At 42.1% G+C, this 71,026-nt stretch overlaps 3 protein-coding genes across 3 annotated transcripts; 2 read left to right on the forward strand and 1 right to left on the reverse strand.

Moving 5' to 3' along the window:
- Window positions 1-19,009: 19,009 nt before the first annotated feature.
- On the reverse strand, window positions 19,010-30,943 carry nsun2 (NOP2/Sun RNA methyltransferase 2). Its single transcript, XM_080045221.1, has 19 exons — window positions 30,737-30,943; window positions 29,910-30,070; window positions 29,551-29,655; window positions 28,982-29,087; window positions 28,700-28,771; window positions 28,478-28,562; window positions 28,034-28,226; window positions 27,486-27,560; window positions 27,185-27,315; window positions 26,381-26,454; window positions 26,081-26,211; window positions 25,305-25,401; window positions 24,156-24,361; window positions 23,727-23,819; window positions 22,912-23,047; window positions 21,599-21,679; window positions 20,975-21,113; window positions 20,484-20,523; window positions 19,010-20,041 (listed from the first exon to the last, which is right to left on the reverse strand). The coding sequence occupies exons 1-19, from the start codon at window positions 30,800-30,802 to the stop codon at window positions 19,759-19,761; spliced, it is 2,274 nt and encodes a 757-aa protein (XP_079901347.1). The 5' UTR covers window positions 30,803-30,943; the 3' UTR covers window positions 19,010-19,758.
- Window positions 30,944-31,531: 588 nt separating this feature from the next.
- Window positions 31,532-39,245, forward strand: srd5a1 (steroid-5-alpha-reductase, alpha polypeptide 1 (3-oxo-5 alpha-steroid delta 4-dehydrogenase alpha 1)). The gene is made up of 5 exons (XM_080045044.1): window positions 31,532-31,859; window positions 32,161-32,327; window positions 34,807-34,908; window positions 37,203-37,353; window positions 37,514-39,245. Exons 1-5 carry the CDS (start codon window positions 31,549-31,551, stop codon window positions 37,578-37,580), a joined length of 798 nt encoding a protein of 265 aa, XP_079901170.1. The 5' UTR covers window positions 31,532-31,548; the 3' UTR covers window positions 37,581-39,245.
- A 2,825-nt stretch (window positions 39,246-42,070) lies between these two features.
- tent4a (terminal nucleotidyltransferase 4A) lies at window positions 42,071-57,522 on the forward strand (the record flags this gene model as incomplete). The annotated part of the gene is made up of 13 exons (XM_080045220.1): window positions 42,071-42,887; window positions 45,983-46,106; window positions 47,367-47,413; window positions 48,027-48,147; window positions 49,211-49,318; window positions 50,974-51,102; window positions 51,692-51,905; window positions 53,275-53,401; window positions 53,494-53,597; window positions 54,437-54,621; window positions 55,328-55,486; window positions 56,141-56,311; window positions 57,358-57,522. Exons 1-13 carry the CDS (start codon window positions 42,082-42,084, stop codon window positions 57,520-57,522), a joined length of 2,460 nt encoding a protein of 819 aa, XP_079901346.1. The 5' UTR covers window positions 42,071-42,081.
- Between the last annotated feature and the right edge of the window lie 13,504 nt (window positions 57,523-71,026).

Here is a 71,026-nt window from a genome sequence, read left to right on the forward strand (position 1 = left end):
TATGTACAGTATGATAAATAGATTGACAGTCAGTCACCTCTCTTTCTCTCTCTCTCTCTCTCTACTCTCATGTTATCGTGTGGGTGTGTGTGTGTGTGTGTGTGTGTGTGTGTGTGTGTGTGTGTGTGTGTGTGTGTGTGTGTGTGTGTGTGAGGAGGAGAGCGAGAAGACTGTAATTCCCATGATTTAGATACCAGATGGTACAGCTGAAGGCCAGGCCTCAGTGTGTGTGCCTCTGTGTGTATGTGTGTATATATATGTGTGTGTGTGTGTATGTGTGTGTGTGCGTGAACAAGGGTGACAACCCTTTAAACAGAGATTTACTGTGAATGACACTAAGGCCTAAAGGGAGTGCTGTTTTTTATTTGTTACGTTACTCGTCACCGTCCTGCTGATTGCGACTGCTGTAAACACGTGTATGGTTATGACTGAATATGTACGTGCACGTGGCTTTGTCCATGTCTCTCTATCTCTCTCTCTCTATCTCTCTCTCTCTCTCCGATCCATGTGAAGAACTAAAAGGTCAGTAGAATAAACGCTTTGGACGTTTAAAGATGTCCTATACACACACACACACACACTCACACACACGTTAGTACACCTGCAGCTGTAGATGGAGTGGTAATTTAGCTGAGCGCACGCTTCAGAGGCCGCCTGATTGATGTCTGCCGAAAGAGGGAGAGGAGAAGAAGAAGAGAGGGAGAGGAGGGAATTGTGGGAGCTTTGATCAAGAGCAGGCTGCTTCTCGGAAATGTCAGGTGGCTTACAAAATGGCCGAAAAGACTGATACGATTTGCTCTGCTCTGCCCGCTGTGATTACTTTAAGAGACACACAGTTCCCCCCCCGACATCCAACCTTGAAGAGGACACTTTATAAATATCTTAATGTTAACTGTAGGGCCGCAGAGACATCGGTCACAATCAATCAAGGGACTACACCGGCCACTAGACTGTCTGTCCGCAGTTTGATTTGCTCTCTGCCAGTTAAATGTCAGAGGGGAAAGCTGCTAATTGGGCTGACATTTCAGCCAGAGCGTCATTAGAGGAGAGCAGCTGAGAGGTGGAAGGATGCAGGATGTCAAAAGCTCCCGACTGCCGATGACATTATGCCACTTTCCGCTCCTGTACTGTTTTTTGTTGTGGGGAGTGTAGGGAAGGCAGAACATGGGCTTAGGTAAGGAGAGGCATGTAGAGCCTATGAGTAGTTCCATGCCAGTCGACTCTCAGCTTATAGGCCGCTCTTGGGTCTGGGATCGGGTTGCGTCGACTTTCAAAGACCCCCCCTGCGTTGCATCCATGGTCGAGTAACAAATGTCCGCCTGTGTGTGAGTGGCGCAAATGCGTGTTTGTGTGTTGCACTTCCATTGTGAAAAAAAATAGGCTACAGAAAAGGGAAAATAACACACCATCTGGTATGTGTGATCGTGTATGGAAGCGTGTTAGTCCTCTTTAAATTTGGCTAGTCATTCATCAGGTCCGATGGTGTAGGGATCTCTCGGCTCGTCAGACGGGGGAGAACAACTGTAAACTGAATTATTACGTAGAGAAAAAATATCTCAAAAGCTGAGTGTTTGCTGGTTTCAAGAGAATACTTTTGTGATATAGTTTTAGATTGGTAGTTTGCAGACACTAACTGGGTGAACTGATTATGTTGTAATATATCTGCATGTGATACGTGATTGGTAGCTAGCTACTGTATATCTTTCTTTTTTTTAAGAAAAGCAAGAAAAAGAAACAGGTGGGGGTAAAACAAAAATGCAAATGCTTCTCTTTTCCTTGTTCTTTTTCTCTCTCTCTCTCTCTTTATCCGGGTTCCGTACTGTATGTATATTTCTTTTTTTCTTTCTTTCTAAAGCGTCCTAAAAGACAAATGTCACATTGTGTTTTATGAATGTTCGTGTTTTAATTTATTTGTGGTTTGCCAAAATGAAGATTTGAAGCATGTTGCAGGTATTGTCACAAGATAACGAGAAGATGAAGAGAAAAAAAAGAAAAAAAAACGCGTACTAAGAATGATAGCCTATGTATTTGTGTGATGAGGGAAGGTGTGTTTATTTGGGGGGACTTGAAGGAAGTAAAGAAGGACAAAAAGGTTGCAAAGCCTCAAGATTATTAAGGGAGCATCGGGAGTCCATCCAAGTGGACTCAAGATAAAATGTCTACGCTCCCTTGAACACTTCCTAGTCTCCTCCGTGATGTCACTACTGTCCCTTCCCTCGTTGGTCCTGCGCTAAACAGTGATTTTTGGCTTATGGGTTAATGCAGTCAACAACAAAGATCTGGACTTGAACGTTCCCTTGCAGTCACAGATCTAGGATCAGTATGAACCTCCCTATTGGCTTCAAATCTCGCTGGTGGGAAAAAAAAAAAAAAAAGGGAATGTGCACATCTGACCTGTGATCAGTTACTCCGGGGCAACTTCATCCCACTCTGGACTGGAGTGTTTGGGTTTCTTTTAGAGACCGAGGTCTTACACGTTCAAAAAGGTGAAAGGTCGATGCAAGACCAAACAGGAATGTGCAATAAAAGTTACAGCTTATTCAAACTCCGCTGATTGGACTGTGGTTTTGTTTCATTTATTATGTCATGAGCTGTTATTTTTCTGCTGCTTACATTTTAATGACTCACTCCAGGCCACTGTCCTCTGCCTGGCCCCTGCACTGTCACACTTTTCATTCCCTGCATTCAATAAGACATTATTTCTTACATCCTTGGTAAGGACAGACTGTAATGTGTTCTACTCTTGTGTACTTTTATCAGACAGCCTCAAGCTTTATGGTTACACAGTGTTCCTGCTGTCTGTATGGTTCGGAGCAGTCACCCTAATCTTTTCAAAGGCGCCTGTAAGTGGATGTGTTAAAGAGAGTGTGTGCACGGGTCAGGCTGAGAGATTAAAGAGTGGACTCCTCCAACGGAAAAAGAACATCCAGGCAGTTTTTCCTGAGGTTAAACTAGTTGCAGTGTAAAGAAAATACACACACCCCTAAAGGAAGAATCCTGTTTTTATCAGTTTTGATTACATTTTTCACCAACTTCATTGCTGGGATCACAACATGGGCTAAAGATGAAAAGGGAGGCTTATTTTGCGAAAACATAAAATAGACACTTTTTAAAATGACCTATAGTAATGTGTCCATTGTAAGAACCAAATGTACTTAACGTACTTGTGCCCCCGCACAGTAACAGTAGTGTAGTGAGGCATCTCTGGTGTGTTCACTTTCACTTCTAAAGAATTGTTGAGGAAATTGTGGCCATGTTGGAAGTAAAGTTGCTCAGAAAAATCATGTCCTTTAGTTGATAGGAATGTTTACCAAAAGAAAGTCTCTAAACAAGATGAACAACAGATGATGTATGACCATGATCCATATTGTATTACATTACCCATGCATTTAGTATGTCATGCAGCAAAATATGTCTATGCGTCACTTGGTGTAGTGCAGCCTTTAAGTGTCATCTGTATCAAAGGCCCTCTACTACAACTACTACTACTACTCTTGTTTACCTGTTTGGACCTCCTCTCTTCAGGACTGTGTAGACTTCTTGATTGACAGCACCCTCAGCCTCCCTCCCCATAGCTTCGTGACACCTGATTGGACATCGACATATTCCACCTTCACCATCCTTGGCGAGTGATAAAGGCTTACGAGAGAAACAGGGATGAAAAGATAGAGAAAAGATAGATTTTCTCGCTGTGAAAATTGGAAATCTTTTTCACGGAAGACCTTTTGACCATGATGTCACAGTAGAGAAAAGCACAGGTGCACATACTGTAATAAACTGAACGATAGGTCCATTTTGAGTGGCCTGGTATTGTGAATGCTTCAAATGCTGAGTCATTGTTGTCATGATTAGTAACACCTGGGGGTTGTTCCCCACTATGACAGGTCAAAATGTCTGCTGTGTTTTCCACTTGGTTTTAAAGTAGTCCTACGTACTGTATGTTCACGAAACACACGCATGCACACTCCTCCTAAGGACTAATTTCCGCCTCTGTCAGCACCTGTTTAGCAGGTGTAAGACCTGCTGAATTGTGCACATTTGCAATAAATCAAATGACCACACAAACAACCATGCTTACACACACACACACTGCTAGCATTGTTGCTGACATATCCCGATTAATTGATCCCTTAGCACTCTTTGTTTTTGTCTGGTTGATGTTTCCAATCTGCTCATTAGAGAAAGGGATAGAGAGAGATCCGACAGTGTATGGATCGGAGAGAGAGAGAGAGAGAGCACCATATTGATGACACCTTTCCGAATACACTGAGGAAACCGGTGGGGAGGGGCAAACAAAGCACCTTCATTTTACTGATTAGTTAACACAATAGGCAAATAAAAAAGCCCACTTCTGTGTTTATGTACGTGTTTGCGTTGGCACCTAGGGAGGAAGCAGCATTGATCAATTGAGAGGAAAAACAACACTCCATCCCCTGAAGGTTACCTTGACATGGAAAAGCATCCACAACAACCTCGGGCAGAAGAGGCAGAATCACAAACAGGAGGCAGAGTGGGACGAGAGAGCAAAGCTAAGAGTAAGGTGCCCGTGACTGTGCTTAATGTATTCAGCTTTTCGCTCGCGTTCAAGATAAAAAGCACAAACCCCCACAGAGGTAGCCGCTTATGTGATTTGTTAAAGCAGCGTGCAGTTAGAGGAAAATAGCGCCGCGGCAACCTGAAAGATGGCACCTGTTTCCATGGGGCAAGCTATGGCGGGGAGTGAGTTTAATAGTGGTGAGGAATTGGTGATAAGCTGTTTTATCTGGGTGTTCTAGTACCTTTATCTCTTTTTTATTTTTCATTATCCAGGACTATGGGAGATGTGGAGGATAAAACCGCCTAAAGGTAGTCTAGTCACGTGTGTAACCGTAGCAGTATAACCTTCCCTGTTCAGAGTGAACATAAATCCTTATGATAAAGTAAAAGGATACACCATTACAGCTGGTAGCAGTAGCACATTGGGATGTCAGATAAGAATAAGGTTCTTTTTTCATATTTTTTTTTGGAGAACCAATGTAAATAAATGGTTCCTTTTCTCGAAGCCTGAAGATATGAGAGGTGGCTGTTTTTTTGGATTAATCAGTCATTACTAGGCAATAGAGCTGTTTTCATTCAATTAAATAATCCGTCCTTTATTAGATTTCTTCTGTGAAAAATGCCCATCACATTTTCAGCGAGCTTCAAAGATACATCTTCAAATTCTTAGTCTGATGTATGGTCAAAAATACAAATGTATCCAATTTACAATATATAGCCTATGGTGATAGAATAAATCAAAGCAAAAACCCTGATGGGGCTAGCAAGTGTTGGCTGGCTCAATTGTTGTTGATGTAATCAATCATTTGAATACCGACACGACACCAATTGTTTTTGCCAGCTATGGATTCATCAATTGACCATTCCAAGTTTGACAGTAAACAACCTGATTAGTCAATGTAACATTCTAATGATACTGGGAAAAACAAATACGGTAAAGTGACCCTCTGTGAATCAAGCAGAGGCTGTGGAAAAAGTGTGAGTTTGATCAACAAAAAGGCCTGTAAACGAGACGGTAGAATAAGGCCACGCACGCAGCCTGAAGAGCAGGTGGTTATAGCTTCTCCCCTCCATGTGAATTATATTAGCTCCATTAGATAGGATGTGATTTGTGAGTAGCTCATTTCCTCTGCCCCTTCCTCGCTGACACACACTGTGCGGAGGAGGTTTCCCAGAATATCTCCTCTATATGAGATCAAACATGTCGAGAGCCGGACAGAGGTCGCTTGCTGTTTGAAGAACACACGCCTAGTAGACACACACACACACACACGTATTGAACGCTCTCACACACAATCGCTGTTCAATTGGCGACAGAGGTAATGTCAAGAGGATCAGTAGAAGCAAGAAAAGGGCTCTAAAAGGGTCAGAGAAGGAAAATCCAGAAGGGGCCAGAAACCTCTGGGGAGAAGCCATCAAAAAGCCTGTATTGAATTATTGATCCTCCCTCCATACATAAGTCAACACATGATGTATATACTGTAGCTGTCTTACAAAATGCATGAAATACTGGAGGTGTTTTTTGCGTCAATGACATATAGATCACACATAATACATATAACGTGTTGATCATGCTAATTCCCACAGGTTGATATACAATAGAAAGCTAACGCCAGAGTGGGAGCTGAAGGCTGCGTAGAGTCTACAGCAAGATGAGAAATATTGTGTGCATAACTGATGCCATAGCTACAGCCCTGGATGAGACGTATAGCAATACTGTGTGCAGAGTGAGAGACACTGGAGCTTTGTTTTTGTTCTATAAAGCCTGCATGCATAATGCACATATGCCCAATACCAATGGTAGTCTCACTTGGAAATCCAGTGTTAAATAATGGATTGATTTTTTGCCTGTTGATACACATATGTATAGATAGATAGATAAGCTGCGCTGTGTGTGAGTGTGTGTGTGTGTGTGTGTGTGTGTGTGTGTGTGTGTGTGTGTGTGTGTGTGTGTGTGTGTGTGTGTGCGTGTGCGTGCCTGCCTGCCTGCCTGTGTGCGTGTGTGTGTGTGTTTGTGTGTGGGGAAGGGGGGAAGGGGGGATCTGTATAGAAAATGCATGCATTCTATACTGTACGTATGTGTGAATAATAATTTCAAACATCTGCCTGATACATGATTAAAGGACACTTAAAGCCGGGTGAAGAGTAGACGCAGTTTGTGGCAATTAAAATAAGTGCAGCTCCAGCAAAGCTGCTGCTGCTCATTGTTAGCGCTGTGTGTCATTAACAAAGCCATAGGCGGCTAATGTTTGCATAAGCCATCTTTTTTTTTGCCATACATAGTTCAGCTCAGCATCTACATTTCTGACGGGCATTGATGGTAGCTGGGTGGGCCCCCTTTGTTTACATACCCTGTGTTTACATGACTGTTTACGGAGCCTAGGCTGTGTAATTGAAAAGAAAAATTCAGCACACACACACACAGAATGGACAGCTAGGGGACCCAGAAGACATACCTACTGAGTTTGACAAAAAGTGCCTCCACTGCAACCTTTTATTATAGAGACATATTATAAAGACATATTTTTTGTAAATAAAAGGGTGAACCTCGTCTACATGATGGCATATTGTTTGATCTGAGAAAGCATCCTCCTTTAGACTCAACAGCAAGACTCATGTGACAGCCAAGGTCAGTGACAAATAGTTCAAGTATAAAAATGTGAAATGTTGTAGTTACTGCTTTATCATTCATCATGTACAAGGACGCATAGTGTTCATATCTATTGTAAGACACTCAATGGGACAAATCATGGTTCAGTACATTTTTTCACACTGACTTGATAAATGACTTAATAAATACAGTATTTTCTCTTTCATCGCTGTTGTAGCTCACAAGCCCCGTGGTATTTGCACCTGTGAATATGTGATCCACCCACCGCATCAACAAATGAAATGCTGGCCATGATCCAGATCCACAATGATTCTATTTCATCTGTGTCTTCCTCATACCCATTTTAAGCATTAGGTAATCCCAAATTGTTCAAACGTGACTTTTTCTGGAATGCATTCTTTGAAAATGTCGAAATGTAGCCAATGTTCGGTCAGATAGTTTCCTGACGCTTTGAGGAACAAAGTATTGTCAGCGTCATCAACCAGTGTGTAGTGCTGACATCACTCATGATGACTGTGTGCTGCTGATCTACAGTATGTCTGGGCAGCTGAGAACAACTGATGTCCATATTAGGGAACACTGATAGAACATTTCTTCTCCAAACTTGTGGATCACCCACACCTCTCCACCACGGAGAGGAAGTGCTTTTTTTTCATAGCAGTATTAATGTTGGTCCAAGAAAAGAAAAATAATTCCATTCAAGTCAAGCTTTCAATTTGACAGTCTCTTGAAAAGTGAGAAAGAATATTTGATGTGTGTGTGCTGAAAACCCCTAACTTTCATTGACAGTGTTAGGGTTAGATAAATGCAGAATGAGTAAATAAAGCTGGGGTATGTGATTTCTGATTGGTCAAAGTTGACACTTTGAGCTGACACTTTGACCAATCAGAGCAAGGCTCCAATTCTCTGTTCTTATTGGCTGTTGGGACTGTCCATTCACTTTAGCATGACTTTGTTGGTGTATAATGTGTCAGGGAGGGACCAAGGGACCAAAGAGAACAAGTGGAGTGGTTGAGGTATTTGGATTCGAATCTCTATCCCAACTGCCATTTTCTCCCCAAATCCTCCACCCCAGCTTTAAGTGGGAATAACACTTTTGACTGTCTTTGTATTTTCGGTTTACCCAACTTTATTATGTACTAGTACAATAATGTAACTAGTATGTGTACAAATTATAATTTAGTGTTCTTCCCTCACACGTCACGGCCCTGAATGATGACTATCTCCCTAACAACTGTAGACTTGGTAAAATCAGGACATGCGTAGCAGCGAGTTGTAAAGGGACGTTAAATATAGATTTCCTGGAGAAAGAACACACTACAGTAGAATCAGTCATCTCTCTCTTCCTGTCTGTCCACTGTGACACTATGAGTGTGTGTGTGTGTGTGTGTGTGTGTGTGTGTGTGTGTGTGTGTGTGTGTGTGTGTGTGTGTGTGTGTGTGTGTGTGTGTGTGTGTGTGTGTGTGTGTGTGTGTGTGTGTGTGTGTGTGTGTGTGTGTGTGTGTGTGTGTGTGTGTGTGTGTGTGTGGGTTGAATATAATACAGATAGAGAGTATAAAGCTCTCTCTTTCAAACTGCAGTTAGCTCTATGCTCTTATGTAAGCACTGGCACTGTGATGGAGGTTATACTACACGCTTTGGCAGCCTCTCCCCCTCTCTCTCTCCCTCTCTCTTGTTCTCTTTTCTGTAGCATCTTTACCATTCTTAGCAGACTGGGGCTCACTATGAATATTTTATATGGCACAGTGCATGTGGGAAAGATGTATTTTTAGCCCCTTTCAATGTTCTCACTAGAGGCCAGCCCACTGTGAAGCCAGACAGCCGTTTTTTTTTTTTCTTTCGTGTGGATTAATTCGACTGGCCCTGGTCTGTGCATGTGGTATACGCGCATGTGCACCAGGGTGGGCCTTGATTAACTCGATCAATATGGGACCGTATGCCACTGGCAACAGATACAGCATTGATTCTCAATGAGTTCCTTAAAGGTATAGTATACGCTACGTTAGCGTTTCAATTCAATAAGTTCCAGTTTCAAGGACCTACATCCCTTCAGCACATATGTGGGCTTTTACTGGAGGTGGTTACCCCTCTCTCAAAGGACAATTAGAAAAGATAGAGGCACGAGATGGGGACTGCAAGGCGAAAAATCAAAGGGAAAGAAAGGGAGAAAGGCCTTTGCAGACGTCGCTCATGAGGGATGGGATGTTAAAATGCAAAGCACACCCTCCCCCGGCCACCAAGACATGCATGCATGAACATGAGCAGTGAGACAGTGGTCACACACTCACAGTCGCAGCGCTGCAAACACCCCAGGATGTAGCCCTTTGCATCTGTGTAGACACGAGAGAGAAGTGAAAGATATAATGAGGAAAACACAAGAGCCTCTCGTTGGTTAGTCCAGGCATTAGACACAGCCCATGGATCATTGGCTAATCAATGATGCAATTTGTGTGTTTCCGTGCACGGACAAAGGAGGATCTGTTTGTTTTTCTTTTATCAAGACTCTCAACACCATCAAGATAAGTTTGAAACAACAAAGATATGTCTTTATTTATACATTTCTTCACACAGCTGTTAGCGGCTGTGTAAAGAGCAGCATAACTGTTTTTGGCTGCAGGTAACTAGGTTCATAACATGCACAATCTCACACACCTCAATCTAACATTGAAAACTGCTACAAAGGGTCACGATTGGACGGGGGCTGCAATATCACATCGAGCATTTTATTTAGCCCCCTTCCTCACTCCTATTATAAGCTTTCTGGTAAGATACTGTGCCTATAAACTGTCATAATGGTCAGATGTGTTGGAACTCCCGTCCAAAATGGGCGGGCTTTCGACAGAGCAGGTGTAACTCAGCAACAAATGCTATGGCAACAACCTTGGCGGACATTATTTGCTACACTTAATTTCCTCTCCTCCGTGTTCCTCTACTTTTCCTCTCTAACTCATCCTTCTGCCTCTCCTTGCCCTCCTTTTTCTGGTCTTCTTCCTGACAGGAGGATAGCAGCCACCCTGACTGCTAATGAGGGACGCAGCTTTTGCTATTTGTGTGTGTGTGTGTGTGTGTGTGTGTGTGTGTGTGTGTGTGTGTGTGTGTGTGTGTGCGTGTGCGTGTGCGTGTGTGTGTGTGTGTGCGCGCATGTGTGTGCACGTGTGACAGAAGCTAAGGGGGAGAAACACAGAGAGAGTGTCTTTGTGTGTGTGTGAGTGTGAGCATGCTAGTATTGGGATTTTGAATGAGGGGAAGGCCAGCCAGGAGCAGAAAGAGAAAGAGTGAACAAAAAAAAGATAAGGGGAGATGTGCTCTCCAGCTCTCTTCTTCCCTCGATCTGTTTCCTCTCTGTTACTAGGCAACACCTGCAGGCATGCACTAAATAAAGCCTTGTGCCCCCATACACCCCCCCTCCCTCCCTCCCCCCGCCTCCCACTCTCAACTCCAACTCTCTGTCTCTCTCCTCCTCCAACTCATCCATCTCTCCTTCTCTTGTTCAATACCTCAACTCTCCAGGACCCTTACCCTTCACCCCATCCTCCCAGCACCCATCACTTTCCCACTCACACATCCTGCTCTTCCCAGTGTCTTTCCTCTCCCTCCTCTATCACCTCTCTCCACACACACACACACACACACACACACACACACACACACACACACACACACACACGCCGGAAAGCAGGGTTTATTTTGGTCCGGGTTCTGGTTTGACACTGAACAGGAATGACAGCACTGGCCATACTCGGTTCGGAAGGAAGGGTCACAGTTAGAAAGGTAAATCAGATTCCACGACCCAGTTTTTGTATTTAAAAAAAACTAGATACAGTACATGTTCTCCAGCAGCTGGTGTTGAATCCAGAACAACAATAGTGACGCACTTAGCTCTATGAGGGTGACCTGTAGATATGTGTGAGGAAGAAAAAGAACCTTATATACAAGCTATTCATTAATCCATGTATAAAGTTGTGGGTAAAGACCATAAGTCCTCAGTGACTACAAGATAGTGTTTTACTAGCAATCTACTGGGGTTGCACTATTAAAACTTTTTTTTTAAACTTATAAAAAAAAAGATTTGTAACTAATAAATAATATTTAAGACTAGCATAAAGTATATAGGTCGCTAGGAAATGTGTAGTGAGTCGCCCATGTGCATATTTGACAGTTAAATAGATACACCAATTGGTCATTTGTGTAGGCATAAATGTATGCTATTTATATGCAGTAAATATTGTGCATGCATGTGCTCTGAAGGCTCCCTGTTTGGAGGTTTGAAACTAGAGTAACCCCTAGGTAGGCTAAGGTGTTTGATTTTATTGAAATGTAATTAATTATTAAACAAAATTGTATCAAGTATCAGATATTAAAGGGCTCGATATTATACAGCTAACATTGATTTGTTGGTCATTGCTCATTTGCTCATTTACACCAGACAGTAACTGGGGCATCAAAATATACTGTCAATATAGCACTATAGTTTGTGTGGTTCCACCCTTCTTCAATAAGTGATGCCTAGATCTCCAATTAGGCGAAACTTATGTTACATTAGGCTACGTTTGAACTGTTTGAACTTATGAAGAGCCGCTGCATCCGGCTCCAGGCCTATAGAGGTTATTATCACTTAATAACTTAAGCTCATCAGATACGGTACTTCCACAAGGAATTAAAGAAAATCCTACAGATTCTGACTCACATAATCACATTCAGATTGCCTCTGGGAAGCTGCAACAAGCGCTTCTCGGCCCTTTTAATGCGAAAGGCAATAAATGCTTCAGTAAATGGCTTATATACAGTTGGTTCAGAAAGTACCCAGACCCTTTCACCTTTCGCACACTTTATTTAGTTGTAGATGTTATTTTTGCATCAGTCTACATTCATAATGACTCATAATGACAAAGTGAAAACATGTATTTAGAAATGTTGGTGAATTCATTAAAAACCAAAACCTGTTGCTCAGTCACATACGTATTCAGACCCCTTGCTGTTGCACTCCATATTATGGGCAGGTGTGACCCTGTTGGCTTTGATTAACATTGATATGTGTCTGGAATAGAGTCCACCTGACCTGTGGCAAATGGAATTGATTGGACATAGTTTAGAATGCACACGGCAGTGTCTACGAAGCCCCATAAGCCACACTGCATGTCAGGACAAAAACCAAGCCATGAAGTCCCAAGGAGCATCATCTACAATACTGTATATACGATCTACACTTTAAAAAAATTGAAGGTCATAGAAAACATGAAGAAGAGACAGTTTGCTGATAAGATTTTCCCCATTGTAAAATTTGTTGATACACCAGCATCAACAAACCGCCTCAAAGACATCAGCAGAAATGCCCTCCATCATTTTCTTTTAGCTATATTCTGCTGATGCAGCTGCTATATTCAGCATTTCATGCATTCTTAAAGGATACTGCACTCATAAAAGCCCCTAGAACCGTACTAGTAGCGTACTGTACTTGTTGAAAATTGCCACTTTTGCAAGCGGTGAAGTGTAGAAAGGGAGGAGTGCTAAGAGCTGTTAGAAAGATGGATCTGAATGGACTCAATGCCATTGTAATGCGTGGGCATCATCCCAAGAACACTGGAGTAGGAATGCTATTAATACACAGGATGAACAGGGGACCTGGCCCTCACCTGGACACTGTTTTGAACTCTCCATCCATTTGCCTTGAGAAAATTATCATTTTATTTTCCGGTGATTTGTAAGCAGAGCAAAGGATGAGGGCCGAGGCAGCAGTTAAAGTCAGTGCACTTGGGAGGCACACACACACGCAGGTAAAACTAACCCCAAACTGTCATCCTGACATACTACCTCCTCTCCATCTCCCTTTTGCTGAGGGAGGATGAATCTTTGGAAACCTTTCTGAGATCACTCAACCTGGCAGGCGGCAAGTAAGCACAGTTTGTACGCAATGACCCTGAACTGTGCGCTGATCTTGACTTCTGACTGTTTTGAAGAGATTTTAGGCTACTAAATGATATTTTGGACTACTAAACCTTCATCTTTTAAACCCTGGTAAATCATAGTTGTAAGGCGTACATGTATTACCTAATTTTAAAAAAGGCTGTTTAATATTCATATTTGGCCTGAATCTGATTAATAAAACGTTGATGTGTGGATGTGATATTCGCCCAATGTTTGACCTTATTTGGCTCTTCATAGGGACGCTGAGCCAGTAATGTGTAAGCAGAGTGAATCACCAACATGTGGCTGCCGTTCAGCTGTTGATTGCAATAAGCGCAAAGGGGGACTCAAGTGTTCCTCTTGAGGTTTTAATATGGGCTAATGCAGAAGTGGGTGTTGTTTGCTCAACTGGGGAAGATCATTTTATAACAACTTAGGGGTAGATTCTGGTTTAAGCCTCAGATGCATGTGAGATGGCACACTTAGACACGCACACGCACACGCACACACACACACACACACACACACACACACACACACACACACGTTTAGCAACGAGGAAAAAATGGATAAAATCATGTGAAAGCTGCAGCGTCATACGAAAGCAGAGTTTGTTTCAGAGATAGAAATGAAATTGCACAGGACAGGAGCAACTCGTTCTCTGTGCATGTGTGCAGTGTGAAGCTAGCTGCTCAACATGTTTCTGTCTGCAGTCAGTGCACATGCACATATACAGCACACACAGGCTTTGCACAATAACCCTATCAGACAGAGCCAACATCCATAACCAGACATTTACCAGCGGATTTTAAAGGGACAGCAGTTGTGTGAGCATGTGTGTGTGTGTGTGTGTGTGTGTGTGTGTGTGTGTGTGTGTGTGTGTGTGTGTGTGTGTGTGTGTGTGTGTGTGTGTGTGTGTGTGTGTGTGTGTGTGTGTGTGTGTGTGTGTATGTGTATGTGTGTGTTTAAAACAGAGTGGGATTTGGTTTAATCCAAACATGAAACACAAGATTCCCCCTCACACACACACACACACAGACACACACCACAACAAGCCTCGTCACTCTCTCCCAGAGTGTGTGTGTGTTTTAGCGTTGCGTAACAGCTTGATTATATAATCCCAAACATATATGCATGTCCACCAGGCTGAGTGCATGGAGCATGCAAGAGCATCAGACTGAAGAGGGGGATGATGTGGAGGAGGAGGAGGAGTAGGGAGACGAAAAACAGGAGGGAAAGAAGAGACACATGTCTTGCATCCGGATTAGAGCTTCAGTGACATCACACATTTCCTGCTGTAGATACATTCGTGCTCATGTAAACTCATCTACAGGTAATTCGGTAATCAGTTTCCTTTAATAGTGCACGGTGGCATGTACAGCATAATAACTTATTCACAATATCATAAAATGACCCTCAAACTGGGCTGAGAATACAATGAGGGCTGTGGATGGATAAAATGCCAAATAATAAAATATCTTAATATAAAAAATAGCTGTTATATTCACTGATTTTGACAACAAGCTTTTTTCCCGGATTTCTGACTATAACATCTTAGAAGTATGCTAAGAAAAACCTGCGCTGTAGCCCTATATATTTTGACACAATCAAAACATTGCAACGGATTTACTCCTAGCTCAATTAGTAAGCTGCTTTAATTGATGTCATGGGAATCATAAAATGCCACTTTGGACATCAATGGGTTAATTACACTATATAATACACTCTAAAGATTTTTTTTTTGTCATCTCTGAAACAATGTCTTTAAAGCGTTGAACACATCTCCGTACAAACATGGAGGAAAGGAGAACAAGTTTGCTCCGATAAAAATAAACGGTGTATTGAGGGAGAACAAAATGCAGCGACTCAAATTGAGAAGACAGTCTTTAGAGTGATCGCACGGAGGCCGGGAGTGAGAGATAGATAGGCCTAATGAAAATAGATGGAGTGGTACGAAAAAGACTGGATGGGAATTTAGAAAGAATTGTGAAAAGAGAGGAGAGTAAGGTATAGAGGATGAAGGAGAAAGACATTACTTTAATGCACGTGTCCCTTTGGGGAATCGATGTCATTACTAGTATTAGCAGGTTGGCAGTAAACGTTGCAGCTAAAAGGCAGGATGCATCACTCACACTGACCAAAAAACAGAACGCAATGTCTTTAAAACACACAGACGGGCTTAGCTGAAGCACACACACACACACACACACACACACACACACACGTGCAAAGACACAGCCAGGCTTAGCTCAAACAAACACTCCCACGCATGCAGACAGACAGGCCTGTGACTCAGTGACAACTTTTGCCTTATCTCCAAACCTTTCCATATCTGTCCAATTCAATTTATTCATCCCCACCCTCCATCCCCTCTCGTCTCTCTCTTCATCCTCCCAAGGCTTTTATCGTTTTCAGCTCACTCCATTTTCATGCGCTACCCCTCTACTCAGCACGAAAAAAGTGAGCATTTTTCTCTACTCGTTCATCCATGACTGACTTCACAAACAGACACACAGACACTCACACACACACACACACACACACACACACACACACACACACACACACACACACACACACACAACCCATCCCTCCCTCTCAGCTGTATCTTAACCTTCACTCTGAAATACCTTCTGAATGTTTTTATAAAAAGCCAATTTTTTTTCTCTCTCCCTGATGTCGTCCATCCTTTCCACCCCCTTCCCTCAGCCGCGTTGTTCCATAATTGACCATTTAAAGGTCACCTATTACGCAAAATGCACATTCTCAAGGTTTTCAACATTGATATCGGTCCCCCGGTGCGACTACAGACTCCCTAAATATGATAAAAAACAACCCTCTCTTTTATTCCACTCCCATCTTTCTGAAAACCTGTGTTCAAAAACCCATCTGATTTCTCTCCCCATATGATGTCATAAGGTGAAAAGCTACGCCCCCTAATTACCAACCTAATTTAGCACTACTTATCTAGTAGAAACCCAAATAAAACAATATGTGACCTTTAATCTGTCTCTCTCACATAAGCCAGTGATGGAAGTTGGAAATCAGCCCTCATTTGTTTCAAATTGTTCCTTTGCATTTCTTTGGACCTGTCGCTAATTTTATTTTGCTGGGTTTACCGCTCCACTCGATCCTGGCATGTAACCCAAACTCAACTCTCCTTGTCCCAGACTTGTCCCCTTCTGCCCGTGCGCACTGCGCATAGACCCAGCAGCCGAGGGATTTGACATGACAGCCGCTCTGCTGCTCTGTAATACCCACTGCCACGCACTCCAGAGGTCACAGATCGTATTTAAAAAAAGGGAAGTGAACTTAGGGACAGCGGAGGATAAAAGAGAAAGAGTGAGGAGAGATCTGGGAGAAGAAAAAAGAGAGGAGAGCGGAGGAGTGCAGGATGCTCTCTGTGGTCCCTCTGTTCCCCCCTCCTGTCACCACAGAGAGGTGAGGGGGCTGGTTGTCATGACGGCTGTTGTCATGGCAGCTGGACTGGGTAATAAACAGGAGGAGAGATGTCCGTCTGTCTGTCCAGCGTAGTGAGGCGGCCTCGGCAACCGGCTGACAAGGTGCAGGAAATATGCTGTTGTCATGGGGAAGTTTGAATTTTGTATTTTACATACTGTATTTTTATTGTCACAAATGTAAGGTTCGATATAGTAAGTCGGTCCAACAACTATTTAATACATCAACACAACCCTTCGCACAGACCTGATTAATGTGAGGACTTTTCATCCTGCATCACCATCGGGTCAAGTTTTTACATAGCTGCTAGAAATACATTTCAACATCTACCACTTGATGGATTGGCACATTAGGTGCACACACTCATGGCACCCAGACAATCAATCCTAATGACTTTGGTGATCTAAAGTTTTCTCTCTAGCGCCACCCAAAAGGTCGACATGTGTGGCTTTGAGTGAAATCTCTCAACCATCATTGGATGGATTGGTATGACATTTAGTGCACAGTCCTATTTTCGTCAGGATTCGTTGTACTAACTTTGGTGTGCCGCTGACTTATTAAGGCCATCAAGTCAAAATGTAAATGTATCTTATACACTGCATTCCAAATTATAAGGCAAATTAGATTTTCACAGATTTTCCTAAATAGTCGATGCTAATCAGTCAGTATAATTTTCAAGTCATCAACCGTTAGAGTATATTTCGAATTTTATTGAACAAACCTCCCAATAATAAAAGTATTTTTTTCAAAAATAAAAAACTCCAAATGCACTGTTCCAAATCATTATGCACAACAGAGTTTCAAAACATTTTATAGGTTGTAAATGACTAAAAATTGAATGTGTTGAATTTGCAGCATTAGGAGGTCGTATTTAGTGAAATCAAAAGCTATTTCAATCAAAAACATCTTAACAGGCCAAGTTACATGTTAACATAGGACCCCTTCTTTGATAACACCTTCACAATTCTTACATCCATTGAACTTGTGAGTTCTTGGAGAGTTTCTGCTTGAATATCTTTGCAGGATGCCAGACTAGCCTCCCATAGCTGCTGTTTTGATGTGAACTGCCTCCCAACCTCATAGATGTTTTGCCTGAGGATGCTCCAAAGGTTCTCAATAGGGTTGAGGTCAGGGGAAGATGGGGGCCACACCATGAGTTTCTCTCCTTTTATGCCCATAGCAGCCAATGACACAGAGGTATTCTTTGCAGCATGAGATGGTGCATCGTCATGCATGAAGATGATTTTACTACGGAAGGCACTGTCCTTCTTTTTGAACCACGGAAGAAAGTGGTCAGTCAGAAACTCTACATACTTTGCCGAGGTCATTTTCACACCGTCAGGGACCCTAAGGGGCCTACCAGCTCTCTCCCCATGATTCCGGCCCAAAACATGACTCCGCCACCTCCTGTCTGCCGTCGCAGCTTTGTTGGGACATTGTGGCCATTCACCAACCATCCACTACTCCATCCATCTGGACCATTCAGGGTTGCACGGCACTCATCAGTAAACAAGACTGTTTGAAGATGAGTCTTCATGTATTCCTGAGCCCACTGCAACCGTATCTGCTTGTGATCATTGTTTAGGGGTGGCCGAATAATAGGTTTATGCACAACTGCAAACTTCTGGATCCTACACCTTGAGGTTTGCGGGACTCCAGAGGCACCAGAAGCTTCAAGTACCTGTCTGCTGCTTTGTGATGGCATTTTAGCAGCTGCTCTCCTATTCCGATTAATTTGTCTGGCAGAAACCTTCCTCAGATTACCTTTATCCGAACGAACCCGTCTGTACTCTATAAATCCAATCCATTATTACTCTGAATCAGCCACAAATCTCTTCACAGTACGATGATCACACTTAAGTTTTCGTGAAATATCTAATGTTTTCATACCTTGTCCAAGGTATTGCACTGACGCTTTTAGGCAGCAGAGAGATCCTTTTTCTTTCCCATAGTGCTTGAAACATGTGGCCTGCTTAATAGTGTGGAACTTCCTTGTTAAGTAGATTTCCTTTGATTGGGCTTACTTAGCAAAGTGATTATCACAGGTGTCTGAGATTGATTTCAATGATCCAAAGGGCCCTGAGACACAATACCATCCATGAGTTTAAATTAAATACAAAAGATTAAATGTTTATGACACTTAATTCCAATTTGCATAATCATTTGTGACAGACTGTAGATACCTGCAACAGGAATGTTAGCTCTAACATGCTAAACATTAGCTGTTTTTGTCTGCATTTACATTCACAGTCTGCCTTGTTCCATCTCTTCATTGTTATTTCTTAGCATCCTTCAATAACTATGCTATTTGAATTAGCTATTGAATTAACTCCCCTTACTATCATTCAATATGGTTAGGTTTTCAAGCACAAAAACACCCCCTACACACACACACACACACCCATTCACTGTTTTTCATGTTAGTTTTTTGAAGACAAATATATAATAAAATGACAAATAAAACATGTTCTATCTGGAGATGTCTTTCGAGATCCGCTTTATTCTGACAGTTTTTTTCTGACTGCTGTTAACTTGGAAAACTTGTGTGCCTGGAAAGAATGTTGCCATGACAACCATCTTCCTATGACATACCTGCATATTTGATAAGGTTTTTAAAAAAAAAGATATGGTGATTTTTGTCACAAACACATTTTTGACAAGTGTCACCATCTCAGTGTTTAAAGTAGCTAAAACAACTTGGAAATAAAATCATGCCACTCCCTTGTCCTGACCTTAATACATCACTCTGTGTGAAGCCCAAATGTACTGTACTCTTCTGGAGCAAGCCTCTTATAAGTCAACAGGCACAGAAGAATGAGCTGGAAGTCAAATCATTTGGTCGTTTGAACCTGCAACGCTTTTTAATCAACTCCACGTTTCTGCTTTATTACAGGTTTAGAAAATGAAATGGCACATTGTAAAAATCCTCTCTGAACAAGATCAAATGAAAGAAAATGTAATGCCACTTGGTCAATGGCATAAATTTGTTAAACATTTAAAAAAAAACACTATATAAAATAAGACACGCCATTTAACTAAAAAAAAGCTGACTCCGAGAGGGAATCCCAAACATTTTTAAATCCTAAGCGAGTCCATCTGTATGGGAGCGAATCCTTCTGCTGTGGCAGTGTGGTACACAGACGTCCCCTTTCCTTCTACCACATTATGCTGATCTTGGGTCAGCTCTCAGAACTCTTAATAAGCCCTCCAGTCAATCCACCTTTCACACTACACTCTCCTATACATTCTCAGCTGCTAGTCTCCTTGTTGCCAGTGTCAGTCTTTGGTTGTGTGGCTCCGTTTTCCCCTCCGTTGGACTCCAGTTCTGGCTGGTTTTCCTCTGGATCTTTCTCCTCTCCCGTGTCCTCCTTGCCCCTGTCTCTGTCCTTGACGCCCTGCTTCTCTTTGAAGACCTCCACGCCCAACATACGCAGGTAGTGGTAGCGCTCGTTGGAGGGGACGAAGGCACGGATGGACGTCTTTCCCCTCCATCCACACAGCTGGATGGAACACTGAGGCTCCTCCGGTTTACTGGGAGAACACAGGGTGATAGTGAGAAATGACCCAAAAAAAACAGGAGCACACTTCACACAGATAATGATAGAATATGCTTAAGAGGAGAAGTAAGTGATATTTTTACATATTAAGTCACTCTATATTCATACAGCAATCACTTTAACAGTATGTGCGGTTCATAACACAGGTCTCCCAGTCATTCAGCTTTGCAGTAGTTGCCGGATCAAATTTCAGGAGACAGAGCGCTATAAAAAGGCGGGGTCTCTGTGCCTGTGAACGATTACTCGCTGCTCTACATCGCGGCACTATCTGATGAAGACGCTCATGTGGTGGTGACGTAGGGACGAGGGAGGGGACTGCTAACTGCAGTCACTGACAGGAAGTTAGCTAAAAAGGACCATATCACTTCCTTCTCCTTTAGCAGCGCATAACATATTAATTAAATAAAACAACTTACTTTGGGTCGGGAATGTACTTAAACACAATGCTACCCATACCTGTGGAGAGAAGAAAACAACACAAATAAATAGAAAGCTACAATAAAATAGTCAAATTTGAATGTGTGATAATCCTCAGTGTAACCACAGTTTTCTTTTTGGTGGATCTGTTAAGCTCCTCTTGTGAAGTTTATGGATCAGTGCTTTGCTCAAGGGCAGCCCCCCCCCCCCCCCCCAACACCCAGTTGTAGAGGAGGACTTAGCATTACTCATTCTCATGTTTTCCCTTTCATTTTATGCCAGCCGAGCCAGAAAACCTTCCAGTCACACTCGGCCTCGTAACATTTTCTTGTAATCTATTTGTTTGACGGTATCAAAAAGGAACCTTTAAAAAAAGGGACCATAAAATTTGTAGTAATAATATTTGCAGAGCTGTATTTTTTTCTGAGAGTGTTTATTTACTTTTAATACACATAATATATATATATTTTTTAATCCCCCCCATGCATACTTAGTTTCTTGGCCTGTGCGTGAGCGTGGTCCTGCATCTTGCTCATGTAGGGGTTCTCCTGGGTCAGCAGCACTTTGATGTCCTCCACAGAGATGATGATTATCCTGGAGCCAACGTACGGCTGCAGAGTGTAGATTCCCTTTGGTGGACAGAGAGGAGATGTGGTTGACAAATCGGCAGACCAGTAAAAGAAAATAAAGCCAGATTCCTCACAGTGTAAAGAAAATGAATTCATTTCATGTTTGCTTGAGCGTGGCTCTATTATAAATTCAGCGGTGTTCATTGGTTCTATGGTGATTACAGGGATGAGAGTAAGAATAACTAATGGCACATTTTAAAACAGGTAGTTTAACAATGGAATCTATAAAAAAAAAATATATAAGAAAATGTATGGTGTTGAGGTGCTGGAAATATTAATTATACATCTCATTGCATCACGGTGTGTAACCCTTCAAAATATCGTTTGAAGATAGGAGTATGTGTTATTTGAAACACTAATACAGCTTGAGATTAGTAAAACACTACTCAAAATTTATTTAAAGATGATTTTTAGTCCACTGAGGATGTGTGTTTCCAGGGTAGAGAGAGAGTGTGTGTGAGTTTGAGTGTGTGTGTTGTTGTTACCTCCTGAGCCAGTCTGAAGGCACATCCAAACTCTGTTCCATCGTTGTTGCGAGACCACACCTTTACCCCAGTGTTAATGACCTAAAAAAAACAGTGAGAAATCATGCTGACATACTGTATGGCGGTGAACAAAAAAGATGATGCCAAATTCCACTGACTTTTACTGCACTCATTAATATCTCTCCAGGAAACCTAATCAGGCATGGTAATTTGAAAATTCTAAATAAAAGGCCTCATTTTGTTACACTTGTTGTCTTGGAGTATTACTGTTAAGGCTTTTCTTTGTAATTAATGATGTTCACCAAACCACTTTGCTCAAGGCATCTACTGAACTGTGCGCACACACACACACACACACACACACACACACACACACACACACACACACACACACACACACACACACACACACACACACACACACACACACACACACACACACACACACACACACACACACACACACACACACACACACACACACACACACACACACACACACACACACACACACACACACACACACACACAGTGCAGCCTCTCTCTGGTGTCCCAGCAGGAGTGGGAGCCAACTGTCAGTGATTTGCATAAGCAGTTTTAACTACACTTCAGCAAATAAATACGCATGTGGAAGTCTCAACCAACCTAAAGCAAGTCATATTTACTCAGCATTATAATTAAACATGTAAATATTAAATGGCAAGGAAAATGGATATTAAGTAATAAAGCAGACTGCATTTGGTTTGTGAAACTTAAAACGATAAGAGAAGTGAGCACAGGCATTGGCTTTCAATCATTGCAGTTTAACCCAAAAGAAAAGGACTAAAAAATGAGAGACATCAAACACAATGAGGAGAACAAAGAGACTGAGGCACACGCGCGCGCACACACGCGCACACACACAGCCACCTGTGCAGGTACTACAGGGTGGAGTACCAGAGGGATTTGGAATAGGGGAGGTTCCCATCTGTTAGGCTGCTTCCCTCTGACAGGCACACACACAGGCAGGCACACACACACACACACACACACACACACACACACACACACACACAGGCTAATGTACCAATGTAAAGCCAATATGTCTATTGAAAAACTGGCAACACGCATTGCTAAAATAATATACAATAATTCCCCTAAATTGATTAGACTGTGCAGTTGGATCAATGCTGTATGCATTTTCTCCAAGAAATAATTGATTATTGATATAGGTTGCATCCATTTTTATTGGATTTCCATACAAGGGAAATGTATTATCAACCCTGGCTTTTAATGTGCGATGATCTACTAGAAACACACACACACACACAAACCTTCATGCGCTCGCTGTTATTGAGCAGCACGTTGCGGAGCTCTTTGGACACCATGTACAGGTTTCTCTTCTTGCCGTCGTGGGTCCTGGTCAGAACCTGGAGCTTGGGGAAGTTGGGGGCCAGGCCATAGAAAGATCTAGAGAAAAAAGGAGGACACAAAAAATGAATTTGCTACTAGGGATGCCCTCTGAAAGTCCATGATTCAAATCATAAGTCAGAACCCCCACAGTCGGCGTGGGTCCTTCGAGCTCTTGCTTTTTGTTTTGTTTTAAACATGTGCATTACAATAAAACTGGATAGGCAAAACACTGACGTAATCATGCCACGCCAGTAGGTGGCGATACGTGAAAATTGTGAGCATGCACACTGAACATCTTCTTGAGCGAGCGGCAAAAATAAAACTGGAAATGGCGAAGGCAATAACCAGATTTATTTGATTGTGTGCAATATATGGATTATCCTCCACCCTGCATATTAGTGTAGTAGAAAAGCTGGGTTTCCTTGTAAACAATTAACCCTAACCCCCCTGTCTAGACCGCAAGCATCTCAGATGTATATCGGAAACACTCTAATTTTAAATGTCGTCAGCTGTCTTTTCGTGATGCTCAAACCTTTGTTTTACCTGTCAATAGAGAATACAGGCAAATATCTAACTCCAATGCACTTTTCTGATTGCCAGATAGTATCGGGAATAGTCGAATCTCCGTATTCTACCAGGCGTATCCTATTCATTCCAAGTCGGGGACAGGCCTATTCGCCACAGGGTTGCTGACGGTAATCAATCCCATGCCTAATACGCCAAGAGAGACCCTTACTGTATGGTGGTGAAAACAGGGTCTTCTTCAGTGAGGAACACAAAGGGGTCTTCTTTGAAACCAAACAGCTTCATCTTCTTAGAGGGAGGAGGCCTGGGGAAAGGACAGACATTCATTTATGACTCAAATAATCGACTCATGTTTATTTAGATTCCAAAAACCCAATGTGCTTGACTTTGTGGTAGAAACACATTCCCATGACTGTGGTTTAAAATACAGCTCACATGGAGGAAAAGCCATTCAGTATGAGCTTTTAATGATGACCTTCATACGGAATTGATTACAAATTATAGCCTATAATATTTCTTCAGGACCACCGATGGGTTTTGTTAATCCAAAAGAGTAAGTTCAAAGTCATGTTTTGTTTATAGTGGCTGAAATGGAGCGTTTTTTTCCTGTTTATTAGCTCAGCAGACCAGCATGACTCACCCACACACTCCGTCTTGTTTAGCGGTGGTGTCTTGAACCGTGGAAGCCTCTTTGGGTGCCTCCTCTGCTGCCTTCCCCTCTTGGCTTGCCCCCTGCTGCTCCTCCTCCATGGTGCTCTCTGGAGGGCAGGGAGCGTCTGCTGGGGCCGAGGCCGCCAGAGAGCCTCCGGTCTGGGCCGCGGAGATCGACGAGTTGTCCCTTCTCGGCTGGAGGGAGATGAGCGGACAAAGAGAGGCTGATCAGATTCATCACTGGAGATCCCTATGACACTTACCACTGTACTACTGTGCATATAAAAAGTTGGTTGGATCTCTTTGGCACAAAAGGTGTGACAATCATTTGTATCTTTTCATCCATAAATGTCTTATCAGACTGTCACCGGCATCGCCATACATAACGTCTATGCTGAAGTGGATTACAGGACCTTATCAAACTCGCTCAACAAACTGCCTTATGCTTCTAGTTCTGCAGGTTATAGGTGGAATCAGCCATTTTGGAGCACTCTTGTTGTCTAAAATACTTTGTCAAAATCAGTGAATATCTCCTCGCAATCGGCTACCTGTCTGTACCTTGCACTGAGAAAAGAAATCCAGTGTTAATACTCAGCCTAGGCTCTGTAAACCTAGCATTTACCAAGCGTTCTCTAGAATCACTGACACCACCACTCTCAATTTGGTAAATCTGCTTTTTAGTTTCGATGCACCAAAAGCATAGAAGCACCTACATTATGTTTAATTAATTTAATGGATACTCTTACTCCTCTTGGACATTTCAAGGCCGTTAATCTCAAAGCATTTCATCAGTGTGCGGTTGTTTTCAGTGAGTATTGTTTTTATATATTCAGTTTTTGTATCTGTTAGTTTCTTGTCTCTCAGCATCACTGAAAACGGGGGGAGACCTCCATATTTTTTTCAGAGATTATTAAGGTTTAAAACCGAATGAAATCAAGAAGAAGGAGTCCCTGGAGTGGTTAGTGGAACTGAACAGGTGAGTGTATAGCAGCGGGAGAAAGGGATGGGTTAGTGCTGGTTCAACAGACATACCCCTATACCCACCATGGGGGAATTCTGCTCCATTTCTCTCTTCAAATAAGACTGACAATCTAATCATCCATCAGGTGTGTGCTGTGTGTGTGTGAGGCGAATGTACCTTGGGATTCCTTTTGTTCCAAGGCATCGGGGCTTTCTTCTCCAGCACGGCCACAAAGAAACCGCCGGTGTTCTGGTGATGTGGCAGAATCCTCATACTGTCATCAACACACAAATCATGGCTTTATGAGTTTTATGGTGCCACCTACAGTGAAGATCGACAAGGATTTTCTTTTTTTGCATCGTTAAATAAGGCACACACCAGTGGTACAACAGCTCCCTCTGCTGGCTGGCATTGAGCATTAAAGTCAAAGCTGCAGACTAGAAATGACATCATCCCACATTGTGTGTGTGTGTGTGTGTGTGTGTGTGTGTGTGTGTGTGTGTGTGTGTGTGTGTGTGTGTGTGTGTGTGTGTGTGTGTGTGTGTGTGTGTGTGTGTGTGTGTGTGTGTGTCCATTCCCCCCCCCCCCCCCCCCACGAAGGGTTTGGTGGGGGGGGGGCTTTTATTTTCTTATACACTAAAAAAAAAATCCACCTAGGGGAACATTTTATTAACATTTTATATGGACATCACCCCCTTGCCTTTTGAATTCACCAACCGAATATGCAGTGATTATGTTGGCACTCAAAGTGCTGCTAAACCACGCTTCCCTGCTCTGGTCGCTCCTATTTACCTTGGCTGTAGAGCGTTTAACCACAGCTATTATGACCAAGCCGACCATACATGGACTATAAGATTAGATTTAGGGGGATGGAGTTATGGGAAAGGAGCTGAAAAGTCTTAAAACAGTCTTTCAGTTTTGTTTTTTTACATTACATATGCACATGTACGTACCATCTCTCCAGATGCATGCTGGCCAGTTTCTCTTTGTCTGTGGGCGGGAACATGGTGGGCCGGATCTGTGTGTGCCGATGGGCAGGAACCTCGGCCCAGTCCTTGAACCACGTGCCCTCTTTGGTCATCAGCTACCGAGACAACAACGGGTATGAGTGTGTTATCCAGTAAAAGTGAATCCATAGTCAAGACACTGACTTTGAAGCTGAAGTGCTCCAGCCTGACTTAAACAGTTTGTCCTTTAGGGATTGTTGTGGTTATAACGACTGTGCAAAGACCCAAAGCATTTTCCCCCCATACCTTCCAGGCAGAGACCCCAGGCATCCGCTTCAGCCCAGGCAGCTCACCTGAGCAGTCGGCCAGCTCCAACGATCCTGCCAACGGGCATGCGAGAGACGTTACAACTTGGCAGAGAATGACTGTGTGGTTACATTCAGATTTCCATACACTATATTCTTATACATGTTAGCATTGTAAAAGTGACATTTTGGTCTTGTGGGTTCCAAGCAAGGAAGTGCTGCAAGACTGCAACTCTGCTTTTGTGCCATCGGTCCAGTTGAACAATATATCATGCAGTGCAATAGTAACGTAGTAACATGCATCGTTTGAGCGGAAAAAATATATATGTATATAAATAAAATAAACTACTTTCCAGATAAAAATGATATATAGTTTCCCGAATGCAAGGCCTTTTTTTTCCTACCCCTAACTTCTATAATAGTACACCAAAACACTGTTGGACAGCAATTTGCAGACATCCCTTAAGACTTGAGAATATTGTGATAGACATTTGTCACTATTTCCTAACATTGTATTGACCAAAATTAATAAGATTACTTGATTAAATAATTTTTTATCAATTTAAAAAAAATATTAGCTGCATCCCTAAATCACTGTTGTAATAAGTTAAGCATTAGTGTTCTTGAAATGTTTCACCATAAAAAAACAACCTTCTACAACACAAATGAAGCTATAGGTTAACTGCTTAATAGTAGGAAGTAAAAACTGGAGATCAAGAAGAAAATTGCTCTCATTTGACTCAAAAGTCTTAACACATTAGACTTGAATTCTTTAGTGCTGTGAGTGTACTAGTGCGTTTGTTACCTTCGCTCTTCTCCAGCAGTGCTGCGATGATAGCTTCGTCTTCGATGGGGTTGAGGGAACAGGTGGAGTAGACCATCCTCCCTCCCACTGCCAACTGTTCAACTCCACGCACCGCGATACGCATCTGGAGCCTGGTGATCACACACACACACACACACACACACACACACACACTCTGTGATCCTGCAAACTTCTTTTTAATTACAAACCAAAAGAAAGCCCTCTATTTCCCTTATGGTTGAGTATATGGGTTTCTCTTGTCTCAAAAGCAAAACCATATGCTCCTTCCCCCCCTACTCACCCATGGAGGTGCAGGCTGTTGCTGGTGGTCCACTTCTTCCACACGTCTATGTTCTTCCTCATGGTGGCGTCCCCGCTGCACAGCACAGAGCAGACAGCAGTCAGACACATCATCAGTTTGGCCAGACCTCCCCAAACCTTCTCACAGGGCAAAAATGTCTGCCAAGTACAAAGTGTCTAAACACTGGGCTTTAGCTCTGCTCATATCACTGCTGCCCTCCAGCCCGCCAGCCCGCCTCTCTCTCTCTCTGTCTATCTGTCTGTCTTCATTACTGCTTTTCCTCCACTCCCTCCCTCTCCCCATGTTGTGTTTGGCTGGGCTTCGGCACTACAGCTGGCCAGACTCAAGGCAGAACTCTCAGCCCATCAGATCTGCCTTGGCCCCTTAAAATGATGCCAGATTTTACAACAGGGGGAAGACTTTTTTTAACCACTAAACCTGTACCACACAACCATGCGCACAGTAAAGCTATATTTCATTCCACCCCATCTCTCCTGCAGACCTGTGTATTACACACAGACACAAAGCCCCCGGGCCCCTTTGCTGACCTGCAGGGCACGTCACACAGGATGCGGTCGTAGAACAGGCTTTCCTTCTTGCCGTCCTTGTCGATGGTGAGCGTGGGCATGACAGAGGCGTCGTGGTTGACCACCATGATACAGGGGCTGTTGAGACGCTTGGCCTGGTGCACCAGCAGGTAGCAGCGCTTGTTGTCGCAGTCGTTGGCGATGACAAAGCCCTCTGGAGTGGGACAGGAGAGGGTTAACATAACTGCTGCTGAAGTGGGGGCACAATGACTACGCTTACATGCACAGCAATATTTAAGAACTACGATAATGTAGTAAGCGATATCAACCCGGTTAAGATCATATCCCGAATAAGATATTACCATGGGACGGACTCATTGCCAGGCAAATGTTTTTTCTGTCAAACACAAATAAAACCAGCCATTGTTGCATCTTTCCCACTTTTAAAAGGTGTGCGTTTCTTACCTGGAAACGGCACTTCCATGTCAGCGTGGAGCATCTCAATCAGCTGGGCTGTCTTCGAACCTGGAGCCGCACATAAGTCCAGGATCTGCACAAAACCATAGTCATGTCTATACTTCAAAAACTATATATTTTCATTAAAAGACAGATACTTTCTAGCAACAGGGAAAGTGAGTTACAAGAGGGAACAAGGGAGGGAAAAAGAATAAATAGCAGTGTTTTTACCTTGTGATGGGACTCAATCTTCATGAGGAGAGGAGGGATCATACTGACAGCCTCCTGTCGGCTGATGTTACCCTGCAAAGACAACAAAACACAGAAACAAATGTCATCTCTTCAGTTCTCTGACCACTTCTGACATCTTGTTTTCCTCGTTCATTTCAGGTTTATTTCAGGGGGTAAAACGGCCAATATTCAAACCTACAAAGCCCCTTTTCAACAGAACTTTCCACTAGGTCCACAGTAGTTTCTGGTATATTCTGTGCCTGGTGTGTGTGTGTGACTCACCGACTCAGTCTCGCTGACCAGAAACTGGTGGAACTTCTCCAGCAGGGGAGATTTCCTGATGATCTTCCTGCTCATGTTGGTGTGCCAGGCCTGCTCGTCAGGATACCTGGAGAGAATAAGAAACACTGTGGGTGCACTGACTTTACAATTGGCTGCGTTCCTATTTCCATACTTTGTGCTATTTAGTAAGGTAGAAAGATTAAGGATGTCCAAATTCTTGTGGTCAGATTTAGTATGCTTAATCCGGCTGAGATTTTTTGTGTTGAAAACAGCATGCTATTTGGGTGATTCTGACCCAAAATCCAGTGCACACCGCAAGATCTAGGCGCAGTGTTATGATGAAATCAATATAAAAGTAAAAGAATGTCCAGATTGTATGCCTACTGCATGCTCACTAGATTATGTTTATGGTCAGATGTAGTATGTAGAATAGAAAAAAGGAAGACTATGCTATTTGGATTGCAGGGATCGAATTATGGGTGTCCTTTAAGCAAAGGTTTAACAAGCACATATACAAGGGTACGGTTTGGCTCGGCATTTGGAAAAGAGCCAAATGAGGTCCGTCTTACCAGCTCAGAGGCTGTGGAGCCTCAATCTTCTGTCCATCGATCTCCACCTCCTGGACTTCCTTAAAGTATTTTTCCTTCAGACAGTGGAGGATTTCCTTGGCATGGCTAGAACAAGGACAAACAAATACAAAAAAAATGAATGTTAAAGCAACAACAATCAAGAAAAAGAATAGAACTTCTGGGATTTATTATTTATTTATTTGGATTCTTGTATTAAAAAGGTCATCCCACTGAAAACATCCTTGGTAGAAAGGCACCTATATTTTATAGAATATTGCATGGTGTTTTTTTTTGTTGACAGCAAATTTAAGAAATTAAACAAATAGTCTGAATGCAGGAAGTCCATCTGACCAACCCACTTCTTGTATCCAGTGATGCGGATGGTTGCGGGCAGTGGTTCCCTCATGGCCTCCATAAACTGCTCAAACTCTCCCTCAGGCACCAGGCCCAGCTCCTGGTAGTAATGCTCAAACAGCTTATTCTCCTTGACAATCTCGGCATAGCCCTGCCGCCCCCAGCCCTGCACACAATGGATCAATGATAGTTATTGGTGGAGGTCATATATATTTGGTGAACATTTGAACTGCCTTTTCTGCACAGAGCTAACTGGAAAGCACAAACAAAATAAGGATGCAATCTTCTCTATTTCAAAATTAATTCATTCTAGATCTCATTAATTAAATGTGTTCTTGCTTATGGTCACAGGTACATAACTTGTAAAACAGTTCCTTAGGCTGATCACATGTTAGTTTGGCCAAATGGTCCATTCGTCATGTAGTAATCCACAAACAATAATTGTTTCAATAGTTTTGATATAAGATGATTTAACTGATGTAGGCCTATAGCTTATCCATTTAAGTGTGCACATGACCACCTGAAATTAACAACTCTCAGAGCAAGGTCTAGTGAAGATCGTCCACCTCTCCAAACAAAAACAAACACACTTAATAGTTATACGCGATGGTGGACGTAAGTACGCACACATGCCTTCGTAAATAGCATGAGTTACGGTAGCCAGAAGTAAAGCTGTGAGGTGCTGCAGCTGTTATGCGGTGTCACAGCTGCACGAGAAGACAACAACAAAGAAATATAAAGCAGTTTAATTTCACATTCGGTTAGTTAATGTGATGTGTGGCCTGACTGAGCACTTTACACCGAACATTAGCAAGAGTGAAGTATGGCTCACAGAGTCTCTGTCGTCTTTGCCAGTAGTAGGCGCGTTTTTCTGCCGATTCCTGGATCGTTTCCCCATGTTGGAATAGCAGACGACTCTGGAGAAAAGTCTGCGGAACGACGTGGTGGTTAAATGCGGAGATACTGGACCTGCAACTGGGCTAAAATGTAGATACTGAGCTGTTTCTGGGGGGTGGACTGCTGTGCTGTGTATCCTCGAAACGTGTTGCCTCTGACGCACGTGAATTAGGACCTTTCGAGGTGGCCACAGAGTCTGCCTGAAGTAAAGTCAAGCACTTTCGGGCGATTCGTGTTCATAGCGTTATGCTGCAATAACGGCAAGTTAAAATCATGTGCTCGAAATAAGATTTTTATTTAAAAAATTGCTTTCGTTAAATGTAAAAATGATTATTCGCTTAACAGAATTCGCATCCAATGTAGGTGTTGTTAATGTTGTACAAGCTTGCACGTCTCATAAACTAACGAATAAGCTTATATTTCGTAATTGAATACGTTAGTATAGATATTATACCAAATCATTGTTTACAGTGGGTGATATGATTGAAGTTCATTCATGGTGACGTCCAAAATTGAATAACTTCCTAGCAAAGCCGAGCCTTTTGATTGGCTGACATGATGTGCGGACGCGGACAGTGATTGGTCATGAGATGGGAAGATGCCCATTCGTCAATCTCGTGCTCTTTTATAAACAGTCTATGGTCGCGTGCACTCCGTAGCATACAATAGTTAGCTACACATACAGAAAATACAAATAGTTGTAAATATAAGCTACATTTAGACAATTTTCATTCATATTTTGCTAACATGGACGCACTGCTCTCTTGGCTCTTCCGCTCGGAGGAGGACGAGCTGTACATTTTAAACTGCTTGGCTTACCTAATGCTTTTCATGGCAGCCTGCACCTTCGTCACTTTGCTTTTTGAAAATGTCCCGTACGGGCGATATGCTAACAGCAAATATGGATTCCCAGTTAACGCCAGGTTTGCTTGGTTCGTCCAGGAGCTGCCCGCGTTCCTGGTGCCTGTGTGCCTGGTATTTTGGACCTCTGCTGCAAAAACCTCACTGCTGCCCAACCAACTGCTCATTGCCATGTACTTCTGCCACTATGTTCAGAGGTGGGTAAACCATGGCTTTAAATATGAAGGCACTAAAATTTCAAAGCTCATTTTCATCTAGTTTCACCAGCAGGAATACAGAAGTACAATAAACGAGTCCCAATGTGTGTATAAGGAGGGCTCCCTCCCTCTAATGACCTAGGTCATATCTAAATAGTTATGTAATTCAACCATTGACACAGGAAGAATGCATTCTATCTTGTATTATACCAGTAGCAAAATACACTAATCAATGCCATTATGTCAAATTAAGTATTTGTAATAACTGGCATTTGTTTATGTCATTTCTCTCCTGCTGCAGATCCCTCATTTATCCCTTTTTAATCCGAGGAGGTAAACCAACACCAGTTGTCTCATTCGTCCTGGCCATTGTTTTCTGCATGTATAATGGCTACATGCAGATCAGATACCTGAGCCATTATGCTGAGTACCCTGCAGACTGGGTTACACGTCCATGCTTCATCGCGGGTATGTGCCAAGTGGAATACCAATTGTTTTATTTTGCACAATATCTGGTCTTTGTGCCCCCTTCACTTTTCTGTTTCAGGAAGATAGAAAAGTTAAAGATCTGCTTTGGCATTCCAAAAACTCATTGTAAGTAGTTTCAAATCGATGAATGCTAGGCTGTCTAGCCGGATTTTGCACGATTCGGCCCGTCCGTTAGTGGAAGGCAGCCTTGATTGGTTCATGTAGTCAACAATTTAGCCTCCAGTCAGACCTGGCCCTTCCCACATTCCATCCGTCAGTGAAAGGCAGCCCCTGATTGGTTCTTGTAGTCGCTGAGATCAACATGGAACAACAAATAAGCTTGTGAGATATGGCTGGTCTGGTCTCACAGCCTTAATTGATGACTACACGAACCAATCAAAAGCTGCCTTCCACTATTAGTGACAAACGTTAGGTAAAGAGCTCAGACCCTGACTGGCCTGTCATTTTTTGACCGGGCTCCTCCCCACGGAGGTTGGAGAAAGTCAAGACTGTTCTGTTGGAGAGAAACTAATGTGAAGCTAGCATGAGATCAGGCTGGTCACACCAGTGTAGGGTGAATAAAGAGTTGGCTTTTTTATATTGGCAGATGTGACATTTAAGTAAGTTAAAGAGAGTGCACAAAGAGGGGATGCAGTGATGCACAAACACTTTTCGAAAGAACACTCGACATATTCATTTGATGAAAATAATTTAGTAAAAGTATACTTGGTTAATAAACTGTGTTTTTATATTGTTTTGTGTGTACAAATCATTGTAAAACAATATAAAAATGAGCACTGTATAATATTATGAAACATGTTTTAATGAATTCATTCAATTGAATTCACGCAGTGACAGAAAGGGAATGAGGGAGGAACAGAGTACGATGCACCCTCAGGACAACAGAATCCCTACCTACCTCTCCCATCATCCCATCAACCACTCTATACTCACCTCCCCTTTTCTATCCGCCATTTAAAATAAATTTTAATGGCAAAGCTTTGCTTAAAAACACACAGGTTGCGTTCCGAATCGCATACTCTTTCTTTTTTCTATTCTACATACTACTTCCGACAATAAAAATAATCTAGTTAGGATGCAGTAGGCATACTATTGGGACATACTTTTACGCTCTTATTTCATCATAACATTGCGCCTTGATCTTGCCTCTTGCTTTTATATCCGTCGCGTCCCCGTTTGTTTTCATATGGAGGCTTCGTCGATGTGACGTCACTTCACGTGCGCACTGGATTGTGGGTCAGAATGGCCCAAATAGGATGCAGTTTTCAACACTAACAATCTTGGCCGGATGCAGTAGGACATCCGGGTACTTCTAACCATCCTAAATCTGGCCACAAGAATCGGGACATCCTAAATCTTTTTTCTACATACTATATAGTAGAAAGTATGCGATTCGGAACACAACCACAGTCTTCGTCTATCTTCTGTTTCATCATCTCTTTGCTTTTGCTCTACTGCAGGTGCTCCTCACGCCTTTATAACCTTGTAGAGTTCAGCAGTTTTTCTTGGCTCCCTTGGCCGTTCAAGCAAACACAGGAAACTGCCCATTATGAATATATGATTTTCCACCGTTTTCGCCCCTCCACTCCCCTTGCCCTATCCCTATCAAACCCTGCATCTGGAGCAAAGAAAGACCAGTCCAAAAAGTATTCCAGTAGAATGAAATAATATTTCCTCATTTATTTCCTACATTGTTCCACCCACCCTTGACAGTTCAAGGGAATTCCCCATCGTTAATATTATGTATAGAGTTGTACAATAAGCCAACTATATTAAATCACATTAATATGTCTTGCTGATATCAATTCATATCACAATTAGCCAGTGAATATATTGCCTGAAATTCCTGTTGTAATTAAAGCCTGACAATCATCATTGACTTCAATCACAGATCAAATCTGAGATTTGGATAGCAATTCAGAATATGCAACCGTACCAGGCTGATACACAGTAATTACCCTGATTAATTTAATAAGCCCGTAAACAGTCTGGAATCCCAAACATGCCATAATGTAATGTAATTACTTAGGGAAAACATTTCAGGAGTGTCAGAACAAATTGTTTGAAATAACTTGTTCCATTTTTCTTTATCAAGTTACATTTTAAAATTCCTCAGCCTATAGAATGAATGTCGTAGATAGACATTTTTACAACACAAATGATATCATTTTGCTCCCGTTCTGAGAGTGGAACTAGAATACTGATCTCAGCTCAACCTCATGTCTGTGCATGTAATGTGGAGCCATAAAGCGGTTAGCATAAAGACTGGGGGAAACGGCTTACTATCTCACAGATAGTTGAAGAGGTATAATTGATCTGCTCATCTCACTCTTGGAATGAAAGCCTACAAGAGTATTTCCCCAAATGTTTAGCAAAATGTATGTCATGAAAAACGCCAGTTGGCTTTCTGGCCTGTGAAATGTTGAGCTAAAGCAGCTTTTGGTTGGTCCGTCTCCAGGGTCTGTGCTGTGGTTGGTCGGCTGGCTGGTGAATGTGCACTCTGACCACATCCTGAGGAACCTGAGAAAGCCCGGAGAGACTGGTTACAAGATTCCCACAGGTAAGGCCTTTGGTCATCAAATAGCACAGACTCATTTCTCTCACCGCAATGAGCAAGTCTTATACTTCTGTTCTTCAAGCTTTCAGAGAGGGAAACATTTATTGAAGCATTGCATTTGCCTTCATACAGATTTACACTTGAATTCCAATACACTGTTCTACATTTACTTTTTCATTGACTGCATATAGTGCATATGCTGGCTGTGGTTACTGGTAACCTGTGCCAACCTTTAACATATAGAATTAAAATGCTTATATTAAGCAAGCTGAAAGGGACCATTCTTCAGAAGGGAGTATGTTTGATTTTGAATGCAGGACATTTACCGTAAAAGGTTGATTTTATATTGTGATGCTACTTCTACTTAGCTTTAAAGTTCAAATCCCTTTTCCACCGCTGCAAGTGGGTGACAAGAAAGTCAAGAAAGCAGTAATCATATCATGGCAAAGAACTCTGTGGTCGTTCGTACACAGCGCTACATGCTAATTTTCCAGTGTGGTCGCATAATTATATAGGATTGCGCCGTAAGCAGAATCACAGGTTGTCAATAGTTATCTTTTTCCTCTCTGCCTTGCCGTATGTTAGCCCTTACATTAGTGTTCTAAAAAGGACTCTTAATGTGCCCCAACCCAGCAGCGCGTGTGTCAGTGACTCACAATACTTGTAGTCTGTGTAGTTTGGCTTTACTTGACACACAAGGAGAAATGCCCTACACCGCACAATGTTGATAGTAATCATGTTAGACAGCACGCCAGCCCTAAACTGGAACATGCACTTTATATGTCTGTGCATGTAGTTACCAGACTTATTGGAGATTCATGCTAAATAAAGCATTCAGCCTATGGACTGTAAAAAAAGATTGCTTTTACATGTACAGTTGTAAATGCATATTTTTCAGCAGACAGATCATCTTGACAGTTGGAAAGCAATCACTTCAAAACTAATGTCAGTATGTATTAAAGGAACAGCTTGACAATTTGGTAAAGGGCTTATTCGCTCGATAAATCTCCAGTGTTAGTGCGGTTAAAATGATGCTACAGGAGCAGGTAGCAGGTAAGCTTAGCATAGCACAAAGACTGGAAACGGATGGAAACCTAGAGCCTGGTTCTGTCCAGTGACAAAGGCAACAAAATCCGCCTTTAAGCTCATCTTAAGCTCACTCATTAACATTTCATATCTTGTTTGTTTAACCCATACAATAACAGGTTTGGGTTTTGCAGGGCCAGGTCAGCTGTTTGCCCTGGTTTCCAGCCTTTGTTAAGTAAAGCGTCCAGCGGCTGGCTCCAGCTTCATATTAAACGGAGAGATATAAGAGTGGTATTGATCTTCTCATCTAGGTCTCATCTCGGACAGAAGATTAACTGTAATGTCAATGCGTTCCTTTAACACAAGCCGTGATAAGACAGCACACTAGTTGCATCAAGAAAATGTTATTAAAATTCCACAACGTTTTGATGGTCGATTTGTTTTACAGTGCATGACCTTTACGCTGTAAAAATAGATGCAGATTCTATGAGATTAGATGCGACAAGTGTGGGGGGTTGGGGTAAACAGCATTTTGGCCCATTTCCAAATTCCTTTTGACAAACCGCCTTGAGGCCGGTATATATACCATACGTTAGATTTTTCCTTCAGTAATAATAACAGGTTCACGGAAAGAGTAGCTCCCTTGAGTGAGAACATATAGTCGCCACAATAGCACCTTGAGCCTGAACTTGCGGTGAACCTGTTGAAACAATCCATACCAGACCCACAAGGATAATAAAGTGGAGAAGGCGAGGCGGTAGGAAGCTGTGAGCTGTGCCGTTCTAAGGAACTTCCAGGCACGTCTAGAATCCCCTCAGCCGAGAAACTGCCATTATCCCATCGAGTGTAGCAACACTGCCTTACGTCAAATAGTGAGTGTTAAGCCATCTATGGTCAGCATGGGGCTAGTTGTGTCGATACCCTTGGAGAATTTTAGCAGCGGACTCAAAATTCCATTGAGTAATTCAAATGTCAACTGAGTATGCAATGGCAGTAGGTGAACAATCATTGTAATGTTATTATCTTAAAGAGAAAAATGTGGACCAGTCCAGTCCCACTCTGTTTACATATTTTGTCTGCATTAAATTTTTGTTGTGTTTGTTGTCCGTCTGCTATTGTCTGTCGGCGTGCGGCACATAAATGTACTGTGAAGTGAAAAATAATTTCCCCTTGGGGGCAATAAAGTCTAAAGTCATGTTTGTTATTTTCCTTCAGTGAACATATGAAAGGATGCGCATACCTGTCCTAAATCCTGTGACTTCTACCCACAGGCGGAATGTTTGATTATGTGTCTGGAGCCAACTTCTTAGGAGAGATAACAGAGTGGGCAGGCTTCGCTCTGGCTGGCCACTCTGTTCACAGTTCAGCTTTCGCCATCTTTACTGCAGTGGTCCTTGCCAGCAGGGCTGTGGCCCACCACAAGTAAGAATAATCTCTTTCTCTCTCTCCCACACACACACACACACACACACACACACACACACACACACACACGGTAAGCAGCTTTTCACAGGGTGTATTGCACACTTTGAACTAAATCATTGCATTAATAGAATAAAATGGCTCTTCTCTCTCCGTACAGATGGTACCTGGCTAAGTTTGAAGACTACCCGAAAAGTAGGAAGGCACTGATTCCCTTTGTGTTCTAAAAACACTGTGGGTACAGGAAACCTAAAAAGGTACCGGGTTCTTACATTAGCAGATGGCACAGTGTCAGAACAAAAAGAAACAGATTTTCCCCCCACCACCGAAAACAGAATGATACACAGGGGCTGCATTGCTTGTAAATGACCTCATCTGAGCTGCAAGCAAGCAACATTCAAAAGCCATCATGATAAAAATATTTTCTACTAGTTAATTGCATTACTTTGATAATTATGTCCAAGAGGCACAAAGTACCTTGAACATCGATGAACTGAATATACTGTAAGGGGGTGTGTTTGCCGGGGAGGCAGCGTTGAGCACCCCTGCGGAGAAAATAAGAAGAGCTCAACAGCAATACAGGGGATTTATATCACTATGCACCAGCAATAAACGGCTTCAAGGCTCTCCACTGATCTGCATATTCTCCCAGATGGAACATTAAGTCGGAAATGCGAAGCAGACACTTAAAAGTTTTCAAGGAGTCCTCTGTTGGAAAGGCATCTTTTTAACATCCGTTCCAAATGAAATGGAGAAGGACGCTGAAATGAAGTCCTGCCTTGTTTGGCTCTGGGTGTCCTCCATAAAGATGTTTCTACTCAATTCATCATTTCCCTCAAAGTCCTGGAAGACGAGCAGCTTTGGAACAGAAGGCAGAGACGTAAAGCCTGAGACTGTATCGTGGCTGTCTACAGCTACAGGGGTTGTTTTGGAATCAAATGGAGACCAGACATGACCTTCAATAATTCACCCATGCCTGAAATGAGAAGAAGAGAGCGTTGGCTTCAACACATCACTACTGTTAGGCTTTCTGAGAAAAAGAGAGGGAATGGGAAGAAGAGGTGAAGAAACTAAAGGGTAAAAGTGTTGAGTATAAATGATGTAGAACCTTAACCTCTTTCATATTCTATTCACGTGCCACGCTCGCTAAATCTTGTCTGTGGGACTTTTCTGGAATTACAGCCCACTTTTTAAATACTAATAATGCATTATTTTCTCTGTATCTCAGAGTAGCTTTAGTTTGCAGACAAGTGCAATGTTCAGTTATTTTCACGACGTAAATTCATATGCAAGTGAAAATAAAGTTGGCTGATGACACTGGTTAAATTAAACTGTACATAGGGGTTCGTTCATACAGCGGCTTTCCACATTGTAACTTTCCCCAAAGGTGCCAGGCTGCAGTTTCCTTTCATAACTTCTAACTTATGTCCCAGTGGAGGACACTTCACTGCCAAGGTCAAGTCATTACGAATAATGAAAAAAAAACGTTTGTATTTAATATAACTGTATTTTTGTCATTGTTTTTTCAATAAATAATAGGCCGTCTGCGAGAGCGATGAAAAATGAAGGTTGTATGTCGCCGTGCAGAGTGACGTCCTTCATGTTCGAGGTCCCCACTGTCTCTGTCTGTCTCCTCCAGGCTTTTTCATCTGTGTATCCTCTTTATCCTCTTTTCTTGTAATTGCATCACTATATTACACAGACAGTGTTTACAGAGCCTGCCATCAGAGTGTTATACCATTCATCGTCAGGTGGGACACCATTGGATTTTCTTATTATATGCAAAGCAATTAAATTAACTGTCTCAACTCGCAAGCTCAAGTATTTATTCATGCAGGCTACAGATAAAATGCAATGAGAGTGACTCTGTAATATTAAATGTACACGTGCCGACCTGCTATAGGCCAAGACTGTTTCAGTGTCAGTTTTCTAAATATTATTTTTATGACAGCTGTTCTGCCTAACATGTATTTATGTAATGTATTTGAGTTGCTTCAGGAATGAGACCATAAACGGCCGGTGAAAAAGCCAATCGGCGCTTGCCATGAACAACAAGTATGCCCTATGTTTATTGTTTCAATAATTCCCCAAAACATCTTAACAATATTTAGCACCTGTTACAGACCATGAATCACAAATCCTTTTATCGTTTTCTTTTGACCTCTGCCACCCATGCTTTTTAAGTTTGGGTGATACTCTGAATGTGAACTCTCAGTTCATAACATAGCCCCTCAGTCATTGACTACATTTACATGACCACAATAATCCCATAACTGGTGTTCACATGACTTATTGTGATAACTGAAAGAAGAGGGGTGGGGGGGGGGGGGTTACATGATTCAGTTAATTTGTTGGATTTCCTACAAATTATATGATGTAAAAAATAAAGTAAACTAACGAAAGAAACCCGAATAATGGTGTACATGCGTAGAATATAAAAGGAATATTTGGCAAAAAGCTAGCTGCGTTTATCGGATGTCTCATAACCCGTAACAGCTTTTATCCAATAATGCATATGGGTTAATGCTGTTATATGAACACTTGAATAATCTGGTAACTCCAGAAATCAGATAATGATCGGTCTATTAGTGTGCATGAAAGTGCGCTCATTGCCTCTAGGTGGTGCTAGTGTTGGAATCAATGAAGCTATGTATTCCCTTGCCTGTAGATAACGTAGGCCCTACATTTGCTGCGGCTGCCTTTCTTGCCAGTGAGTGGAACTAGCACTCTGCTTTGTAAAGCACTTTGTAATGTGGATTTTGAAAGGTGCTCATTAAATAAAGTTATTATCATTAGTATAACTACAGTTGGTCGGGAGATTTGCAGCTTTGAACCTGCAGGAGCTGGCTGATATAGCTGGGCTTATTGTGACTGTCCGGCATGGGGCTGACACACCACAGGCAATGTTCATGTGTAGAAAAATGTGAAATAGGGCTGTTGATATAGGCTAACTGTGTAAATGCAGCGTTCCAATAATGCAGGTTAAATATCTGGAACATGCTGCGCCCTCATTATCATTCAAGCCACATCGGCTACAGACTCAGACTGCCTGTCTCCATAATATTATGTGTTATTACTGTAAGGCCCAAGAGCATACTTTGAATGATCCAGCCTTGCCTCTGTTTATGTGTGCGGGTGTGTCATATATGTCAGCTATAGTCCAGTCGTCACTAACGTGGTAAATCCCACAAAAGCTGACAATGAGACGGACACAATTGCTTTGAAATCTCGCAGTTACACGCGCGCGCATTGGCACTCCGAGTCTGCACACTGTACCGAGTCGGCGTTCTAGGCTCGTCCCAAGACTGTGCCATGAGAGATGAGAGGAATAACCTCTTGAATCTGGTGTGTCACCAAGACGCCCGTGTTTCATGCAGTGTAACTTAGGAAAATATGGGAAAACGAGCAGCATATATTTATTTATTTTGTAACGACAGGCGTAAAGTGGGAGTGAGCAGCTGTATGTGTGCCTGCGCGTAGGCTACACACAGATACACATATCGTAGCTGGCACACGGTCTGCTCTGGGGGGGTTTTCCTTGCCTCTTGTCACATGCTGCACGTGAGAGCATAGGTTGGGGGGCGGGCATTACGCAAGACGTTCTCTCCCCCGCTCTCTCTATTACATGCACACACGCATCTCCAGAAGGAAGGGTTTCTGGTTTTACGCGGTATGGTTGTATCCATGCCCGCCTCTCCTATGCTCAATCATAGAGCGCAATGGGCTGGGAAATGGCTGTTGCTTGCACTGAAATGAACAACACCACCTGCCGTGCATTGATTACCCCTTCTGTAAAATGAGCATAAACAAAATACACAGAAAAGTAACGGCGATCTTTTTAAGCTTAGACAGTGAGATACATATACCATATGTGTGTGTTAAGAGAATGCAGTGAGCCTTATTTGCTGCTGGCTGTGTCTGTATGAGCAGCATCACAATGGTCAGAGCAGAGGTAGCCTAATGATGTGAATTGTATATTTTCTTTCAAGGATAACAATAAATGTTTACATTGGCCGGTTTTTCTGTCAGAGCTTTCCTAATCAGAGGCACATTAATATAAAAATATATAATTATATTAAATGCCAATAGGCGTACGCCAAGGCTCTGAGGCAAGGTTGTTGAAAGTCATCTGTCATTCCACGTAAGATTCAACCACTGTCTAACCTCATATTGAAGGGGGGAGGGGGGGATCCCCTGTGCACTCACCCACCCGATCCGTCCCCCACACCCACTGGTGATAGCAGCGAGATGGAGATTGAGTGCAAGGAGGACCTATGGGTTCAAGAGACACCGGGCAACAGGACCCTTATTCATTATAGACGTTTTTCCGTGTACTTCATTTGTTGTTCAATTATATTTTTATCAAATGACAATTCAAATATTTACTGTGCAATTCATCAACCGGCCGGAGTGATGAAGGAGTGGGCGGAAAGGGGGCGCAGTCATCATTTAAGAAACCCTTCGTAGGGCGCATGCGCATGGATTTGAAGAGAATACGCCATATTGAATTCCCGTAGGAAACGGCTAGCGTTTTTTCCCCAGCTAGCGGTACAGGGGATACTTTATCAATGGTCCTAATTCGGTTAAAGGTTGAAATACTTCTCTTTTCGTAACCCCGGACAGCGTAGCGACCTTCGAAAGGTCCACGGAGCGGTGCATATTCACCACGGGTTCGCTAGCGTTAGTAAAGATACTTGTAGGTGGGGGGGGGTGCCAGAGAGAAGTTGAATGGATCCGAGGGTGGCTTGGATTCAGCCCGAACAGAAAGGACCTGCGAACGCCTTATGGATGCACGTCTGGGAGACCTCTCAGCAAGCACGGACACTCTCCGCTCAACAGCAGCTCCACAATCAAAACCACAACCAGTGCGTGAACTACGCCGCGTTGGGTGTTTTAAAAAATGTGGCGAGCGCGGTGGCATCGAGCAAGAGCATTTGCAGCAGCAGCAACGGCAGCAGCCATCACAGCATCATGAACGGCACTACTAGTATTAACGGCACCGTGATGTCCTCGCTTGGGATAGCGCTGACCAACGGGAACGTACACAGCCTCTTCGCCACGGCAAACGCAGCGGAACCAGGTGAGGGGAAATCCCGGCCTCAGAAAACGGGACCCATCTCCTCATCCTCGTCCTCCTCGCAGGAGTCCGGGTCGGACAGCCCCCCTTCCAGCTGCTCTCTTGAGAGGACTATGGGTGGAAATGTAACGGGCAACATTAATCAAAACGTCGGGGGTGTCAATCTGCTCTTCAACGTGAGCGACAGCGTGGACAACAATGTCAACCTCTACCACCACCATCATCATCAACGTCACTTACAGGCGTTCAATTTACAGCAGCTATGCTCGAAGCGCCACCAGGTTCACCCCTCTGTACCTGTAAATCACACACACAGTCACCCCCCAGGCCGACGGAAAAGTGAAAACAAAGCGAGCACCTATGGGATGAATTACTTGCTTTCGAACTGCACTAATGGCAATTATGCGAGCACTTGGACGCCTTGGAAGACGAGGAGGTACAGCCCCGGGGTGCTAGGGTGAGTGTCTGAACACCGTGACAGCGGATGTAACAGCTAACCTAAACGTGTGTCTGCTGCGTTGTATACGTGATTCGTATGAATTGTCAAATGCTCAATTTTGTGGGCCAAGTCCTGTGATATCTACAACGTGATTTAGGTATTCGTTTCACAGCCCAATTAAACACCCAGCTTTGCAGTGTAGACTGGAGTTAGTCTGTTTGCTGTGTGACTGTGAAGCCACCGTGAGATATATTGCGTAAAGACAGCTACAGTCGGCCACAGCCAGACCGGAAGTGTTGTGTTTTTGTCTGCTGAAGTTTGAATTGGGCCGTCACTGAATATAACGTTATATCAAACTATTGGGAAGAAATATAAAAGGAAACATTGTGGGGAAGTTTATAATAACACATTTAATGATACATTCGAATTTTTATTGAGTATTGCTTTCTTTATTGGAGGATTTATTTAGAAGGTTTGGACCGGATATGTTGCTTTTCAGTGTAGTCCGTTAGTTAGCATGACCGAGGAGTCTGTAGCTAACTCGGCTAACGGTTTCCCCTTTTGGTCCGATATTAAAGTTAAGAAGGAAGCAGTTAAAACAAAAACTAAACTAAATAATTTCGCCGTCAAACAAATAAAATTAAGACTGAATAGACCCGCGGAACTGGGACTAGTAATATCAAACTTAAATAAATATAAAATGTTTTTTAACTCGGTGTTAGCTAACGAAGTTGGATAACACTTCCCTTGTGTAACGTTTACTCCCCTGAACCACTAGTCTTGGTTGCTTAATCATAAAAGTAATTTTACTGAAGACATATACAGTATGATAACTTTATGTTAAAAGGAGGAACAATTATATTTTATGTTTCCACTGCATTTCTTTATACTGAATTAAAGTAGAGTTCTTCGGTATTCCATTGTATTTACTCAGCTATGGATAATTGCCTTTATACCAAGATATTGTGGGCACAGTCCTCACAGTTAATTCTCACTATCCAGGTTCTAATGTATGGAGATCTCTATCAGTGTGAAATTACAGACAGTGGTGGAACTTAATGTACTTATTTACTCCTATAGTATTAATACAATTTGGGGAAAAAAGAAATATAGGCCTATTAAGTTTATTTTTACTTTTTTTCAGTAGGGTATTATGAATTATTAGTAGGTGTTGTGTAAATGTACGCCTACCACATTGTTGTAGATAGCAAAAATCAGAATAACTACTATATTATGATTTACTCTTAACTTGAATCATTTTGCTCTGACAGAAGCCTTATTATAAAACAAATGACCATGGAACGTCCAGCTGTGTTGCAGGATCTTGTGATATTTGTAATGGGCCAGTTGCACCCACCTGGGAATTCTCTGTACAAGGAGTTGGTGTTTGTCATGAAAGTGCTTGATGCACAGTTACCCCCTAACCCCTTAGTTAACTGAAGTTGTAAATCAGTGGTTGGTCCCGTGCACTGTGAATTTAATTAGCATTTTCTCTGGCTGTTTTTGGTTCTACATGTTTTTCTGATGCAAGTTTTGGCTTGTGTGTGTGCGTGCTAACTGACTAGTCTTGTAGTAGTTTGCCTTCAGGGGTGCCCATTTTTGAAGTCCAACATAGAGGGATGTGCACTCGTAATTGAAAATACAAATAATTGTGTAGTTATGCCGCATTAATGTTGTGATTATGAGATATTAACATTTGGTTAATACAACACTGTAACAGTGGAACATTTTTTTATTGCAAATTAAGATGCATGCATGGCTGTTATGGTGTGGTAGATTGCCCTAGTGAAAACAACAGATTACTTTAGGGCCCTAAAGTTCAAAGAGGCGATGATTGACTCTTAGCTGGTTTGTCAGGGCTGGCTGTAGTAGCAGTTCTTATTTTGTCTGTGTGGGGGCCCAGCAATAAGCACGCCTTCTGTCAGCGGGCTGGACTGGACTATATTGGCATGGATACGCCCTGGCAGAGAGTTTTCACCAAAGAGTGGGCACATGGGCCGACTGCATTTCCTCCAGGGCTCGGGTAATTGATTGTGACAGACTCCCTGTTCTGTATTTCACACTGACATCATGGCATGCATTCCTCGAAAAATGAATGGCCACAGGGGTGAACAGAGTTCCACTGTTCGGAGGCATTTGACTGGTCTGAAATCTTTACATCATATGCTGCCCTCTTTTCCCCACACAAAACGTGAGCGCTAACAATAAGGCCCAGAACCCTTTAGGCAGACTTTGGATGAACTTCTTTTCACATTCCTGTTAGAAAACCTCGAAGGTGTGTGTTATCTTGATGAGGAATAAAATTGTTTTCAGTGATGCTGAGATAAGAAGGATTGTGCTTATCTGGACCACTTAAGTTCTGTCTTATTATGGCTTGCTGTGGTTATGTTTATGGCTGTGATTACGGTTGCTGATAAGAATTGGGCTTAGTCTAGCATTAAAGTCAGGTTAGAGGAATTGGATTTTACTCAAATGCTTTGCGATCATAGAAAGTAGAAGAGCTGTGTGACAATATTCAATTTGGACAGTTGTGAATGTATTTAAACAATTTAGCAAAAAAAGCAATGTTTTAAGGTACTTAAAAATGTAGTCATTATACAAATGAAAGTATTTTCACTTTCATGGATTTTCTGACAACATTTCAAGACACAGCATTTAATGTTGATTGCTATCTTGCTGCCTCTTGTTTTTGGGGATCTGCCAGCTCAAGTAAAGAAGCTAAGAAAACAGATATGTCAATAGAACATATACCATGCTGTTGCCTTGCTTCACAGGCTCTGGCACGATGGAGGCTAACCAGAACAGTGATAAGAAAGAAGCATATCTCCAGCCATCAGGAGACTTTTTTTTTTTTTTTTTCAAAACATAATATAAGTGAAATCTGATATGTGCATACGTAACATGTGTTAGTCACGTTTTTGAAAATATCCTCATGTTATTGTTACTATAGTTGTATACAAGTTTGAAATACTCCAAACAAATTAAATATATTTTACATCATGTATAGTTCCTTCTCTCAATACAGGTTCCATTATACTGGTCTGTGTATGTGTAGCATTATTGCTTACGTGGTGATAACAACCCCTTTAACTGTCATTTCCCTTACCATCCAGACTCCACGAAGAGGTGATGGACTTTTACAACTTCATGTCTCCTCGGCCGGAGGAAGCAGCAATGAGGAAGGAGGTGGTGAACCGGATAGAGATGATCATCAAGGAGCTGTGGCCCACTGCAGATGTAAGACACACACACACACACACACACACACACACACACACATGCCTCTGTTTATTTTTGATCTGTTCTCCCCTCTTCTGAGAGTCTTAATATCTCGGAGCGCAGACTCAATCATAATACAGTCCGCTCCCGTAGGAGGAATTATTGGCACACAGACAAACTGTGATCTCAGGTTGCTCATAAATCTTTGTTGAGAAGCTGTGTTTTTCTTTTAAAGGCGAGGCCGTGTTTGAAATAACCAATGTGTTGTCTTTTTCATACACTGTTTTCAATTGTGGCAAATATTTCAAGAGTTGAGGTAGATGGGTAGGAACTGGCAAGACATTTATTTTTATTTTGTGTGATTATGGCTCAGTTCTTTCAAACTATGAAGGAAAAGTAAGATATGTCGGGAAATACAATTTCTTGTTTTCTGCCAAGTAGACTTTTTTTAAGTACTTTACTTAAAGTATTGCTACTTGCGTACATCCCATTTATTAGCGAGCATCTTATCCTGATGCTAGGCCTAGTTTTCATAGAGAAAATGAATGAAGCTTAAGTTACAAAAAGCTATTATTATTTTTTTAAAGTGCACTCGCATTGTAAGTACAGAAATAGTGATGGAGGATCCCACGGCCGGTTGACTAGAGAAACAACGTAGGGGTTGACGTCATTCTCTTCTTATTACTTCATCATGTAAATCACACGCAGTGGTGATTTGTTGGCTGCCAGTCTTCCATACTCTCTTCCACTGAGAGTCAGAGTGTCAGGTAAGTGGATCAAGCCCCTGATTTGTACCAGCCTCCCTTTTTTATTTCAGCCTATTAATCCCAGCCTGTCTTTGTGCCGTTGCCTTGTCGTATTTACCACAGAAGGAAAAGGGAAAGAACTCCACTCTGCTTCCTTTTGGACGGCTTTCACTTGCAGCCCCCCCCCCCAAAACACAGTCTTTTTTCCCCTCTCCTACTACCTATTGTGTACTTAAATTGGCAGCTTACTCAACTTGGCAGCCTTTACCCTCTCGGAAGTGGAACCCGGAAATACCTAGTTCCTGATAGTGTGCAAACATGTGAATTTGATATATACATCATCACGACAAATGAGCTGTTGTAGTATACAGGATCTAGGTACTGTCAAAAGCAATTAGCCAAGCACATAATAGATAGAATGTTGTAGAAGAGGCTGTGAAAAGTCAATGTATTGTATCTCTCATTTAGCTGTTTAACTGCACTGATTTATTTTGCTCATAGTTTTCATATTTCTTCAACATTTTTCCCACAGGTCCAGATATTTGGCAGCTTCAGCACAGGGCTGTACCTCCCAACAAGGTAAGATCGTAGTATTTCTCATTTTAAAGGTCACCTAGCTTATGCAAAATGCACTTTTTAATTTTATTCAACATAAATATGGGTCACCGGTGTGTGTGTGTATAGACTCCCACTTATGAGAAAAAAACAACCTACTCTCTGTTTACCCCCTCTATATGTCTGAAAACCTTTGTTTAGAACACCCTAGGATTTCTCTCCCCATATGACTTCATAAGGGGAAAAACTACGTCCCCTCATTACTAACCTAATTTTGCCCTACCTCCACCTGTGATAAGCACACCCCCAGTTACCCCTGAATCTAACTGGCTGTTAGATTTAAACTGGCAGTTAAATTCAGGGACACTCTCAAAGCACACTGGGGTTTTTGGAAGGTGGATCTTGAATAGACAGGCTGTAAAACAGAGCGTTTCAGACAGAGGCTAAAGAGAGGAGATTCAGCAATGGCACAATCGCCAGGAAAACAGTTTCTAGTAGAAACCCAAATTCCAACTTGAACCTGACAATGAGCATAATACGTGACCTTTAACTTTAAGAAAACTCAAAATGGTCATTTTATACCTGGCCAGTATTTCACCATTGTGGTCATTTTTAATTTATTTTTTTCCCACCTCAGTGACATTGATCTTGTGGTGTTTGGTAAGTGGGAGCGCCCACCTCTGCAAGACTTGGAACAGGCTCTACGCAAGCATAACGTGGCAGAACCCTTCTCCATCAAAGTGCTGGACAAGGCTACAGTGAGTAACTAGAGCATCTTTCTAAAATACAGTATATGGGCTTTGCAGACACATGTCACTTTTTGCTCATATTCCTCTTCCATCAAACACACTGTTCAATGATTAAGATAATGTATTTGAGTCTTCCTAAAGGTTTTCTTTTAAACACAAAGTTATTGAATATAATGGCACAAAAAGTAAATGGGAAACCAGTTGGATTAAACCCAGCTAAATTGAAATTTTGGCAGGAACTTTTACATGGCCTAGAAAGGTTCCTGTGGAGATGAAATGGTCAGTTAGAAGTGTAAAGCTTGGATCATTAGCTCTGTTGTCTCCATGGAAATATGAGAGGGGGAAAGGACATTTAGTGACGATTAGTGTCTTCCATCTGTTAGCGTGATTGGTGGCACACTCTGCCAGCTGCATGGCCAGTTTTCCTGTTGAACTGTACAAATACAGTTTACTTTCATATTACAATGGCAGTGGACACCTGTCAGCTCTAGTTTGCCTAGAATTTATATCCAATACTTTCTGTTCTTTTGCCATTAATGTGAATAAATGCTGCAACACTGACATTTGTGTATAAATGGAGAAATCTATTTGTCTGTCTCTCTGTCATTCTGCCTGTCTGTCTAGCCATTGTTACCTCCTCCCTATTCTTTTGCTGTTTTTCCTCTTTGTTTTGTTAAACCATTACTTTGCCACCAAAAATGCATATCATTCCTCAGTGCCCATGTAATGTGGCCACCTACTCTGGTTGAAGTGTTTATAGCTACAATCCTACAATGGTGAAGTAACTCAACAGCATGCTCTATCATCATGTACTGTACTGTACTGTACGGTGTGCACACGGCCAGGCAAACCACTACACACCGCACTCCTGTCTTGACTGACATGATAATAAGTAGTTAATGGCTGAACTCTCCTCTTGAGATTAAGCTTTTCCTTCCAGCCTGTGATCCGTGAACCAATGTTTTCTTTTGTTTTTCATTTGATTTTGTCACACAGAGAGAGTGTCCTTTTGCCGCTGATGACTTGACGTTAATGTTCGCTAACGCGTGTCACTTTCCCTCCCCCCCGTCAGGTGCCAATCATCAAGCTGACAGACCAGGAGACTGACGTGAAGGTGGACATCAGTTTCAACGTGGAGACTGGAGTGAAGGCGGCAAGCTTCATTAAAGATTATGTTAAGGTGAGATATCGCTGTGGTGATAACTGCTGTGCGGAAAAATACAGCCTAAGGGTCCGCCTGTCATGTTGGTGTTTTAATTTGATCACCGAATCAGAGCGCTAGGCATCAAATCAGGCAACATTAAATCCCTTATGCGCCCTTTTCCTTCTGGATTTTTAAAAGACTCTGCTCGTCAACGCCCATCACAAGCAATACATGGAGAGCAGGAAAAGGTCATGTAGACACATTTATATAAAAACCACCAAAGGAGTCACATAACTACCATTTTACATGGGGGATCTAAATGCAGAAGTTTGGAAATTCCCACAGTGAATCCGGCGGGCCAGCAGTTTAAAGCATTAGACTCTACTTCACTCCAATCTCATATTGGCTCGTACCGCTTCCAAAAGCAAGCTGGAACGCACCCCAGAGACCGTGTTGGTATAATCTTCCTCCCAAACTCAAACTGAGCCTGTGTGTGTTGATTTGAATCCTGTTTGCAGAATGTACACACATTGCAGGTGAAATCCACCCCATGGCTCTGACAGAATTCCTTCCAAAGGGCGGATAGCGTGCCTTGAGTTAGACACGGTTGTTGAGGTTTATGCAGGAGAGAGAGGAATTCCAGGCGATGATGTCCCAGCATGCCGTCATGTTTAGGCCCTTTTTCTTCTTGTGTTTGTTGTAGCATTTTTTTTGTTTCACGCTTGGCTGGGAATACATGTCGCAGCTTGAAAGGTCTGCAGGCTCACTCGGGATCCATCCAGGGATGTTTTAAAGCTACGGGGCGTGACAGAGTCGGCTGCCGTCTTGTCATGGAGGGGTCACCTCAGAGTTAATCCTCTCACGGCAGCTTCCCATGCAGCCAGTTGGAGCAAGTCTCAGACTCTAGGAACTCTCATAGAATGTTTCATCTCATGTCCAACTGGGCCAAAACATTCTGGAGTATTCATGTAATGTCTGACTACTGTATGAAACAACCACAGGCGATGTACGGCAGCATTTCCATGCTGAGGCTGCTGGTAGAAATCGTATTGTAACTCATTTGAACAGAAAACTGTCACACAATCTTTTGCAAGGTGCATTTGCATGGATAACACACTATGTCTATCTAATGGTTAATACTAGATTGCTCAATAGTTTGTGAATCAAATCACGAATTTATGAAAATTGAATCGACTCAAATCTTAAGAGGAAACAATAATTGCTCCACAATCAAATCGCCAACCATCGCTCTGTCGAGTGATGTATTATAATTATCTCCTTTTCTCTAATTTACTGAACGCTTATACATCTCACCGAAAGTTCCTTCTTCTCCTCAATGAGTCATACGAATTGGACTTGAGTTAAAGGCTTAATGTGTATTGATATGCATTAAAACTTCACAAAATGATATAACCAATGTGATCTATATTGGAACACCATTATGCCCTAGCCTCTGCCCCGCATTCTCGCCAAAGCTGTTTGACTCAATCTCCCATGATGCTTTGCAATTTCATGATGTCATCAAACTCTGTCTTTTGTGAGCCCGAAAGACAAGAAGATTACATATTGTGTTTTTAAATCTACCCTCTTCTTTCTTCTTCTTTCTTTTTTTTTTACTCTCTTCACTGTAAGCTTATCCAGAGCCAGACTGAATTCTCATTCCGCATGTGTCTCTTCCTCCACTCTGTCAGATGTATCCAGTGCTGCCTTACCTGATCTTTGTGCTGAAGCAGTTTCTGCTGCAGAGAGATCTAAACGAGGTCTTCACCGGGGGGATCAGCTCCTACAGCCTCATCCTCATGGTCATCAGCTTCCTGCAGGTACAGTCAGACACAAACTGAAGCCCACACAACCCCCCCAACATTTTTTATAATAACAATCGCAAGTAGCCGTAGTTAAAGAGCTACTTTACCGGTGGGAATATGAAGTTGTTTTGAACTCTGAGATCCTATGTAGTATACATGTGCAAACATTTTTGAAATCGGTTCATCCTGAGAAAAGGCAGAATTGAGTGTTTTATGGTCTCACTGTCTAACCCTACATTTTACTAGTGTGACATCACACTAGTAAAACTTTAGGGTTAGGATTAACAGGACAGCTGGGCCAAGGGAAGACTGAGGAAAGACAAACCTCATTCATTATATTATAACAGCGATTTTATTGTGATGATAAAACGCTTGTTGCATATGGGTGAAGTATTCCTTTTAGGACATGGTAGAAGTTCCAGCATTGTAGCATATTAGTGGATGTTTCCAAGTATTGTGGAAAATAAAAATAATCCTGATAGTATTAGCAATTACAAGAAACCTAGGGGAATTAGTAGTACTAAATCACTTCCCTCATATCCAGTGTTTTACACTTGTTTTTAAACACACACTTATCAAGTTTTCCCGTGCTTCCCACTTCCAGCTCCATCCTCGCATAGACGCCAGGAACCCCAGTGAGAATCTGGGCGTGTTGCTGATTGAGTTCTTCGAGCTGTACGGCCGCCATTTTAACTACTTGAAAACAGGGATCCGCATCAGAAACGGGGGCGCCTATGTAGCCAAAGAGGAGATCATGAAGTCCATGACCAACGGATACAGGCCCTCCATGCTGTGTATAGAAGACCCTCTGCTTCCAGGTGTGTGATCTGCAAGTCTACACTGGGTTGGAGTGAATAGAAATAAGGGTTAGGCACGATCTGATCCAATATCGGTACCGGGTCCAACATGGCTGCAGTCTCCGTATGGGACTGAATTATTTTAACTATGAAAGAAATTTACATTTTAAGACAATCGCTAACGTAATATAGCACATATTCATATGAGAATCAAGCAATTCAAAAGTTGAGTTCTGATGTTCTGCATACAAACCGTACAAAGCTGTTAAGATAAACCTATATGCATTGGTGTATATTTGTTGCTCTTTTAAATTTAGAATTGCTATGTTGCTTAAGCCTTCCAGACCTATCACATAACATCACCACCAACAGAGGCATTGTATAATAATTACAATATTGGACATTATAGGTATCGGTGATATCCAAAACCCAGATATCGGAATCGGATCAGAATTTAAAATAGGGGGATCAGTGCGTCGGCGTCCCTAATAAAAATTTTACTAATGCTGACCAAGTAGCTGACTTTACGAAGAAAAACCTCTGCAAACTGCAATTCTCAAGAAGAAATGTATCCATGGGGGGAGAAGTCACTACAGATTGAGTTGTGAAATGTGTCCTCAGAACTCATAGCTGCTAACAGTTGGTGTAAAATCCCTTTTCAACAATTGGAATATTGTTGCGACAGAACAAGTCCCAAAGGGGAAAACATATTGCAAGACCAGATGCAGTCCACCAACCAAAGAGTAGAACAGTAGATCATGACAAATGTTTTTTGCAGTCAGAGCAGATGGTCTCAAGTTTAAGAAAGTACATCATGTTTCAGCTTTTTTTTTTTTAAATAGGTCCATTCATTATATTTAATGTAGTTGTGTCTTTGGGAAACTGAGCAAAAGCTTAAAGTCGCTATGTGTAGGATTTGAGAATGTCTGGTCCTGCTGGTGTTGGTTTTCAGAGTGACACTGTTAGCAAACAGCAGTGGAACACAGTGTTATTGGGCCTAAAGCAACACATAGACTGCACCGCCTGGAACTGGCTATTCATTCTTCACACTAAAACCTATGCCATCACAGTTATAATAACATCATACATTCGTTAAGGTTTATGTTCAATCCAGTTTGGCAAATTGTCTTTTTGACCTTGATATTATGCATTTCTATTTGACCATACGGAATGATAGTGAATACAAAGTTGTGTTGCCAACAGAACCAGCATATTACTATTAATGAGCATGTAATATCCTACAGCAAGGGAGAGGTTTAGAAAAAGAAAAAAAGCAAGACAATAAACATGAATAGGGTTCCATAACATAGAATTTACTTGGCCATATAATTTCTCTTTACCCATTTAATATTTACTATTGTGTGGTGATATTTGTCTTTTCTCTGTGCAGGTAATGACGTGGGGAGGGGCTCCTACGGTGCCATGCATGTCAAGCAGGTGCTAGACTACGCCTACACTGTCCTGAGTCATGCCGTGATCCCGCTAGCACGGTCCTATCCCAACAAAGACTCTGAGAGGTGAGTGTTCAATCCTTTATACAGTCATGACATTAGCCTGGATAAAAGAAGTGCCCTTTCTAAAAGCCATTTCTTTCCTCTGTTCCCTGCAGCACCTTGGGCAGGATAATCAGGTTGACCCAGGAAGTGATCGACTACCGGGAATGGATCATTAAGAAGTGGGGCGGCAGGGATCTGGCTCGAACAGACAACAGAGGTATGATTCCCCCCAGACTCTCACTGTCCAGGGGATTGTGGATCAACTGCTCTTGCTTTCAGTGACAACATCTTAAAGGTGCAGTGTGTAAAAGGATTTGGTGTTTTTTCAGAACATACCTTGGAAGAAATGCAATAGAACATGTTTTAATTGGTGTATAATCACTTGGAAATAAAAGTAGTATTTTTTGATGACCAATTTGTATCTACATAGGAGTGCTTCATGAACCTCCACGGAGGCCACCATGTTGCACTGCCATGTTTCTACAGTAGCACGGAACGGACTATCTTGACAGCGTTACGTATTTTCATATATAGTGGGTGTCTGCACCTGTTGGAAGACAAAGAAGAAGTACTATAGAATAAATGTATTACTACATCTTCACTTGATATTGTGGAAGGACTTGAGGCATTGCTGGATGATCTTTAGTAACTAGCTTCTTGTCCTTAAAGGCGTCTGTAGGGTCTGTCAATTTTACGAAAAAGAGGAGTCCACACAGTGCATTGCAATCTGGATGTTTCACCAATAGATGACGCCAAAACACACTTTTCTTACTCACAGCTCCTTTCATACCAACACATTATGAGAAGTGCAGGATAAAGTCTATTATTCTTATACATAATAAATAAATGATTGATTAAAAGAAAAAAATGTTACATCAAATGAATAACAGTTAATCAAACCGCTTATGAAATAAGAGTCAAGGAATTTTATTCAAAGTATACTTTTGAGAGTTCAATAGTCCACAGTAAAAAAAAACTACTTTTATCGAAAAGAACCAAATCCACTGAGCAATAATTAAACCTTTTCATTTTTCTTTTTCTCTTTTCTGTCTGTAGTTTCCCCTCCCAAGGGCCAGTCGTCGGAGCAGGATCCCTGTGTGCTCGGCGGTGGTGGTGTGGGGTCAGACGAGCAGCAGAGGGACTCAGTGTCACCGCACAGCGCAGACTCTCCCATGTCCATCTCCAGCCCCCAGCAGCACTCCTCAGCCTCCTCCGTCTCCTCTCTGTCCGGATCAGACAACGTAAGAACACACATGCACATAGACACACACACTGCCAAAGCATTCTGTGTCAGTAAGAACTTACACTTTATCAACTGGGGCGGCAGTGGAGAGGGTTGTAGGGCAGTCGTCCACTGGATTGCAGGGTCGGAGGTTCGATCCCCCGCCTACCCGCCACATGTCGAATTGTCCCTGGGCAAGACACTGAACCCCACATTGCTCCTGATGGTTCAGAGAGCGCCTTGCATGGCAGCTACTGCCATCGGTGTATGAGTGTGTGTGTGAATGGTGAATGTGGTAAGAAATGTAAAGCGCTTTGGGGCTGAGAAAATCGGCTGAAAAGCGCTATAGAAGTCAAGTCCATTTACCATTTATCAAACAAAAAACATGAGACAAAACTTCCTTGTATATCCCTATTGCAGTTTATCCCTAATGCAGTCCGCAAACAGCATGACATGTAGGGGACACTCGCTGCTATGAAACACCCATGACAAAACATTCTCTATCCATTTATTCCCTCTGCAAATGATATATCCTCTGGCACGACTACAATTTCATTTTAATATGCATTTGACTTCCAACATAATGGAGTAATACTGCCACCCACCTGAAATTATTCTCTCCAGCCCAACCAATTTGCATCTAAATTAATGGTTTCATGAGAACATAGAGTGACACACTCAACCTTTTTCTCATTATCTTTTCCCCTGTGTGTGTGATTTTCCAGGACTCTGATTCAACGCCACCGTGTCCCGTCCCTCCACCTGCCCTGTCACAGTACCACCACTCTTTCCCTCCTCTGGGCCTGGCTTTACCACCGGGCTTCAGCATGAGCACCGGCAAGCCCGGCATGGGACACCATCTACTCCTGCCTCCAGGCACACAGGTAAGCAGGCACATTACATTTGCTTAAGCCTCGTTTCCACTAAGAGGTGCAGTTCAGTTTCTGTACAGTTCGTTGCGCATTTATTTGCGTTTCCACTGTCAAAAGTTGAGCAAGGGTACCAAAATAAGCGAACCGTGCAGTACATATTTTGTGGTGGTGGAGCTACACACTGCTGTTGCTTGGTCGACAGATTCGTAATTTCCACGCGATAGATACACCGCAGTGTTAAGGCATTTCTCCTCAGCAAGAGAGAAGAATCTTGTGTTTAGAGAAAAAAAATTCTGCGTACTTTAGCTCTTTCTTTATTGTTAAATTTTTCTTCTTCATTTAATTAATGACTGTATCCCTCTGCTACAATGTCACAGTTGTTAGGCAGCTGCCACACAGCCAGCACTGCTCAACGACCCATAAGCTACTCTGACCGTGGTTATAAACCCTACCTACCAAGTAAGGGTACTGTCAGCAGTGGAACGGCAAGCCAGATACAGGTTAACTGTTTGGTACCAAACCATACCGTGCCAAACCGAACTGTACAGCTCAGTGGAATCGAGGCGTTGGATCATGAGGAACAAGAAAAATGTCATATCAATTAACACTTGGAATGAAGGTTGAAATTGAATGCCGTTTGTAATAATGAATTATTTCCCCTTCCAGGCTCGCGTCTCACTGCCCGGTGGTCTTACAATGCACTCCATACCTGGCAGACAGGTGTGTATAGACACCGGGCTCCCCCCCTTCTTCCACATGCCCCCCCCAGCCCATGCTCATGTCCCCCCCTCCAGCCCCCAGCCTCAGCTCAGCCCCCACTCCAGCCACACACACAAGGTAGGCGCCTGGATGCCACAAACGCACTGTCAAGGCAAACTCACACACACACACTATTACCACTCTTTCCATCTCATATTTTCTGTTTTTCCTCCGTGGTCTCCACTATTATAAGTGTGTGATTTATTTTGTAACAGCTTAAATAAAATTGACCAGTAAACTAAAAACGCTATCACTACTGCTCCTGAGGTTTGATGTTTCAACATCTGCTGTGTACCTGTTGCTATGGGAAATTAAAGAAAGTCTAAATAAAAATGGGTTACAATTTGTTTATGTAGGCCTACAAATTCAGCAAATAAGGTTCAAAGTCTTGATTTGCGAGTTAAAGAAGTGCGGTTAGTCAGGGTAGCCTTACCTTTTGTAACCTTCATGCTAAGCTAAGCTCACCAGCTGCTGGCGGTAGCTGCATACAGTATTTAGTAGGGGCGGGAAAAATAATCGATTTTCCGATTAATCGCGATTCTCTCTCGAACGATTCCGAATTGATTCATAAAAGTTAATAATCGTTTTATTAAAATAGAAATCCTATAGAAACATGATTCACAAGAGTAGAAAGAAAATTAAACTGAATCGGTTTAGTTTTTACATACTTCCATATTGTGTTGAAATGCAAGCTGCATTGATTATTGCACTGGTCATAGAAAGTCATATTTGTGACAAGAAAAGCTTTTTCTCTAATACAATATTAGAGAAGGTAAGTCATCTGTTGATTGTATTTAATGATCATCACAAAAGTAGGAAGTGATTAGCAAACTCTGAGTAGCAAACTCAGATGTGTATATAAATATATTTTTGAAAATCACACATGGGTATGTACATAAAAAAAAAATTGCATTGAGAATCGATTTTGAATCGAATCGTTGACCTCGGAATCGAATCGTGAGGTGCCAAGAGATTCCCACCCCTAGTATTTAGCATACAGACATGGAATGATTCAGTCTTTTCATCGAGCGCTCAGGAAGAGAAAGTTAAACACTATTTCCTTTTTTGGTGCATCCTCGTCGCAGAATGGTATTTATACATTTTCTCTCCGTCTCTCTCCTCAGAACGGAATCAAGTTCAACGTGAAGGGCTTCCACAACCCGCCGCTGGTCAACAACCCCGTTCTGGCTGCTCGCGGACACACGCACACTCACGCACACACACAGTATCACCGCAACACTTGGCGACGCAGGAAGAGGGACAGCCTACCGGTTAGCCTCAGCAGATAGAAACCACTGCTCTCCCCCCTCCTCCTCCTCCTCCCACTACTGTTTCCTCCCTCTCCTCTCTGGCTGCACCATCCTGGCTCTGTGTTGGTCTGGACGGAGGAGAGAGACAGACAGACAGACAGACAGACGGAGGACCAGAGACCAGCAGTGTTCACTCTGGTGCTGCCCCCACACAGAACGACAGCCCCTCGGCTCTGCGTCTTCCTCCAACTATCTCCACCTTTCCATGTCTGCAGGACTTTAGTTCATGGTTTTGTAGTTTCAGTATTAAGTTCCTTTCAGTATTTTGTCTTCCTCCTCCTCGTTCCTTCAGGTCTGTTCCTGTTTTTTTATTTGTTGTTGTTGGACTCAGTGGTGAAGCCATGGAGTCAACTTGACCTCGTCTTGACCTTGCAGCCAAGCTGCCTGTGGTTCAGTTTCTTTTTTTTTTTTTTTTTTTTTTTTTTTTTTTACAGTTTATACACTTACGAACAAACGGTTTTTCATTTGGTGCAATAATGGTATGTTTCTTTTTGGACTAAAGTAAATGCTTATTTAATTTTGTCTGTGTATATGTAAAGGCGTTTTTATACTGTTTTATTTTTGTAGAATTTTAAATTTTGTTTACGAAACCTTTCCCCAGGCAGCATCTCTAGTGTGTGTGGTAGTGTGTGTGTGTGGTAGTGTATACGCCTGTCTGTCATCAGGTTCAAAGCCCCCTCCTCTTCTCTCTCCTCATCTTGATTTTCCTTCCATTTTCCTTTCATCTGCCTTGTAGAAATGGGCGAGGTCAACATGAATTTCCTCACGGAAGTTTTGTTCCTCAGCCTAGTTAGTCTAAAGCATCCTGGAGGGAAGTGGAAGGATGGAAATTACACCCCTTGATATATCTTGAGAAAAAGAGCAGGAGAGGATGTACTTTTGTTTTGGCCTGAAAGCGGTGTTGCTGCTGAGCACATGGAGCCTCTGCAGTGTCACCTAGAGATTGTTTACAGGTGTATATCTCCATGTGTGTGTGTGTGTGTGTGTGTCTTTATGGGACAGTGCTGTTGCCATATTTTGTCAGTCAGGGGAAGGCTGGCAATGGCCTGCTTGATTTGTCTGGGCCGTCTTTCTCTCCACTTTGCGGCGATTTTAGAAGAAAAAGCTTGGAGACACAGTGCAGGAGTGGAAAGAGCCTGTTCTGTTCAACGTGCTAGCGTGTATGCTAGCGTGTTGTCTTCTTTTATTACATGTTGTAGGAGGGTTGGGGCCAAGAAGGCAACAGCTCATCTGACTTGAATTTGAAGATCAAGATTAGGGTAAGGGAGGGGGCAGAAAGCCAGTGAGGGAGAGTCTTCCTGAACCAAGGACCCTAGTGAAAGGGAATTATATTTTGATTCCATTCAGGAATCTTGTGTATATTTGATTGCCAGGTACTTCCGCTAATTGTTTGCAAATGCCTTTCTTTGTGTTTACTTGGGAGTGTGTGTACATAGTTGTTTTCCGCGCGAGCACACCCGTGTCACACAACTACACACACTCTCGCAGACAGGACTGTGGAAAAGGCTGTGACTCGCCCAGAACACTACACACGCTGGTGTTATTACTATGCAAGTGGATTATTCAAATTATTGTGTCAAACTCTTGTCTTTCCATTTGGAAGGTTTTTTTTTTTTTTTTTTTTTTTCTCAGAATGACAAACACAACACTGCTTGCTGAACAGGAGTAATGTTGCTGATGATCAGACTCGCAAGCCAACTCATGTGAACTACCAAACCTATCCCCTTTGTATTTGTATGAAGGCCCCTGACATGTTTCAAAAGTCTAGTTTTCTACATGTATCCGTCAAATGTAAGGAATTGGGGGATGTTTATGTCAATGGTTGGGTCTGGGTCCGTGCAGTGTGTGACATAGTGAAACGTGTGTGAGAACGTATTGAGACTCATGACTCGGTTTTTAATTCCGACGCCCGACAGTTCATGTGCGAGTGCACCCAGAGAGCGACTTGCCCTCTTGCCGGTGCACTCCGGAAGGGGCCAAAGTGTCCAGCAACAATTCTTTACCTAATATCCGAGACTCTGTTCAGTGATGTTACACTATTTATGTATCTTTATTTTTATTTTTTTTAACCATGGCAACTCTGATCCCTAAGTCAATACTGCACCAGGCATCAATACAATCTCAGATGAAGGGTTTGTGTCTTGACCGATGGCTCATTGGCAAAGAAGACGATGAGCTAATCATCCCCCTCCAGCTAGAGTCCTTTCCCGTTGAATGATTTGACCCATAAAATTGTCATGGACGCCACACAGGCTCCCAGAAAGGGGTGAGGTTATTCGAAAATCTATACTATCTTACCATTTCACCCTGTTAGTCCCCAGAATGATTCTTTCCAAGCAAGAATCATTCCCACACATAGAATGTGATCATAATGGCGCATGAATTGCATGCATTCCCAGCCCCACATTAATTGGATAACAAAGTGGATGTCGTTGGCAAGCCTCTTTTTTTAACCCTTTCAAACTGACAGCCATTTGTGCTTTTAGAGACATAGGAACCAGCATTAATGAGGGGCTGATAATGAAATTGGTAATGAAAGGTTGTTGACCGGGTCAGAGTTGCCTGCATCTTGACAGTAAATACTTGACATGCAGTATCCTAGGAAGTCTGTATGGATTCAAAAATCTCTGTGCATCTAAGTGGTCCACTGCAGCTCACTGTCGGCATTCACTTAACCCTCATCACTTCCCCTCAACCCTATGGCCTCGGTTCTTCACTTCTCTAGATGGGGTGGAAGTGAGGGGAGAGGGAAGCGACAGAGAGCAGCGAGGGCTGCAGAGATTTTGGCGTACACAGTTACATGCAATTGTCATTTTCCCCCTGTTGCGATTACAATGAGGGATTTTAAACTGGCGGCTGCTGTTTAGAGAAGAGTGGCAGGCAGCCCCTCTATGTCCTGGCTTATTCATGTGAGCAGTGGCCCTCTGTATGGAACGCCTAGCTACTGGTGGCCAGAGGGAACCACTGCCCCAGCTTTGGGTTTTCTTTTTTCTTTTTGGACATTTTTATGTAAATATATTTTTTTCTATTTTATTTTTTAATAAACATTTTAAAACTGCCAATCAGCGTGTGCATTTTTGAAGTGACGGTACGATGATATGGGAACTTGAAGTGATTACGAGGAACTTTACATTTTTTGTTGAATCTAGGGGCCCCTTTGGACAAGAAGAGCGCCTGTCGTCACAAAGATCTTGGCATTTCTTTAGGAAGCGATGAGGTAATGTATTTATATGTGACTTTGTAAGATTAATAATGGTAAAATGACAATGGTGAAGCTGTGTCTTCCGGTTTGCCTTCTGGCTGCTGTAAAAAATAAATTAAAAAAATCTTGAGTTCCTGGGAAAATCTGACCTGGACAAAGGCTTTTATGACAATATACAAATTGCGCTCTTTTCACTGATGGTCTTGTTTGCTGATAAAGTCCTTTATGATTATTAGAGGAAAAATTACTTTCATAAACAAAGATCCTCATAGTCTCTTTAAAGCTGCATTAATACTTTCTTGGCCACTTGGTGGCAGCACAATTATAAAATAAAAACAACATAATTTGCTAAAGCGTAAGTCTTTGCTAATACATGGTCAGCTCACACAGCAACAGCAGCATTATATTGGTGTAATTTCCCTGGCCACTTGGCAAAATGCAAGCTCTGTGTTGGTCTCTAAAGGTTCCTGAGGGAAATATCTCACTCTTTAAGGAGCTAAATGCTCCACTATGTTTACAAGTTATCAACTAACTTTAGGTCTCCTCTCCTGTGAGGTTTAGTGTTATAGGGCAAGTGTGGTACAGTGGCTTTGGCAGATGCCAATGAGAGCGGAGACTTAATCAAAAGAGTTTACCTGTCTGGCAATAAACCAAAACAACAAGCTCAAATACAGCATACTCTTAACAGCTTTTTCACATTCATTAATTTCACCCATTGCTCGTAAAAAAGTTAACTGTAGCTATACCTCACCATTCTTGAAGGTCTATATTGCCTCCTAACCCTTTGGGTTGAGGGTTTAGTTCCCACGGTGTTTTTGTGCCTCTTGTATCATCTCTGTCATCATGTGATTCTTCTCATTAACACTGGGTGGTGCACATGTACTGCTGCTGAATTAGGACAATCTCTCAAACACAAGGCTGCATTGCTTTGCTGAGCTGAGCTCCCTGGTGTCTTCAGCAGGCTTACACCCCTAAACCAAATATATCGGCGTTAACACTATGTTGCATCTGTAATGTTCAGGATTAGGTGTACTGTAAACTATGTGCTGTCGGCAGTGCTTCTTGTGATAGAAAAGAATCCCAGCCCAGCTCTGAAGCACCTACCCCGACATCTTCATGACCATCCTGATCAACTTGTCATACTGATATCAATTCATTGACTTTATAAAGCTGAACTACAGGCTTTAGTTGGACAAAGGGCTGAAAGGGGCCAAAGAGTATAAGAGAGCATTATAATTGTAAATCAGATCCCCGTTCAAAGGCGAGACATATGGCTTAGGCTATAGTTTTCAGAGCTGGTGTTTGAACCACATGAAAGAGGATGACGAGCACATGAAGAGATGCTTTCTCAGAGGAGTCTTTGAATGCTCTTAAGGTTACAAACTCCAATAGGAACGTATACAGCAGGGCTTCTAATGCTGTGATGCTTTTGTAGGCCAACGTGTTCATCTTGAAAAGTGCTGTATTTTCACAGCAATCCTAAAGAAAACTGGCTGGAAGGGGATCTGTCCAATTAACAGATTGCTGGCTTGGATATGTCTTAGTTCTGCCAGCCGCATATGATCGTGATGACCCAGGCCAGAAGTCTATAGGCTACCCAGCTAAAGCTATAGTCAAACAGCTTCGAGAGGAAAAGCTTGAATCACGGCTGAACGAACCAAGTCCCTCAAAAGCCATGTGATTAGCTCCATCCGTTGCCGGTGGCTACTTAAAATGTGCTCTACTGCTTTTGAAAAGACGCATTTTTGTCTTAAATGTTGGCAAGAATACCACAAGAGCGTAAAATATTTGACATAATCAAACATTAACGATCCTTTTAATTAGTGATTTACAAGCGTTTTGACTTCAGACACTTGACACTGGCCTTACTTTCAATGTTTTAACATTAACAATTATTCAAATGGCTACATGAAATGTAAGAGGGGACACTCATTAGATTATACAGAGCATTCCAGCATCTTTGAACTAGTCGCTATTGTTTTGTTGTGCCTGCAGCTTTACTGTTTTTTGTTTACTTTCGCTACTTTAACACACACAATGTGAGTCAATTTCTACATAAACCCCTGTTAACAAGTTCACTATACAGTATGAACTTGAAAATGTCAGTGTTGTGTTCACATCTTATTTTTGCATTGAGTGGTAACAACATAAACTGTATATGTTATGTATTCAGAGAGTAAATCTGAATTGGTTTGTTATTTTTATTTTTTTTTGTAGGCATAGTTTTCAAATTCCTTTTATGACCTTCCTATTTAGAACTGTATTTACAGTCTTGTGGAGGAGAGATCACCGTCTGTAGTTTCACATTATGTTGTGAAGCATGCAGTGTATCCAGGGAGTCTTCTAACTCAACGATAATCATCCACTTCTCAAGATGTCGTGCTGCAGGAGCCAAATACGTGAGTTTTTAACAAGCCTCGTAAGAATCCCCTGAACAACAGCAATCAAAGGCAATTACAGACCTAATTACATTGATCATTTTGTCAATTCCAAGGTACTCAAGTGAGGGTATTTTTTTGTGTCCAGGGAGACGGCAGAGTGTACCCACGTGGTTTAATAAATCACTTCAACTGAGAGAAAATACTACAACGGTGTGCTTGATGAATCCCAGTGTTGGCCTTAATCAGGAATCAGGAGTATCTCAGTGTGGGTGGTCTCTCTCTCCGTCTGTCTCTCTGACCCACCTTTAAACCTTGATTGCTACCTATCTAGGTCACACCTCAGTGTGTCTTAATCACAGCTTGGTTGAGAGAGAGACCTAGTTAGCTGATGAAGCCCCCTTTTCTCTCTCCTCATCAAGGTGGGAAATCTGCTTCATTTCCAACACATTGCCGGCCCTACTGTAATCACCATTGTTCGGTGCTCCGATCCACTGCATCCTCTGGGCCTCCGTGTATCCAATTCAATATTTTACAAGATGCTATTTAGCCTCGATTGTTTTCAGCCCTCAATATCTTCGACAACTTTGTGTTATATATAGGGATGGAGAGGCGGGGATTCTGTTTCCACCTTTTTAATAAGTGTGTGCTCCAGTGAACCCACTAGACAGACAGGATTGATCCAGCCCTTTTGATTTCCCAAATGAGGGATGGATGGTGGATGTAAAATTGTGTGTATATTTGTGTTGGGTATAAACGACTGTAACACTAAACTGCAGCAAATGGAGGAAAGCTCGCAAAAAAAAAACCAATCGCAATTGTCTCTGTTTTCCCCGAGCTCGTGCTGCTCTGTTTTAAATAAATAAATAAAAAAGTGACAAGCTGCTGTTTTGTCTCAGCAGGCCTGCCGGCATCATGCATCCTAATTATTCATTCAATTACCCGAGCTAACACAAAATAAAGAGATTCTTAAACACAGATGGAATGTCTTGATGCCACAAATCCAAACTGCACCATACCGACATGAATAACTTTTTTATCTTTAAAGTGTGTGTTACTGACGCTTTGCACATCAGGCTCTATGGTATATCTTCACAGTTTGCAATCGATTATATAGCCAAATTGTCAACAGAGCCAAACATTTAGTTGCTTAAGAGTCAGATATTTCCCTCAGTAGTTGGTCAGTTAATTAGGAACTAAATTCGAACTGAATACTAATGTTGCTTGATGAATAGGCTGAATAGGCAACTAAGCTAAAATGTTCAAACGGATGCTATATCTGTGCCCAAAACCCACACATAGGCTCACTCTATCTGCAAGTCTTCATAATATGCTGTTTTGGGAGTTAACAATTATAGCAGAAGATATATGTAATTGCACTGTTAGAAGGAAATACGTAACTGCAACATAGGAATGCTAATTTTGCTGCCAATTAACATTTGGCAACAAACAAGTCAGCAGGAGGAAAGCTTATAAGGTGATACCTGATACGCTGATAATATGTATTGTGTTTGTTCAGCTGCCCTCAATTTTCCAATTTAAAAAATATATAAATAACACTTTTTTTTTTAAAGATATTTTTGGGCATTTTTATGCTTTATTGAGAGTACAGAGAGACAGAAGTGAAATGGGGAAGAGAGGGGAGTGACATGCAGAGAACGACCACGGGCGGGAATCGAACCTGGGTCTGCTGCTGGGCCCGGCCCAGGGGGGGGGGACGTCCTACCAACTGAGCTAAGGGCGCCCCCATAAATAACACCTTTAATAAAAATAAGTTATTGTCAAGGTGAGAAATCCTATGAAATAGTAGCCTAGAAGTAGTAATAGCGGTAGCAGACATCGATCTTAACCGTCACATTAGTATTCAATCAATTTATTAAGGGTCAGGTAGCATGCTCATCTCAGATTTGAAGTGTTTCGTACAGCACTTGAAGGCAGCATAGCTCCATCTGCTTGTGTCTCCTCGTCCTCTACCCTCTGTCTGTATGTGGGAGGGTGTTGTTGCAGAATTAGTGTGTTAAGGCCACTCTTCCTCAATGTGCTCTCATTCTGTCATTGCCTGTAGCGCTGTGTGTGTGTGTGTGTGTGTGTGTGTGTGTGTGTGTGTGTGTGTGTGTGTGCCTCTATGTGGGGTGGGTAGCAGGTGGTCAGCACAAACCACACCTTTTAATGTAATGGGGTTAAAGAGCGTATATAGAATAGCCCATTTATAGCACAATGAACACATATAGATGATAATTATGATGTGGTTTGACAACATGTTAAAAGAAGGTGTGTTGTCTGTAGCTGTCTCTGCGTGTCACACACACACACGCACACACACACGCACACACACACACACTCACAAAGACAGACAGAGTGCTGAACGGATAAAAGTATGTGAATGTTTGTGTGTGTGTGTGTGTGTGTGTGTGTGTTGTTGACCTCATTGTTGTTTTGTTGAGTTTTTCTCAGATTTTTTGTGTCTATGTATGTGTATGTGTTTGTGTGTGCTTGTGCATGTTATGGTGGTAAACATGGGATTCCCCAAATTTGAGTTACATTGCTCAAGGGCTCATGAAAAACAACATTTATCACACTTTGCGACGGACACCTTAAAGGTGAAGTGAGCGATTTATTTATGTTAATATAAGTGTTAAATCGCTCTTTATTCGTACAGTGATCGTTCGTTTTTCATAAATCGATCTCTCAGTCACTTGCTCTGCATGTAATCGACAAATAAACTTTTCTGGGATCCTGAAACTAGTATCCAATCAGAAGAGAGAACGCTACAAACCGTGCCAGTGCACGTGCAGAGCAACAGACAGGTGAATGTGTATGCGCCCACAATGGCGGAGCAGGTAAAAATCCTTCTCAATGTCTGTTTTGATGGTTTTTATCATGGTTTATCACACTTATGGATCTGAGATGATGCTAGATAACTCGCTGCTTGAAGACCGCAGTGCATTAATGTGGTGACGAGGGAGGGGACCGCTGATAGCAGTAACTGACAGGAAGCTTAAACTTAGCTAAACTGACCTCCGCTTACTGAACCTTTAAATAAAGGAGGAGTTGACACAGTTCACAGTTGAAGCTATATTCTCTCAGTCACAATTACAAGTTATTATGCACACAGGCGCACTTACCCTGTCATGGAGGTTGTGTGTGTGTGTTTGTGTGTGTGTGTGTGTGTTTGTCCGCAAGAAGCTCAGCTCGGTTAGCTCAGTTCATTAATCTTGCCTTTGTTGTGTCAAAGCAGTCCTAATTAGATTACATTACACACGCTTATTCAAGGCAACCAAGCAGGAAGACCATATGAGATGTTGTAGTAGCCTATAGCTGTGAGCACGCGCACGCGCACACGCACACACACACACACACACACACACACACACAAATACACATAGTCTGACAAAGACAACATGTACCTAGAATAAGAGACTTCTTCACACGTTTGACAAATGCCTCTGTCTCCACCAGAAGGCAGATTGTATCCTACAATGAAATTGTTAATTCAAAAAGCTGCGGTGGCACAGACTCAGTCACAAGAGGCAGAATGAGCAACACTCAAAGGCTGTAAAAACACCAGTATTCTTGTCACACAGCTATCAGCTTGTCATAGTGAATCTGGGTTATATGATGCGGGACTCCTGGCTGGCGTCAGTCATCCCCATATCTCACTGCCGTCTTTCCTGTTACTAAAATAAATATTTGGGCTGCTGCTGCTCCAGAGGGCCTGATCTTTTGCAGCAGTGCCCTGCTTTACATTCAGGAGGTGACTGACACAGAGAACTTGATCCTCTTCTGATCAACCACTGGAACAGCTGGCCCTAAGACATTTAGACAGTCTTTCAGGGGGATGTAGTTGTATTGGTGTGTTGATGGAATGGAGTGTATTGCACCTTGCATGGCTATAATTTGTTTGTCATTTCTCCATTGTCTATAATTAGCTACTTACAACAACTAATATTGCTGCCGCTGTGTAACACTTCATTTTAACAGTAGGCTACTTTTTGTTTCTTTCTACCTGGTTTGATGTTAATCCCAAGTCAGTTGAGCGTAAAGTCTTGTCATTTCGGCTATTAATTAAAGAAAATTATTCAAAGAGAAATGTAGGCCACTTATCACTTGCAGTCCGGATTGATTAGAAAAGGCTACATCATCCACCATACATTCAGGGTATGAGAAAAAAACAAAAACAAAAAAACACCAAAACAAAGTTGTACTTTTTTTTAAAGATAATATCTTGTCAAATTAAACCATTCTTTGGTTTCAACATTAAATGAAAACGTCTGAGAAACAACACCTTTGTAGCTTCAGCTGCTTTGAGTTGCATAGACATCACAGTTCATCGAAGCCTCATCTCTTGGCGGCCATTTTCTCAAACAAGCTTGATTCCCTGTCCAGTTTTGGACGACTACAGTAAATGACCAGTGGGTGAAGAAAGAAAGATGGATAACAAGAAGGACAAATGCCTGAATATCTTTCTTGGGAATTAATTGAGCTGAAAAGGTAAGTTTTCCTTTTGTCAAGTGGATAGCCTTCAGTGCCAGACTAATGCTAATATGGCTGTTAGCTAATTGTGTAAGTAGCCACAGGCAACTGTTTGCTAACATGTGGAGCAAACATGTTAGCAGATAATTTGACTGGTCATTCATGGCAGGAAAAAAATTATCCACACAAAGTGTCATGCTAATGCTATGAATTATATGCTTCTATAATTTTTTTTACTGTTTTGGCTGCTAATTTTCTATTTTAATACAACACATGCACAGATATAAATATGCACTGTCACTATCATGCTAACATTATCACTGAATAGTGAATTCAATTAATTCCTGAAGATTTAATAGCCAAATTTATTTTAAAGGTGCTACGAGGTACCATCAGTGCAAATAATGCTATTTTTAAATTTTCTTAATGCCTATGTCATGGCTATGCTCACCCATGAACTATAGCTAGCTTAGTAAAACACAAACAATTAACACGAACTGATGAAAGTTTCTCGGAGCCCATTAATTAAAACGACTATATTATTAAAACTTCCGTTTTCACACCTGCCTACAACTTTTTCACAGTACTGTAGGCCTATATGTCTATACTGTATATTGGAGCCTTCTCACCACCATTAACAATTACACTGAAGTTTCTAGTGCCTTATTTTGACAGCCCACCTCTTCCGTGGCATTTTGACTGATAACCCTGAATCAGTCTCACGCCAAAGGAAACAAGACCTTAGTTCCTGTTGTGGCATATCAAAATGTATGCCCTGAAAAAGCTTGGCAGCATCCATCAACTGCTCATTGGAAAAATACGGACATGTTTGAGCATGATTAATAGGCTATAGCTATTTTCCTGATCATGTAGCTAGTAGCTATAATACATTTTTCGCTCTTGTTCTTTTATTAATATATTTTCTTTGCTGTAACCACTTTGAATTGATATATTTAAAAATATTTGGCAGGTTAACACATATCAACAGCTAACCTCACAAAACCTTACCTGTCAGTAATATGTGCGCACTGTGAACTGAAAATAAAATCCAGTGTATACACAGCCAAGCTCTGTAAAGGTAAAGGCTGAACATTAACACTCAATTTTCTTTCAGCAAACACACAGTACGGACAGGTAGTGGATTTTGACAAAAAAAAGAATCGCTGACTCCACCTTTTAATATGTTGATAATAACTGATCTCGCAGAGATGCACGTGTGCCATTGCCATAAAAGTTAAACAGGAGCAACTTTTTTTAGAGGTCGTGTATCTGACAAAACATGTTGGAAGCTCGAGGGTTTATGTGCAGCAGGACTTGATGATGATATGGGTATCATTATCATTATCACCACATCCATTTCTCTACCAGAATTGATGTTCCTGCTCATTCACTCTCTCTGAAAATTGCTATTAAACGTCTCTTTCCGTCCTTGTCTCTTTCTCTCCCTAGTTACACATTGAATGGCCGCAGCTGCTTTGTGCTTTGCATGAATGGATTTCCAGTTATTTGTACCACTATTGATCCAAGAACTCAGGCTCTTTGTACTCCATAACCACCAGGAATAACAAGCCATGAACCCTGAGTAAGTCTAGTCATGCACATCACTTACGTGGGATCTCACACATGTCCCTGATCAGATTTATATAAAGTGAATCCCACAGTTGCATTCTGGGATTTTTTAAAAAAAATAACACGGAATGCCTGAAGGGGGTGAAACTGACAGTTGGAATAAGATGAAATGTGATTAATGCAGGTGTCCTTGTTGGCATTATCTGCCCTCAACAATGCGCCTTTTAATGTGTCATATTCATGTGAAAGAAACAATGCAAAACAAACAATAGACAAAATTCCATTTGTGTTGCCAAGGTAGCAACGGAGGTGGATTGGTTCAGGTGTTGCTTGGATTTGCCATAAAATTTCATACAGATCCCGAGATATTGTATGATATCCAAATTAATTTAGTGATTCACTGAAATTTTTTTCTAGAACATGAAATTGATATGGAATTTGGCGGACATTCGGTCCCCCAAGACAGAATCCCAAAGGGTTTGGTAGCTTCCTGACTTTCCATCTGGACGTTCACCAGAAGCTTGAACTCTTCACCTGTATCTCAATGTCTACCAGGATAGAATGGAACCAAAGTTGTTGTCATCCATGTTCCCCTCAGAATGAATCCTAATCACTTTGGTGATAGACTGTCTTTTCATCTAGTGACATGTTTTGGTCAAAGGTCAGATCTTCTTCTAGCCTGGCATTCCCAGACCTGCCACTAGGCGCTGGCAAATAAAATTTGCTGCGCCTGTTGGTCTGGACACTCTCCATTGAAGCTTTTTCAGAAAGTCCAGAAATCCAGACTCACGTTTCAATTGGTTCTATCTAATATGGGCGCGCCAGAGCCCTTTGTATGGGGCGGACCTAACCGGATGACGACAGTGACGTGCATGCGACGTCAAAGCCGTGATAGTAAACATCAAAGATGGCTGCGGATATGTTGTGTGAGTTAGAGACTGCTTTGGCCTCGACCCTTTACGATTTGGAAGACGGCACTCAAATCTTTCATTAGCAAGTAAGTGGAATGTTCTGTTTTGCCGACCGACCATGGCAAACGTTTAATTTAACAGTTTAACAGCTGTTCGCTAAACGAACGGGGCTTAATACGTCACCTTGTGCATCGCTCTGATTGGTTGTAGTGCTATCCAACTGCGTGCAGTGGCATTTGAAATGCACGAGTAGGAGCCGCCCCTTGAGTTGGAAATTACTATTGATCGTGGCCAGACCCTCTATCGTTCAAGATATAAGGGTCTGGATTTCCAGGCTAATCTTCTTCCCAATTTTTGACAAAATAACTGAAACTAATGACATTCCCATCAGCCTCAGCTATACTTGGTGTTTAGTGCTTATTTGCACATGTAAGCATATTAAAACACAAAACTAAGATAGCAGCCATAGCAAGCAGCTGAACAACAGTGATTTAACGGCAATATGATATTTATTTCCGTGATATCTGTATCATATCGTAAGCTCCTAAAATCAATATAAAAAACAACAACAATTTTAACAGGTTGTGAACTACAATCTCCGCTCCTGTAGATGTTGCAGTACGGCTTGTTGCCGCAAATTTCCGGGTTTTTTAATTTAAATTTATAATTTAATTATTTTAACTCAATTCGTCAGCAAAATGATCAATATAATGCGATATGTGATGTATTAAGAACACCTAGTTCGTACGTAACAAGTTTTATTTCAGCTCTGTTTTTACATTTTCAGTGAACTATGTGGAGTATGGCAATATATTGCAATATGCATTGTATTACAATGTATTGTGATATACAGTATCATATTGTGACCCATGTATTGTCATGATGTGTATTGTATCGTGGTGTCCTTGCTAAAACCCAGCCCTAACGCTGATATTAACATTGAGCTCAAA

Source organism: Ammodytes marinus, assembly GCF_949987685.1.
Source record: "Ammodytes marinus genome assembly, chromosome: 17".
In the NCBI taxonomy this organism is placed as follows: Eukaryota; Metazoa; Chordata; class Actinopteri; order Uranoscopiformes; family Ammodytidae; genus Ammodytes; species Ammodytes marinus.

Coding starts and splice junctions, on each gene's coding strand:
- nsun2 (XM_080045221.1), bottom strand. CDS start 30,802: ATGGGGAAACGATCCAGGAATCGGCAGAAAAACGCGCCTACTACTGGC. Junction 28,772..28,981: donor TGGTCAGCGAGACTGAGTCG/GTGAGTCACACA, acceptor TTGTCTTTGCAG/GGTAACATCAGCCGACAGGA. Junction 21,114..21,598: donor CCTTCAGACTGGCTCAGGAG/GTAACAACAACA, acceptor TGTCCACCAAAG/GGAATCTACACTCTGCAGCC.
- srd5a1 (XM_080045044.1), top strand. CDS start 31,549: ATGGACGCACTGCTCTCTTGGCTCTTCCGCTCGGAGGAGGACGAGCTG. Junction 31,860..32,160: donor TTCTGCCACTATGTTCAGAG/GTGGGTAAACCA, acceptor CTCCTGCTGCAG/ATCCCTCATTTATCCCTTTT. Junction 34,909..37,202: donor TGGTTACAAGATTCCCACAG/GTAAGGCCTTTG, acceptor TTCTACCCACAG/GCGGAATGTTTGATTATGTG.